The sequence below is a fragment of the Canis lupus genome, chromosome 21, assembly GCF_003254725.2.
Source record: "Canis lupus dingo isolate Sandy chromosome 21, ASM325472v2, whole genome shotgun sequence".
NCBI classification, from domain to species: Eukaryota; Metazoa; Chordata; class Mammalia; order Carnivora; family Canidae; genus Canis; species Canis lupus.
Window position 1 is genome coordinate 3,036,662 of NC_064263.1, and position 72,089 is coordinate 3,108,750.

General features: G+C 34.8%; 1 pseudogene; it reads left to right on the forward strand.

Annotated features, from left to right (window-relative positions):
* The first annotated feature begins 12,565 nt into the window (after positions 1–12,565).
* On the forward strand, positions 12,566–52,062 carry LOC112643197 (protein Jade-1-like; annotated as a pseudogene).
* The last annotated feature ends 20,027 nt before the right edge of the window (positions 52,063–72,089 follow it).

Consider the following 72,089-nt stretch of genomic DNA (forward strand, 5'->3'; position numbering starts at 1 on the left):
AAAACAGAGATACTTGAACTCTAAGTAAAATACAGCAATTTTAAGTAATGCAGTAACTTCCTTCAATGACAGCCCATCGCACTGAAACATGCACAGTACAAAATCTAAAGTAGGCTATCAGAATGTCTCCCTCTCCTTAGAAACATGTTGTCTCCTCCTAAATTCCTTTGTCAGTGGCATAGTCCCTGAAATATGGGACTTGAAGGGGGTACTGACCTTGTGTGCTTGCTTCTTTGTAAATCTTGGCACTAAAAGAAAATGCTAGAATGCCTATCCCCTATAATTCACACTGCAAAGGATTGTCTGTGCCTACAGGTGCCTGTGAGTTTTCAGCCTGCTTCAGATAGTGCATTTTCAAAGGCCAGCTGCCTTCTACCAAGTCTTTGATTAATGCTTTAAAGGAAGGCTCTCAGAAACAGCCTGAGAGTACTTTGTGGAAATCTCTGTTAGTTACCAGTCAAAATAAGCACTCTGATTTCTGATTTTTAAGCTGCTAGTTTTCAGAAAACAACTAGTTATTAACCAGTCAAAACATTTGTTAGAAAAAGAGCATAACAAAATAAAATGTACTTAGATACCTTCAAAAATTGTGATATAAAAATTGTGGTATATAAATTTTTGGAATATACATTTTCAACTCACGAACAAGTTTTGAGCTCATATATGACACTGTGCAGTGGGCAAAAAATGTCTCAGTCCTTGAAAGTTTAGTCTCTAGGAAAGGAAAGTATACATTATTGATGAGTATTTATGCTTTATAATATCAAGGTTTGCCTGTATTGACTTTTCCCGCATATTTAAAAGGCTTCTGTCCAGATAACTCCAAGGAATGAATTCAAGTGAATAATACAGTTCTACCCTCTGCCCTAATTACACACATGGACACATATGCACACACACACACACACACACACACACACATATATATGTATACAGTGGGTCTTTTCAGTAGGTGATTATTCAGAAAAATAGAAGCAGAAAAAAGGGAAATAGATCTTTAAAATCTAATTTTAAAAACTGAGGCTTAATATTTTTTTAATTGAGCATATAATTCTATTTATTACCATCAAATGTTAGCCTCAATATCTGATAAACCAATAGAAGAAAGGAATGATTCAGTTCCTCCAAAGTTAACTTGCACAAAGTGATTCACAATTCTTAGGGAGAAAGGATATTAACACTAAGAGAAATATAGCAACTATACATTAAGTTCACAATTAAAGGGACAAAATGTTTATTTGAAGAGAGAAATGGTAAAGACGGGCTGAGTTAATCCTGTTCTTAAATTGTTTTTTCCCAGCAGACTTTTAATATGAGGTGGATTTTTGTTTTGTTTTGTTTTGTTTTATCACGAAGCACTGGAGATAGAAAAGTATCTACTCTAGGTAATCATGTTGTAAGTTCTTATTTGTCTTCATGTGACAAATTGAACAGGATTAGTGGAAGTGAAACAGCCATCATTCCTTTTATGTACTGCACACAATTTGGCTCAATTTTACTGTGTCCCTATAAGAAAAATTCCATTTCTGAAATAACTGAAAAGATTAATCCATTTAGAAATAATGAGTAGGAGGTTAGTGATTTTTCCAATCACACTTAAAATCCTGGTTAAACCAGTTTAAAATCTGGATCTAAAGGGAAAAGCACAAAAGTCAGTTCACATTTTAAAGAAAGATCTGTTAGCCTATCCCCATGGTTCATCTATCACCTAAGTACAGACATCTCCCTTGATATTTCTTGATTAACTCTCTCTCTTTCTTTCTCTCTATATATCTATATCTATATCTATATCTATCTATATCTATATAACTATATATAAACCATACATATATATGGTTTATATATAGTTATATAGTATATATGTATATATACATATACTTACATGTATATAGTTATATATACTTATATATATAGTTATATATGTATATATATAACTTTGCTCTTACAGAATATATCTTATCTGATATTTATCTGGTGTCTTCTTCAATATTATGTTAAACTGTCAGCTTTGAGCTATTTGATTCTTCTGACTGGTTTCTATCTATCTTTTTGCACATTGCATAGTACCACATATCATATCATATTGACAAGCATGCCACTTGACTTAGAAAATGCTAACTATCATTTCTGTTTGTAGACTAAAATGTTTCAGAGCCAAGGTTACACTGATGAAAAACAAAAGCATATACCAAAATATAATTGTATTTTATTCTGAAAGAGGACTTCACATTTATTAAAGAGAGAAATTAAATTTAACATAGAGAATCATGGATAGTCTCAAGGCAACTCATGAAATCCTCTGAAATAATATAGTATCCTAAAGCCCTTGCCAAAACTCATCATTTTGACAATAAGGAGTTATATTTAGCTTTCTCTTTTGAAATATACTTAAACTCTCTTCTCCTACTGCTCAGGAAGTAAGAAGTCTCTCTTTTTTCTCCCTCCACCTCCTATGGCCTATAGAAGGAGATTCTGAGATACCGGGCTGCAAAGTAAGAGAAGATTAATGCATGAGAATCATTGGGAAAGAAGGCAGGGCATTCTTTTCATACAAATCTCCTACCATTTCTTTCCTCTGTAACAGTCTTTTAATAATTAATTAATTCGGTGTGAGAAAAACTTGTTTAATAGATATTAATTCCTAATCCATTGGACCTCATGGCAGGCTAGATTCTAGAATACAGTCAATCATAAATTACTTTCCAGGGAAATAGAGGTTTTGCCTATTGTAAAAATAATAAAACATCACAAGTGTTATGCCAAGTAAGTAGACACAAAATAGGGCATTGAGGCAAATTGCCTAGATAGTTGAGATTTCCTCCTAGGAGCTGAGTTAGATTATGAAGTGTATGTCATTTAAATATAAGTGAGAGGTAAGACATTTCATACTCATTAGAAATGAAATACAACAATTTTTGTTTATCTTCCTTACTCCACTGTAATCTAAAAGAAAAATTTTATCCTGTCCTACCCCAGTTTTTTTCTTAAGTATATAATCCTTTTCATGTGTAACATGGTGAATCATTTGAGGAAAAGTATCCTGTCACAAAAACTGGAGTCAGCATTACTTTTCACAAAAGTTATATAAAGGAATTGCTTTGAATTTTCAAATTGAGTGTGTAAGATGTGGAAAAAAATGGAAATACCTTTAGTAAGTAAATTAAAAATGACTGGACCTCAGGATGAGTTTGCCTTTCCTTGACAGTGGAGAAAACACTAATCAAGAGATGGTAGACAGGAGTGTTTGGTGATGAAATCCTTAGATAGGGATCCCTGGGTGGCGCAGCGGTTTAGCGCCTGCCTTTGGCCCAGGGCGCGATCCTGGAGACCTGGGATCGAATCCCACATCAGGCTCCTGTGCATGGAGCCTGTTTCTCCCTCTGCTTGTGTCTCTGCCTCTCTCGCTCTCTCTGTGTGACTATCATAAATAAATAAAAATTAAAAAAAAAAATCCCTAGATAGTGTAAGTTTTGTGGGGTGCTAAATCAGCACCAGACGACTAGAGATGTGGGAGTGCATCTTTGTCCATGCCCACGGAACAGAAGATGGTCACCTATAGATGACAAACTTTGAAGGTATGGACTAATGTCTTCTTTCTCCTCTAGATTTTTGGAATGCAAAAATTGAGATACTTTGATGAAATTGTGGAGTTATATTAATAATTAAAAGAATGTGACATATATCATAAACTTAAATTATACATGTAATAATTTTCTAAAATATTGACTATTTCCAAGAGTGAAAAAGTAAAATGTGTCCCAGACCTCATAATGTCATCTTACAAATTTATAAAAGTGTGTATTTTCAAGGTATAGACAAAGTCTAAGCCTTAAATATCTGGTAAATGACCTCATAGAACTGAAGAATGTTACGTGTTCCATGTAAGGAAACATCAGATTCAGTTTAATCTGCAAATTATTTGAATTGGTCATGAGTGCTGAGTGAAACACTGATTATATATTCTTGATAAGAAGTTAAAATGGACTGGAAATCAAATCCAACTTTCTCTCTCTAAAACAAAATAAATTAGACATAAAGGTTATATATTAGTAAGGAGATAACATAGGACTTCTACTCTGTGTCCTCTGATCTCTATCTAGTATTTAGTTCTTGATCCAAGTTGAGTTTAGAATACCAGCCTTCATGGGAACTTTACTCTCACCAGTCTTGATGCTACAGGTTTCTGAATGGGATAAAAAGTGTGCTTAAGAATTAAGAAAATGTGGAATATTGTTTTCAATACCCAAAGAGTCTCTAGCAAAAACAAGAGAAAAATAAGAGTCATTTCTATGACTACCTGCTATTCTTTGCTGATTTTGACATGGCAGATAAGTAAGTCAGGACTATTATCATAATAACATATGCAAACTTGAGAGTTTCTGGGAAGGTATAGAAGTTTGTAGGAATTTTAAATAAAAAACAAACACAGCTTATATTAATCATAGGATATCACCAGAGGAGGTCACCATAATTTATTCAGAAATTACTCATAAAGTGGCATTACTTTGGAAAATTCATTAACGTCTAAATAATAGTAATCTACTTGGCAGACTTCAGTTGGTGTCTCACAGTTTTTCTGACTAGAAATTGCTGAACCATGCTAAAACAAATTTTCAAAGATTGTCTATAAAATTACAGTGCCACATATTAATTTTCATGATAGATAAATGTATCAGACTGATGATAGATATATTTAAGCCTAATTAGCACAACTTTTCCCTTTGTTATCTAAGTAGGCTGAGTCCTAACATTCTCATTGTGGCTTGATAAGCATGGAATCAGTTCAATGGGTAAACGTTAACTGATCCTAAAGCTCATCTGAGTGTTTTTTAAATATATATATATTATATATTAATATACATATAATATATATAAATGGAAATAATAGTCCTGTCAAAAATAACTATAAACCCTAGACAAAAACAAAAGAAAACAAAAAAAGAAAGGAAATGTAAATGATTAAGGAAACTAGAAGATATTTATCTTGAAAGAAGGGAACAATGGCTGAGATCCACATTACAAAACACTCTTTAGAATACTATTTAGTTCTTGTGGTGGTAATTCAGATAGAGCTCAAAGAGAAAGCTTTATCTTCTTTGAAGCTGGGTTTTACCATCAACTAAAAATAAAAAGGAAAATCTCAGAGGAGTGATTAAAAAATAAAGCTTTAAAATCCTGTATGATAATTAATCACACAAAGAATGCAGTGTGAACAGTGATATATTGGAGCAGATTATTTTGCAATTATTTTTATTGAAATTAAGTTGTAGAATGCTTTGTGTTAAACTGTTAATGGTAATCCCCCAAGCAAGCAGTGACAAAATAATATAAAAATGCAGTAAAAGAAAAACAAAAAATAAAATAAAATGGTATAATAGAGAATATTGAAAGCAAGAGGAAATGATAATGGAGGAAAAAGGAACCAAAAGAAATAAAATGTATAGAAGACAAGTAAAAAATGGCAGAATAAACCATACTTATTTGATAATCATATCAACACACATTTATTAAACACTCCAATCAAAAGACAGAATTGTCAGAATTTAAAAAGAAAATGATCCAGCTATAAAAGATACATATTTTACATTCATAGACTCAAATAAGAAGGAAGTAAAGGATGAAAAAGATTCATACCAGTCCTTTACAAATCAGGTGAGAGTACTTCCCAAGATATGCCATGAGGATTCCATTACTCTGATTCCATAATCAAATTAAAAACAAATAATAAGTACACTAAAGACCAGTATTCATTTTTAATATAGATGCAAAGTTCAGAAACATGAAAATGGATTGTGCATCAAGATCAAGTGGGATTTATACCAAGAATGCAAGTGTGTTTATTATATGAAAATCAAAGTGATACATGAAGGATACAAAACATGATCATCTCAATAGAGGAAAATGGAACAAAACAAAAAAAGACATTTAATAAAATTCAATACCCATCCATGACAAAACTTTCAATATGTCAGATATAAAAGAAATGTACCTCAATATAACAAAGATCATATATGGCAAGACCAAAGCTTTTCCTTTATGATCAGAAACGAAACAAGAATACCTACTCTTGCCACTTTTTTTTTTTTTTTTTTTTTTTTTTTTTTTTTTTTTTTGCCACTTCTTTTTAACACAGTACTGGAAATCCTAGTCAGAGCAATTAAGCAAGACTATATCTCACTCTTAAAAAAAAAATCCCCTTGCAAAAATAAGTTGTGTTTCTAAACACATGAATCATCTGAAAAAGAAATTAATAAAACAATCTCATTGGCAATGTCATAAAAAAGAATAACACTTATTAATCAAGGTATAAATTTAACCAAGAAATTATATACTGAAAATGACAAAACATCCATGAAAGATATCGTGTTCATGGATTAGAAGAATTAATATTGTTAAAGTGTCTATACAATTCAGAATGACCTTTGAATTCAGTGCAATCCCTATAAAAATTCCAATGGTGTGGTGCAACTGGGTGGCTCATAGGTTGAGTACCTGCCATCAACTCAGATGGTGATCCTGGTGCTCTGGTATAGAGTCCCCATTAGGTTCCCCACAGGAAGCCTGTTTCTCCCTCTGCCTATGTCTGCCTCTCTCCCTGTTTCTCATGAGTAAATAAATAAAATCTTTAAAAAAATTCCAATAATGCTTTTCATAGAAACAGAAAAAGCACTCCTAAAATTTGTATGAAACTAAAAGATCCCAACTAGCTAAAGCAATCTTGACAAAGAACAACAAAGCTAGAGAACTAACACTTCCCGATTTCAAATTATATTACTAAATCTTATAAAGAACTCTTATAACTCAATAATAAAACAATACTTTATCAAAAAATGGCAAGGAACCTCAATAGACATTTTCTAAAGAGGACCTTCAAAGGGCCAGAAGGTATATATATGAAAAGGTTCTCAACATTACTAATCATCAGCTAAGTACAAACTAATACCACAATGAGAAATCACCTCAAACCTTTAGGTGACTATTATCAAAATTAAAAGATAACAAGTATTGGCAAAGAGAAAAGAGTACACTTTGGGATGTATAACGAAAATATGGAATATATATATATACAATGGAGTATTATGTATTCTAAAAATAGAAGGCAATTCAGCTATTTGCAAAAATCTGAATGGACCTTGAGGATATATTATGCTAAGTGAGATAAACCAAACACAAAAAGAAATACTGCATGATTTCACTTACATGTGGAATCTAAGAAAGTTGAACTTAGAGAAACAGAGGGCTGAGAGGTAAGGGGAGTGGGGAAATGATAGTCAAAGGGCACAAACTTTCTGTTATAAGATGAATAAATTCTGAATATCTACTGTACAACATGGTAACTCTAATTAATAACATTGTATTGTATTGTATACACGAAATTTGCTGAAAGTAGATCTTAAGTGTTCTTTCCATATACGCATATGCAAAAAGGTAATTATGTGAGGTGATGGATATGTTAGTTAGCTTACTTGTAATAATTTCACAATGTATATGCATATCAAATCACATTTTATACCTTAAATATATATAATTTTTATTTGTCAATTATACTTATTAAAAACTGGGAAAAAGAAAAAGGACAAAACCACTGATCATCTCAATTGGCACAGAAAGAGCATGTGACAAAATTCAATATACTTTCAAGATTTAAAAAAGGACAACTAAAGAAACTAGGAATAGAAATGAACTTCATCAAGCTGATAAATAGCATCTACAAAATTTTACAACTAGAATCCTATGTAAGAGTAAAAGACTACAAGCTTTTCACTTAAGATCAGAAACAAAACTAGGACACTTATTCTCACCACTTGTATTCAACATTGTATTGCAAGATATACACGGGGTAATTGAGGAAGAAAAAATTAGTAAAAGTATACAGAATTATCATTCTGGATCAAGAATAGCTATCTCTAGATGGCATAACCTTATGCATAGAAAATTCTAAGAAATATATATATATAAAAAAGAAAACCATATCTGGGGGCATCACAATGCCAGATTTCAGGTTGTACTACAAAGCTGTGGTCATCAAGACAGTGTGGTACTGGCACAAAAACAGACACATAGATCAATGGAACAGAATAGAGAACCCAGAAGTGGACCCTGAACTTTATGGTCAACTAATATTCGATAAAGGAGGAAAGACTATCCACTGGAAGAAAGACAGTCTCTTCAATAAATGGTGCTGGGAAAATTGGACATCCACATGCAGAAGAATGAAACTAAACCACTCTCTTTCACCATACACAAAGATAAACTCAAAATGGATGAAAGATCTAAATGTGAGACAAGATTCCATCAAAATCCTAGAGAAGAACACAGGCAACACCCTTTTTGAACTCGGCCACAGTAACTTCTTGCAAGATACATCCACGAAGGCAAAAGAAACAAAAGCAAAAATGAACTATTGGGACTTCATCAAGATAAGAAGCTTTTGCACAGCAAAGGATACAGTCAACAAAACTCAAAGACAACCTACAGAATGGGAGAAGATATTTGCAAATGACATATCAGATAAAGGGCTAGTTTCCCAGATCTATAAAGAACTTATTAAACTCAACACCAAAGAAACAAACAATCCAATCATGAAATGGGCAAAAGACATGAACAGAAATCTCACAGAGGAAGACATAGACATGGCCAACATGCATATGAGAAAATGCTCTGCATCACTTGCCATCAGGGAAATACAAATCAAAACCACAATGAGATACCACCTCACACCGGTGAGAATGGGGCAAATTAACAAGGCAGGAAACAACAAATGTTGGAGGGGATGCGGAGAAAAGGGAACCCTCTTACACTGTTGGTGGGAATGTGAACTGGTGCAGCCACTCTGGAAAACTGTGTGGAGGTTCCTCAAAGAGTTAAAAATAGACCTGCCCTACGACCCAGCAATTGCACTATTGGGGATTTACCCCAAAGATACAGATGCAGTGAAACGCCGGGACACCTGCACCCCGATGTTTATAGCAGCAATGGCCACCATAGCCAAACTGTGGAAGGAGCCTCGGTGTCCAACGAAAGATGAATGGATAAAGAAGATGTGGTTTATGTATACAATGGAATATTACTCAGCTATTAGAATGACAAATACCCACCATTTGCTTCAACGTGGATGGAACTGGAGGGTATTATGCTGAGTGAAGTAAGTCAATTGGAGAAGGACAAACATTATATGTTCTCATTCATTTGGGGAATATAAATAATAGTGAAAGGGAATATAAGGGAAGGGGGAAGAAATGTGTGGGAAATATCAGAAAGGGAGACAGAACGTAGAGACTGCTAACTCTGGGAAACGAACTAGGGGTGGTAGAAGGGGAGGAGGGCGGGGGGTGGGAGTGAATGGGTGACGGGCACTGGGGGTTATTCTGTATGTTAGTAAATTGAACACCAATAAAAAATTAAAAAAAAAGAAATATATATATGTACACACCCATATTATTAAAACTAATAAATTACAAATTATGTAGTTAATATGGAAATACTTGCCCAGTTTGTCTACAATTTATTTTTTATTTTTTTTGTCTACAATTTAAATGTAATACTTATAAAATATTTTTTTTCTGCAGAAATTATAAGCTATTATTTAAATAAATATGAAAATGCAGAATAGCCAAAGCAATCTTGAAAAAGAACAAAGGTGGAGGACTTAGATATATATTTAAATTTTGAAACCTACTGCAAGGCTACAGTAATCATGATATTATGGTACTGGAAATAAGATGGACAAATCAATGGGATAGAATTGAGAGTTCAGAAATAAATCCTATATGGTCATTTAAATCATTTATGGTCAAATTATTTAAGGTCGATTGAATTTTAGCTAGGATGCCAAGGCAATTCAATTGCAAGGAATGATAGTCTTTTCCACTAAGGGTTCTGTGTAAAATGGATATCCACATGGAAAAGAGTGGATTAAGACCCCTGCTTCCCATCATAAACAAAAATGAACTCACAGTGATTCATAAAACTAAGCACAAGAGCTAAACCTATTAAAATCTTAGAAGAAAACACAAATAAATCTTCTGACCTGAATCAATGCAATGGCCTTAGATATGATAACAAAAAAACACACATAAAATAACAAATCATAACAAAAAAGCTAGATAAATTGGATTTCCTTAAAATTAAAATGTTTTTGAAAATTAAAAACAATGGAAGGAAGAAGATATCAAATGTCATGTTATGCATGGTGAAGAAAAATTGTCTACAACTCTTTGCAAATAGACCAAAAAATAACATGAAAGAGTAATTTCTGGTCATTTTACTAATTTTCTTTCTTTACATACACTCTTAATTTATGCTAACTCACCATTTCCCCCACTCTTCCACTGAAGTTTCCTTTTCTATCTACATCATCTACAATCTTTATTGTTAAACTCAACATTCCTTTTTACTTCTTATCTTGCTTGACTTCATAGCAACATTTGACAACTTTGATGCTCCCTAATTATTAAAACATTTTTACTCTGGAGTTCCATAATACCACACTTCTTAGTTCCTGTTTTTACTTCTCAGTAGATTTTATAGATTTACCTCCATACATACCTTTCTAAACATTTAAGGGGCAAGGCTTAGTCCTAGATTCTCACTTCACAACTGGAGGGCACATTGCTTTCCCTTTTTTCAAAATCTTCAGGGCACATCTATGGCCAGTTTTTTACACTAAAACATTAAACCTTGACTTGTCCTGGGGAAAACTGTCAGGACCCATCTCCAGCAAGAAAATCCTTAAATGTTCATAATCTGGAGATAAACCTGGTAAGGAAAATCTGCTGAGGTCTTTGATCCTCAGATTAACAAAGTCATTCAAATCTTGACAGTATGTCAGATCACATACACTGAGAAAGGATATTACAAATAAAACAAGAAGAATCAAAGAAAGTGGCAGAGTAGGAGGACCCTAGGCCCCTCTTGCCCCACAAACACAACTAGATAACCATCAGATCATCCTAAATACCCCCTAAATTGACCTGAAGTCTGGGAGAATAGACTCTATAACTGAAGGGAGAAAAGAGCTCACAGTGAAGAATTAGAAAGTGTGGAGACATAGTTTAAGGGAGAAACACATCATGGGTGCCATGGAGGGGAGGGAGCCATGGTCACAGAGAAGGAACAAGAAAGAAGGAAGCACACAGGGGAACCCACAAAGAGAACATTTCCCTAAAGTCATTGGCTTGGGAAATGAAAGGGGCAGAGTTTCATCAGTTGTAAAGGTCAGTGGGCTTGTCTGGGATAGAGCCCTGAGGGTGCTGACTTGCTTCTTGATGGAGCACAGACAAACAACCCACACTGTGTCTGGAGAAAAGTGAAATGTCCGAGGCACTCAGGGGAGGTTATTGGCTTGTCTTGGAGACCTTCCCTGGGGGGGCAACATTCACAGAGATGAATCTTCAGGAACTGAGGAATGAACCAAAGCCATTTCCCTCCCTTACCCTCATCATAAACACAGAGGCACCTGTGGGAGTCAGTTCAACCCCCACACTGGCTTATACCAAGACCCACACCTCTGTTCTGGCAGGACTGCTTTTCTTGGTCAAGCTTGCCTCAGTTCCAGAGTGGTAGGCCCTTTCCCCAGAAGACCAGTGTGGGCCCCTCCCCACAGCATGTCCCTCAAGCCTAGGATTTTAAAAGTCAGAAGGCTTGGCTGGGATTGATCCAGGAGGGCTCCTGGAGAGAAGGCAGACAAACAACCCAGGGACATACAATATGGAGACAGTGATCTGAAAAACACCTGGGGCACACAGTGGAGAGATTATTCCCTATTCTAGGAGAACTTTCTTAAGAGGCAGCATTCAGGGAAACACCTCTCTGTGAATAAAGAAGCTGGTTGGTGCCATTTCCCTTGTCTGCACCTCCACATAAACAGAATCACCTGAGGGGAGCAGCTCAGCCCTGATACTGGCTGCCTAACCCATTTATTCTAAGCCCCATCCCCATGGTCTGAATGGACTTCCATTCTCTGTCAAGTTTGTTTTAGCTCTAGTAGGGCAAGCCCCTTCCCCCAGAAGACTGGCTGGCACAAACCCCTGCCCACGCCATGTCTCCTAACCCAGAGTTCTGCAGGGCCTCAGTTCTGGTGGAATTGGTGCTAGAGCATATCTAGTTAAAACTCATCACATTCAGGCCAGGGACCAAACACGGACCACAGCATGCAGGGAGAGCCTCTGTAAACAATTGGCCTGAAGGAAGAACACCCAAAACACAACAGCAGAGTGCTTGCAGCACACACTGGAGACACCCCTAAAACACCAGACCCTGTGTACTACATGAACTCTTCTTCATAAGGCCTTTACTTTCAGAAGAGGAAGACATAAATGGCTTTTCTAACACAAAGAAGAAGGCAGAGACTCAGACAAAATGCCAAGATGGTAGAAATTATCTCAAATGAAAGAATAAGGGAAGGCCATGGCCGGAGATCTAAGTGAAACATATGTAAGTAACATGCCTGATGGAGAATTTAAAGTAGAAATCATAAGGATACTCACTGAGCTTGAGAAAAGAATAGAAGACATCAGAGACCTTTACCACAGGGATAAAAGAGTTTAAAAAGAATCAATCAGAGATGAAGAATGCAATAAAGGAGATTGGAAACAGACTTGATGCAATGAAGAGAGGACTGGAAGAAGCAGAAGTAAGAATTAGTGACATAGAAGACCAAATAACAATAAATAAATAAATAAACTGAACAAAAAAAGAGAAAGAATTATAGAACGTGAGAATTGATTTAAGGAACTCAATGACTTCATCATATGTAATAACATTTTTATTATAGGAGTGCCAGAGGAAGAAGAGAGAGAAAGGGGAGTAGAAAATTTATATCAAGAAATAATAACAGAAAGCTTCCCTAATCTGAAGAAGGAAATAGACATCCAGATCAAGAAGACATAGAGAACTCACATCAAAATCAACAAAAGCATGGCAACACCAACACATATTGTAATTAAATTTGCAAAGTATAGTGATAAAGGAAAAACTTAAAAGCAGCAAGACAAAAGAACTCTTTAACTTAAAAGAGAAAATCTATAATGTTAGTTGGAGATTCCTCAACAGAAATTTGGGAAGCCAGAAGGGAGTAGCATGATATATTCAAAGTGCTGAAGGGAAAAAAAATATGCAGCCAAGTATATTCTATCTAGAAAAGAACAGAAGGAGAGGTAAAGAGTTTCCCAGAACCAAAAGCTAAAGGAGTTCATGACCACTAAATCAGCCCTGCAAGAATATATATACATCATATATAAATATGTACATAAATATATATATTTAAAGATTTTACTTATTTATTCATCAGACACACACACACACACACACACAGAGGCAGAGACACAGGCAGAGGAAGAAACAGTCTCCTCACAGGGAGCCTGATGTGGGACTCGATCCCAGGACTCCAGGATCATGCCCTGGGCCAAAGGCAGAGGCTCAACCACTGAGCCACCCAGGCGTCCCCCCTGCAAGACATTAAAGGGGCCTCTTTGAATGCAAAAGAGATAAAGACAAGAAAGGATCAGAGAATACCTCCAGAAACAATGACAAAACAAGTAATAAAATGACAATAAATACATACCTCTCAATAATTACTTTGAATATAAGTGGAATAAATGCTCTAATCAAAAGATACAGGATATCAGAATAAACACACAACCAAAAAAACAATGGAAGACCTGTCTGTATGCTGCCTACAAGAGAGACATTTTAGACCTAAAGACACATGTGGATTGAAAGGGGTAGAGAAACTTTTATCACACAAATGTTTGTCAAAAGAAAGTTGCAATACGTATATCATAAAAACTAGACATTATTATTTTCTTTTTGTTCTTGTTTTTATCCTGCTTTGGTATCAGGTTAATACTGGCCTTTTGGAATGATTTTAAATTTATTTTTTATCCATTATTTGTAAGACTTTGATTAAGATTGTCATTTATTTATTTATTTATTTATTTATTTTTATTTATTTATTTATTTATTTATTTATTTATTTATTTTAAGTTTGTTAGAATTCCCCAATGAAACCATGTGCTCTTGGGCTTTTCTGTGTTGGGAGATTTTTGATTCCTAATTCAAATTTCTTTTTTCTTTTTTTTACATTTTTTAAATTTAAAATAAATTTGTCAACATATAGTATCACCCAGTGTTCATCCCACCAGGTGCCCTCCTCACTGCCCATCACCCAGTTACCCCAACCTCCACCCACCTCCCCTTCAACAACCCTTTGTTTGTTTCCCAGAGTTAGGAGTCTCTCATGGTTTGTCCCCCTGTCTAATTTTTCCCACTCATTTTCCCTCCTTTCCCCTATAAACCCATTTACTATTTCTTATATTCCCCGTATGAGTGAGACCATCTGATGATTGTCCTTCTGATTGGCTTACTTCACTCAGCATAATCCTTCCAATACCATCCACCTCAAAGCAAATGTTTGCTATCCATTCTTTCTGATAGCTGAGTAATATTCCTTTGTATATATAGACCACATCATCTTTATCCATTCATCTGTCAATGGAAACCGAGGCTCCTCCCACAGTTTGGCTATTGTGGACATTGCTGCTGTGAACATTGAGGGGCAAGTGTCCCGGCGTTTCACTCCATCTGTATCTTTGGGGTAAGTACCAAATAGTGCAATTGCTGGGTCCTAGCGTAGCTCTATTTTTAACTTTTTGAGGAGCCTCCACACAGTTTTCCAGAGTGGCTGCACCAGTTCATATTCCCACCAACAGTGCAAGAGGGTTCCCCTTTTTCCACATCCTCTCCCACATTTGTTGTTTCCTGCCTTGTTAATTTCCCCCATTCTCACTGGTGTGAGGTGGGATCTCATTGTGGTTTTGACTTGAATTTCCCTGATGGCAAGTGATGCCGAGCATTTTCTCATGTGCTTGTTGGCCAGGTGTATGTCTTCTTTGGAGAAATTTTTGTTCATGTCACCTGCCCATTTCATGATTGGATTGTTTGTTTCTTGGGTGTTGAGTTTGATAAGTTCTTACAGATCTCGGATACTAGCCCTTTATATGATATGTCATTTGCAAATATCTTCTCCCATTCTGTAGGTTGTCTTTCAGTTTTGTTGCCTGCTTCCTGTGCTGCGCAGAAGCTTTTTATCCTGATTAAGCCCAATAGTTCATTTTTGCTTTTGTTTCCCTTGCCTTCATAGATGTATCTTGCAAGAAGTTATTATGGCCAAGCTCAAAAATGGTGTTGCCTGTGTTCTCCTCTAGGATTTTGATGGATTCTTGTCTCACATTTAGATCTTTCATCCATTTTGAGTTTGTCTTGGTGTATGATGTAAAAGAATGGTCTAGTTTCATTCTTCTGCATGTGACTGTCCAATTTTCCCAGCACCATTTCCTGAAGAGACTGTCCTTTTTCAGTGGATAGTCCTTCCTGCTTTGTCAAATATTAGTTGACCATAGAGTTGAGGACCCATTTCTGGGTTCTTTATTTTGTTCCGTTGATCTATGTGTCTGTTTTTGTGCAGGTATCACACTGTCTTGATGATCACAGCTTTGTAGTACAACTTGAAATCTGGCATTGTGATGCCCCCCAAATTGATTTTCTTTTTCAATATTCCCATGGCTATTAGAGTTATTTTCTGATTCCATATGAATCTTAAGATATTTGTTCCAACTCTGTGAAGAAAATCCATGGTATGTTGATAAGGATTGCAGTAAATGTGTACAATGCCCAGGGTAGCATAGACTTTTTCACAATAATTATTCTTCCAATCCATGAGCATGGAATGTTTTTCCATCAGTTTGTGTCTTCTTCAATTTCTTTCAGTAGTGTTCTGTAGCTTTTAGGGTATAGATCCTCTACATCTTTGGTTAGGTTTATTCTTAAGTATCTTATGTTTTGGGTCCAATTGTAAATGGGATTGGCTCCTTAATTTCTCTTTCTTCAGTCTCACTGTTAGTGTATAGAAATGCCACTGATTTCTGGAAGTTGATTTTGTATCCTGCCACATGGCTGAATTGCTGTATGAGTTCTATCAATCTTGGGGTGGAGTCTTTTCGGTTTCTATGTACAGTATTATGTCATCTGTAAAGAGGGAGAGTTTGACTTCTTCTTTGCCCATTTGAATGCCTTTTATTTCTTTTTGTTGTCTGATTGCTGAGGCTAGGACTTCCAGTACTATGTTGAATAGCAGTGGTGAGAGTGGACATCCCTGTCTTGTTCCTGATCTTAGGGGAAAGGCTCCCAGTGTTTTCCCATTGAGAATGATATTTGCTGTGGGCTTTTCATAGATGGCTTTTAAGATTCTGAGGAATGTCCCCTCTATCCCTACACTCTGAAGAGTTTAAATCAGGAATGGTTACTGTATTTTGTCAAATGCTTTCTCTGCATCTATTGAGAGGATCCTATGGTTCTTGTTTTTTTCTTTTGTTGATGTGATGAATCACACTGATTGTTTTCTGAGTCTTGAACCAACCTTGTATCCCGGGGATAAATCCCACTTGGTCATGGTGAATAATCCTCTTAATGTATTGTTGGATCCTATTGCCTAGTATCTTGGTGAGAATTTTTGCATCCGTGTTCATGAAGGATATTGGTCTATAATTCTTTTTCTTTTGAGACATATCTTGGTCTGCTGTTTGATTTCTTATTTAGCTCATTTCTTGTGAGGTAGTGTTTTGTTTAATATTTATGTATTAGATTTCCCTGCTATGTTTCATTGTCATTCTTTAGTTTTGTACCATTGTGTTTGGAAAATATACTTATCATAATTTCAGTCTTCTTACATTTGTAATATTTGTTATGCTTCATTATGTGATTTAACCAGGGAATTCTGTATGTACTTAAAGAAAATGTGTATTCTGTTTTTCTTAATGTTTTATTTATATCTTTTAGAACCATATATTCTGAAGCATGCTTCAAATAAAACATGTTCTTTTTTAAAAAAAATATTTTATTTATTTATTCATGAGAGACAGAAAGAGAGAGATGCAGAGATACAGGCAGAGGGAGAAGCAGGCTCCATGCTGGGAGCCGGATGTGGAACTTGATCTCAGAAATCTAGGATCACACCCTAAGCCAAAGGAAGATGCTCAACCGCTGAGCCTCCCAGGCTTCCCTAAAGCATGTTCTTGTTGAAAATAATAATAATAATGTTAAATGAGGGTACTTGTTTTAAACAAAGCATAAATGAAGTTATTGGTGGAGGGTGGGTGAAATAGGTGAACGGGATTAAGAGCATGCTTATCATGATGAACACTAAAAATGGATTATAGAACTGTTAAATCACTATATTGTACACCTGAAACTAGTATAACACTTTATGTTAACTATACTGGAATTAAAATTAAAAACAGTAAAAATAAACATAAATAAAAACAAAATACCTTTACCTATATTTAGGGTTAAAAATAAACTGTCTTTAGTATATTTTACCATACACACATATTATGGTTACTATCTATTAGTAGCAAATTGCATCAATTATATCTGTTTTTATAACTGATAACATGTGTGTTGAGTATGTAGAGATATGGTAAAATATATGCTGACTTGTATTTTTGTGTCCAAAGCAGTTTTTTCTAAGTTATTGATGTTCTGAGAGCCTCAATAAAGATTAAAACAAAATAAAACAATATGAATAAATGGTCTCTTGTATTCTCAGAATATGTAGAAACAAAATAGTTATTACTTTCATGTTTTCATTTAATGTTATACAATACTGCCATTGTTTAAATCAACATAGCAAATGGATATTCTGGATGTCTATTGCTGCCAAGTCTTCTCATGTTGAAATTTTTATATGCATTAATTGGATTCCTCATTCAACTCAGAAATTATATGTAAATTCAGAAAATGTTTGTTACCAATAAGCACAATAGGTTATTAAATTGATTATTTTGAATGGCCAATAGTCTTAATTAAAGCCGATTGCTCATTTTCACCCAAATGGTTATGTTTTGTTGTTATACATGAAGAGATTTTTGTATAGGTTTTTATTTATTTTATGAAGCTTGGCAAACAAAATAACTCTGTTTTTGGAAATTAATATTCAACATATAACATGTTCAATATACTTAATAAATAATATCACAAAATATGCCTGGATTTATTTGAAATATCTATTTATGTGAGGATAAATAAGTTTTATAAATCCTACAGAATCTTAAAAAGAGTAAATACAAAGTAACATTATTTCCTAATGTAGAAACAATCATGGAATAAAATATAACATTATGTTCTATATTGTAAAATTTTCTTTAAAACTCTATTCACTTAATAGCATACTCAATTTTATGATAATGTTTGTGTCTTGTGGATAAAATTAATCTGCATGGCTGCTTAGTTTTATTCAAAATAATAACAACAACTCAAATCCAGTATATTTGATTAGCACTGCATTCGATTAAATGAGTTTGAATTTAAAATTAATGTTCTCAAGATTTCATTGGCTAATATTTACTACAATATGGTTCTGATATTTATAGCTATCCAATAAATTGTGTAAGTAAGTATATATTTGTATTTGTCCAACATTTAAATTGTCTAATACTGTAAGGATCCAGGAGAAGTTATATAACTTGCTCAGCTTATAAAGTTGGTTATTATCTGAAATGTGATAAGAATCCAAGATCTTTGGAAGCCTTGGTGGCTCAGCAGTTTAGCATCTGCCTTTGGCTCAGGTCATGATCCCAGGGTTCTGGGATCAAGTCCCACATTAGGCTTCCCGCAGAAAGCCTCCTTCTCCCTCTGCCTATGTCTCTGCCTCTCTTTCTGTGTCTCTCATAAATAAATAAAAATAAAATCTTAAAAAAAAGAATCCAAGATCTTTGCCATCTTTTAAGTTATCCTTCAGTTATGCTATCTTTCTATGTGTTTGTTTTGCAATTAATGTTAGATTGAAAGTGTTCTCCAAAAAAGTCTGCATATTGCACTCCAACAAAAGTATTATTTAATTACTTTACTAGTCTTACCATGGTGCATCTTTTGGCTTTATGGATAATCAAATCAAGTCTGAGAAGGTCTGTAGTACAGATAGAAAATTTATTCATTCATGAAGTACACGTAGCATTTAACTATGTTAGATGTATTTTATCAAATATAAGGTAGTGCATTTTGAGTAATATACATTCATTATGCCATTTAATCCATTGTAAATATTATAATCCATTTCATGTGTAGCTCTCTCCCATGACATTACCACTAGAGTATTACCAGTTTAGAAAAAAAAAAAAATCCTTCTGCCACCAGAGTTTTGATTTCTAATTTGAAGTTTGTCTTAGGAAGTCTCCTTAAACAATCTCTTCTTAAACATTTTATCTATCTATCATCTATCTATCTATCTATCTATCTATCTATCTATCATCATCTATCTATCTATTATCTATCTATCTATCTATCATCTATCTATCATCTATTTATTTATTTATAAGATTGTTTTTATTTATTCATGAGTTTTATTCACAACTAGAAGCAAGCTCCTTGCAGGGATCCTGATGCTGGACTGGATCCCAGGACCCTGGGACCATGGCCTGAGCCAAAGACAGACACTCAAACCACCAAGCCCCCTTTCTTAAACATTTTAAACAATTTTAATACTGTAACAAATAGCACATCTATTATTCTATAAATTAACTACTTAAAAGTTCAAAGATTTTAATACAAAACTAAGGTAAGTGGTCTCAAGCTGGATTTGTTTAACAAATGAAGAAGTTGAAAAACAGAACTGATTAATCTTGAAGACAATGGGAAACTCCCATAGAGACCAAACTCCACACTCTCACCATAGTGACCTACAAGGCCTCTCTGAGAGGTTGCTGCTCCTTTTTCCATCCTCACTTTGTACTACATTTCAAAATGCTTTTTCCTTCAGCTTCAGCCACAAAGTCCAATTTTAGCTCCTGAGAAGTGTTAAATTTGTCCTGTAGTAGAAAATTTCATTTTCTTTTATCTTTTCCTTTCCTTTCTGCTTATCTTTGAGTGTGAGCTTAAATGTCACTTCCACTGAAAGTCTCTAATCTAAATGAATCCTTCTTGTTATATTTCATGTCACCACACACATCTCTTTTATTAGAGAAATCTGTGTGCATATATAATTTATTTATTCATATAATTGCTTTTTAATGTTTGTTTAACCCATAGATTACAAGTACTGTGATGGCAGGAAATTTACCACTCATGAAGCTTTTACATGTGGTAGCATGTATCTACTTTTTAGTATTCTAGGACATAACTATGGCTACAACGAATAGTGGAATCCACTGCTTAATTCTGTTATTTCTCTTGCTAACATTTAAAATTTTTTCAGTGCTTAGATTTCAGTTCACCTGTTTAGTAAAACTATGTTATATCTTATCTCTGAACATATGCCACAAATCATATCAAATTGTGTACTCTGAAATAACACATTTCACACAGTTTAACTACTTAATAACTAGGTAATTCTCATTTGTATCTCATATCCTATACTTAAAGTAATTATATGTTGTATTTCTAGTGGAAAGTAACGTTTGAATACTTGATGTATAGACACTTCATATTATAGTAACATACCTCCTTTTGTTTTCTACATTTGTCATGAAAAGTTTCAGTTTATTTCACTGATCCTTTTGTATCTATATGCAGTTGAGGAGGTAATAAATCCAGGTATGACAGATGCCCAGAAATAAGTTAACATGAAATAATCAACTGGAAATTTTAAGTTCACATTATCTTTTAAAAAATGAATATTTGGTACTATATGAAAATGTTAGAAATAACAAGCACAATTTTTCACTTTTATTTAATCTAAGTTCATTATTAAAAATAGCTAACTGGAGGGATGCCTGGGTGACTCAGTGGTGGAGCATCTGCCTTTGGCTTTGGTTGTGATCCTGGGGTCCTGGATCGAGTCCTGCATCAGGATCCCCACAAGGAGCCTGCTTATTTCCCCTGCCCATATCTCTACCTCTCTCTTTATGTATCTCATGAATAAATAAATAAATAAAATATTTTAAAAAATAAAAATAGCTAATTGTATTGCATGACAATGAGAAAAAGTGAATTGTTTAGAGACTAAAATATTCTCAAAATGTAATTTTTATATCTTTTTATTAAATGAGATGAAACTTCCAGATTTCACTCCTTTAATGTATGTTATTCAGAAAATTAGAACAGCCCTTTAACTTGGTCTTTCATTCTCCAGCTCCTGTTCCTATATATAACTTTAATTAGTTAAACTGTATTTAACTTTACTAGTTTTTAAAAGCATAAAAAAAGTCATATGCCTTCATCAGAAAGCAGTCTCTATTGAAGATGAGGGAATGTAATTAGTAATCAGAATTTACTACTTCTTAAAAAAAAAGGCTGCTTTTAGTTTCATAAAGTTTGTAAAGTGTTTAGTAAAGACATTGTCAATCATGTATAGATGCTCCTTTAAAAAATATATTTTAGCATTCCCAAGGTGTATATTATGGTGCACAACATGAAGAAAAGGATTCAATGTCAATGTTACAATCCACTAAAAACTATGGAGTACTTTTTGAACTTATGTGAGAGATTTGTCAAGAAAAATCTGTCCAGAGGAAAAGAATAGGGGCAAGAGACCAGGAGAAAACTATCAAAAGAAAAATGTTTATCAGTTTAAAAGAGAAAAGAAGAAGTTATAATAAAAAAAGAGATGAAATCCTCTTTTTGCCATGGTAGCCTCTTTCATTTCAATAATTTCTTTCTTCCCAGGTATTTTTATTTGATTATAAAAGCCGTGGTGTTAGACCTTTTCTTTCTCATGAGACATGGAGTAATAATATAGGTCTTGTTGATTTAAGACTGTCACAATATATCCCCCTTGGGAGAAGATACTATTTTCAACTCATAAAGCTAGCAGAATGTGAAATCACTTCTGATTACTGTTCTATTTCATCCTAGTTCAATTAGTATAGAATATTGTATTTGTGAATTGCCTGTCATCCAAGCCTTCCCCTAGTGCTTATAATGGCAAATGAACTGTATGCTAAGCATTTTCTATAATGTACATATAAAACTATTATGTGATGTGCAACAACTATGTTGGTGTATTAAGAAGAAATAAGTGATCTGTATTCATTAATTTTACAATCACAGTTTCATTTTTGTTGTGCTGTCAGTTCATCCCCTGCAAATAAAATTTAAGTAAGAACACAGGTAATTTTCATTGGCAATTCAGGTGGGATTCTCAACATTAGATAAAATCATTAGGCTTAAAGTACAAAATGAGATTTAAACTATCCATTTTTAGATTAGTTTTGCTGTACAGAGAATTGATTAATGAAAGAAAGGAAAATAATTAGAGAATCTGTTCTTGCAACTAATTTTTGAATGGGCTTTAAAATTTCTAATAATTTCTATTTTGGTGATTGCTGACAGAAAGTCAAGTTATACTAATTTCTTATTTCTACTAGCAGCATGGCATGTGAAGCATCAGGATTATCTTTATTAAAAATAATCATTTTGTTCTCCAGAGATTACAATGTTGAAAATTCATGGTTGATTAGTACTGAAATTAGTACTTGAAATTTATGGTTCATGGTTAATTAGTACTGGAAACTAACACCGATACTGTGTTAGTTAGTTCATGGTTAATTAATACTGGAGAGTGACACAGGATTACTGCACTGTAGCAATTAAAATATCCCATGTATTCTTTTCTGTCATAAACAACATGTGTCATTTTAATGTATGCATTTAGCAATGCACAATAGAAACATACTATTGGGATGAAGACAAAAATTATTTGAATGTCTCCAATATTTTACTAGTTATACAATATTTGGCCTAAAGAGAAAATAATTTATATAGATTCTCCAGACTTTGTAGATACTTGTTGAATTATTTTCACATTTTGAATAAATGCAATTGCATATGGTTTTTTTTTTCCTTTTTTCCTTCCTCTCTTCCTCCTTTCCTTCTATAGCCAGGCAAGAGATTAAAAAAGAGATAGGTAACAACTAGGTATAAAAATATATGTGTGATTAATACTGAAGAAATATTTTGCACTATACATAATCAAAATATATCTAGCTGAACTACTGAAGTTAAAGAAGACTTAATGCTAAGCTAGAAAATAAATTGTATCCTGGAAAGAAAGGAAACTTCTTTCATTCACAGCATAGATCACTGTCAGTATGCTAAAAAAAGTTATTTTTACTGTATCATTTCATGAAGGAAATCTAATTGCAAGGAATGAATAAACCCTCGTCTCCTTAAAGTTTTGTTTTTATTTCTTTGACTTCAAATTTATCTTCTCTCCTGGAGGGTTTTGAAAATAAGTATCCTCCCCCTTTTTTTAATCCTTAGACAAATTTCTCTCAGTTTTCAGGAAAACAGAGATTGAAATGTGAGCTTAGCTTTGTTGTTCTGCTGTTCTGATCCAACAACATCTCAGGATCTTAGGTTGTAAGATTGTAATATTGGAATATATCACCTTTTTTCAAATGCAGGATAAGAGTCAATTATCAATAAGAAAAGATGTAAACTAAAGAGAATCTTTCATTTTTAATTCAAACTTTTAGTTTATTAATATTCCATATTTATTTTCTTTACCTATAAAATGGAGATAATAGTATCTAGTCCTGTCTTCTTCTTTTAGGTTTCAGGAAATTGCTTAGTGGCTAATGGGGAATGTAATTAGAATTTATAAGTAGTTGATTAATTAATGACCTTAGCTTTATTTTGTTTGTTTGTTTGGGGGAGGTGGTGCATATCATAAGCTAACTGTAATATTCAACAATATTAGAAGTTGAAGATAAACTTGTAGAATAAAACAAGAATCTAAGATAATACATTTTCCAACATGACAGCAATTCTTGTTTTGCTCATAACATTTACAGAGTTTTTTCATATTTATCAACTAAACATGCATTCTATACTCATTCAGGACTACCCAATTATGTGACAAGCAAAGTGCTAAATAAAGAAAAATATTACTTGTTATCAGCCCCAGAAACATAGGAGAGAGAGACAGAAATACAAATCAATGACTATGAACAGTATGATAATTGCTTGATAGAAATCTTTGAAGAATGCTAAGAAAAACATTAAGAAAGAGAAATGAAACTGCACTGATCTCCTAAGTTTACAAGAAATGGTTAAACTTGGCCTGAGTTATAGACCAAAGAGAATGATGAGGTAAATCCACAATGCTCACACCTCCAGAATTCACAGGTATTGTGTTGAGTCCAGGAGACCAAAGTGACACTGGAGAAAGATTTAACTAGAAGCAGGAACAGGAGCTGGAGAATGAAAGACCAAGTGTGCTTCCTGGTCAGGAGGCGACTATTACAGTGTAATTTAATACGTTTTTTATGGATGCGGTTATGGGAGCAGAAGGCAAATAAATCATCAATGCTCCTCACAAGGAGAAGAAATAAACAAATTGTGAAGCATCCATACAAAAGCCATTACTTAAAAATCCATAAAAATAAATTCCTTAAATAATTTGGCTTTTACTTTAAAAATTTTGGCTTTTGTTATACATGGAAAAAAATCACATCTTTTTAGCAGTGTTGCACAAGTTCTCTGCTCCATATTTACTGTCTTTCCTAAGCATACTTGTTATTTTATGGTCCACTTTTTTCCTCATTATTCTTATGGTTACTGTAATTTAAAATTGGCGCTACATCTCTTATCTACTATTTCTATGGAAATACATTGAATCATAAATCCCAATGATTAGTATTTTATCCCAAAAATGTTACTCATTAGTAGTTTAAAGTGAGGGAATTAAATTATTAAATTTAACATAAATGTTCAAGACTTGTGGTATTGGGTATATTGTTTACAAAATAAGGTGTATAAAGGCTTGCTGTAAACTTGGTACAAGTACGGCCTTTCATGCTATCTAATGAAATATCTTCTGTTTCCATATTTAGCCTATGACAAAACTCTGCTTTCATTATGGAATGGAGAATCTGGAAACAAAATAGATTCATGAGAATTTCGTTTAAGACTTTTAACTGGAACCTCTTTATGAGTGGCTCAAGGAAGACTTTTGTTTTTGATAAGATCAAGAAGCAGAGATGGCTGCAAAACATATGAGGTATTTAAAGCTAAAATGAAGTGAATAACTGAACATTAGCTACTGAGATTAACATGGATTCTTCTTTAGGCTGTTAGACAAAAAGATAATCTCCATTCAGAAACCATTTAGGTGGATCAGGCCCAAAATGGGTTTTGAACCATAAATAATCCAAATTGATTTAACTGCACAGAGAAATAATCAACTGTTTACTTTGACTTTATTTTTACATGGCTTTATAATACCTTTCATTTCTTTCATACTGAAGCGGTAACAGTGGTGACCATATGTCTAAGACAATTTATTCTAAAATCAACATGAGACAGATGAGGTTTTCATCTTCAACATAGACACACTGAGGTGAAGCAAGGGGAAATTTTAATCAGAATTTACTGTTCTGATTATCTGAGATTAGGATGCATCAGTGATGGAAGCTTTGTAATTAAGTTGCTGCTTTTTCTTCAACTGACTCTGATTTTCAAGTCAACTAATATACATGTCAATGACATTAAACAGAGAACCTAGGTTCAAATAATTTTCAGTAAATGGGAATTGTTCTTACCATAATCATAATTAGTGTCTTGGGCCCTAAAACAACAAATTATTTCTTCATTGATTTTGGCTTCTCTAACCTCTCATTGATTCTTACCATTATTTTCATTTTTCTAGGATACAGAATCAGTCGTTTAAGGAAACTATATAGTTTAGGAAGGTTTTATTGTGGTTGTTGTTTTACCTATTTTTGTTGTTGATATTTTTAATAGTGACATGATCTAATATACCCATCCAGTAACCTAATATTACTTTTTTATCATTTTTATTATTTATCTGCCTATGCTACTAGAAAATGTTCAAATAAATAATTTTCATAAAACAATTATAGAACATTAGACAAAAACTCTGCAAAGTTGCATATTAACATATTTGTCTATTTTTTCACTAATTTGTTTCAGTAACTACTTTTCAATAGTAAGAGAATATTTTTCTTAAAGATTTTATTTACTTGACAACTAGGCTGAGTGGCAGGCAGAGGGAGAGTGAGAACCAGGCTCCCCCCTGAGCATGGAGCCCAACCAATGGCAGGAAGGGCAATAGTAAAAGAATATTAAATAATATCACTAATAGACATTTGCTTCTATAATAATTCTTGAACATTACTCCAATGTTCTTGTTCTCCTTTGTATGACTGACACAAAATGAATCTGTTTTTTCCTGAAGTTTAAAGTCTTGCTAATCTACTTTTTCTGTGACATTCCAATAGCACATGGCCTGTTTATTAAAGGAGTAAAATAGTTGATAGTAGAAATAGAAATCATTTTACTTCCATGAATCTATGCAGATAGGAATGAAATGGAATGAAGAATAATTATTCTTATAATTTGTTAAATATAAAATAATGGTATAATTTATTTAGGCCTTATATATCTGTCCATTCATTGTACACATAGCTATGAGTCTAAGTTCAACTTTCAACTCCTCCAAGTTATAAAAAATAATAAAACAGTGGAAAATACAAGGGTAAGTAAAGACCTTCAAAGTCTCAGATATTTGAGGATGAGGGAGATGTGAACATTATTTCCTTGGTGTTCCTTAACAATTTTGATACAGATGTTTATAGTTAAAAGCTGAGAAATAGGTTAAGCTTCATATTAAAAAAAATTGAGTACTGGCATCTTGTTGAATTCACCAAAAATATAACTCATCATTAGAATGTGGGACTTGTTAAAAATGTAAGTGCTAGGAATCTAGCAGCAAATTCAGATTCATTACCTATCTCACATAGCTGAGGAATTTGTATTTGATCTGGTACCACACTTGATTTTGAGGTACATGTTAGAAAAACACTAGCCTAGGGATTTTTTTGAATTTATCACATTCAGTAATTGAACTTTTACACTGCCCAAAGAAAAAAGAGGAGACTTACTCTTATGAAACAGATTTACAACAGACAAGCTGATAAAATATGACTGTGACTTAATAACAATAAACAACTTCTAAACAGCCTAGATAGAGTGTGCTGTCTTTATGGGATCTTGTGTGTGTGTGTGCCACTGTCCTTTTGAAAATATTTTTTGTGATAGGTTAACTAATGATATTTAATTATTGAATTTTATTTTTTACATATATCTGATATTTAAAGTTTCTTAACTTGATTCTTTTCTTCCTCATCAACCTCTGGAGGAACTTATTCACTGCCTATATTTTTACTAAACTCTATGTATTCTTTTACTTATGTACCCATTCATTCATTCAACAAAAGCAAACTATCATTTATGTGTAATACACTGCCATTTGCTATGAAACTACAATGATTATTAAATTTACAGTACTTTTGAGCATTTAACATTTAATCTAGGAAAAACTCAAATAACATAATAGACAAGGATTCAGTGTAATAATTCAAATATGGATCAAGTGCAAAGTAGGTTAATTTAGACCCATTTGCTAGAGATTTTGAAAGTCAGAGAGATCTAGCTACTGTTTATGTTCATGTAAATGGCAGAGCATAGAATCTAACCCACAACTATCTCAATATTGATTCTGCCATCATGTCACCATAAACGAGATTGCAGGACAAAGTATTCAAGGAAAAGAATGAGCAGCAGCATCATTATTTTATGTTTCGTATATTAAACTGTGTTTATTATTACTAGACCTTTACTATATGGCAGATTACATATATGTATGTGTATATGCGTATGTGTCTCTGTGTGTATAGGTAAGCAATAAAGCAAAATCACACACACACACACACACACACACACACACACACACACACAAAACAACAACACAAATACCCAATGAATTAAACTGGAAATTTAGAATGTGGAAAAATTATAGCCCTAAAATTTCTCATTTGCCCTGACTTAGTCTCATACCTCTGACTCCTATCGTTGAAGTGACAACCTTATGAAATGTTATTTTATAGTTTTCTTGTTTTTATTATCAATTTTACCATATATGCATGTATCCATTTATCCCTTTTATGTTTCTGATATTCATTTTTTATTAAGCATTATCTTTGCCAGACATAGCTAGGTTGATGCACATAGCTATAATTCAGATTGTAGCATAATATCCATTGTATGAATGTACTATATTTTACATATCCAGTATATTGAGATGATCACTTTTGTTACATTGGGATTTTTTTCTATTACCTAAATCCCTCTATTAACATCCTATCTCATGTACACATGCACTAAACTTTCTTTTCTAGAAAGTTTCTCTCTTAAATTCAGTTGCCAAGTATTAATATTTTCAACTTAACCAGATAAAATTAGCTATTTAAAGTTGTAGCAACATACTTTCTTATAAGTAAATTACATATGTTCAATTATGTTTTATTGTAATTTCTCCTTAGCATCTCCATTTTATTCTAGCAAGGCTGAGGTTTTCTCATACATTTGCTGGCATTTTCTATTTTTATTCTGTTATGCCATGAAATATTTTATCCATTTTACTATTGAGTTGCTATTTTCTTATTAATTGTAATGTTTTAAAATATATTTTGGGTATTAATAGCTTGTCACTTATATTAGTGTCAAGCTTCCAGTTTGTGCTTTCTACTCTTCCTTTCTTTATGGTAGCCTCTGAGGAACAATCACTATACATTTTGATGTTGTTAATCTCCATGTAATTATTTATTTCTTTTTAATATTTTCCACTCTTTAGAGTTTAAGAACTACTTTACACAAAGTTAATAAAGATATTTTCCTATACTATAATTTAAAAACTTTTGGTTATTTGTCTTTCACATGTAAATCCTTATTCATCCTGTAATCAATCTTTTGTGTTAAGCAAGGGTGGATGGATGGATGGATGGATTGATTGATTGAAAGGATTTCATTCTTATTCTTTCATTTGTTGAAAAGTCCATCATCTCCCCACTAGTCTCCAGAACCAACTCTGATGTGGCTCAAGTTTTCATGTATGAGTGGGTTTATCAGCTCTGTCCTTATAAGTTTCATTGGATGATTTATAGATTCCACAGTGTTTCTTTTGATGTAATTGATACGTTAGGATAATTTTTCACACACATTCTATTTCTCCAAGGATCTCTCAGATATTCTTTACTCTTGGATGCATTTCACATTACTATTCAAAATACACACAAGACCCAAGTGAGAAGTTTTAGTGAATTGGGAAAGACTGACATCTTCATAGTCTTGAATGTTCATAAAACAGTATTTTTCACCAATTTTAAGAATTTTATTGTAGTCTTGTAGCAAATAGGAAACAATAGATTTGATTGTGTCTGATTTCCAAGCCTGGGTTATAAAAGGCATTGCATACTCTGCCTTGGTTTCTGAATTCCTTACTGTTGGAGTAGCCAGCTGCCATCTATGTGCTATCAAGCAGCACAGTGGAGGGGCCCACTGGATAGGAACAAATATGCCAACAATCTGAATAAAACATCTTGGAAACAAATCCTTCCTAAGATATAGCCCCCCAAGCATCGAACTGCAACCTCATGAGAGAACTTGAGTTAGAGATGCCCAAATGAACCACCCTAAAATTCCTGACACAGAACATTATAAAAAACAACAAATCTTTCCTGTACTTTAGCTTGCTAAAGTTTGCAATGATGAGTTAGGTAACAACAAATAAGTAATAGTAATAATATAAAATAATATAGTATTATAATTGATACAGTTATAATTATTATGTTATATGGTCAGTTACTCTTGAGGATTAATCCACGTGTTTACCATTCCATGCAACTCTTTGTCTTACTTCTCAAAATTTCCTTTTGGTAAAGATTTTTTTACTTTTCTGCTTATTGAAGTATATGCTTCAGAAGTGACATAAATGAATTTCTGCATTTTAAGTTTGTTCTGCTCTAGGGTGTCTAAAATAGTATTATTTCCCCTTATATTTGAAAGTAAGTTTATGGGATTACCATTTTAATTTACCAGTGAATTTCTACCTACATTTTGGAGGCACTATCAATATGTCTAATTTACATTGTTATAGATATTTGTTTTGTTTTCTTTTCTCAGAACCTGGAAAAAGAATGAATTCCAGCTTCCAACTAATGTGCAATTCAACATCTTTAAAATAAACATTTATAATTTTTCACCTAACCATTCAGAGTCACATTTGACACAACATATGTTTTTTTTTTTACTTTCTGCTAGCTTGTGATTTATTATTATTTATTATTTATTATTTTTATGAATTTGGTTGTTTGCTTGTTTGTTTCTTTCTTGTGTGAGTGAGTATATCTGATCTTCAAACACCTCCTTAGTCTAAGGTCAGATGTTTTGCCTTATGCAGACTCAAGCTTTACTTAGTAAGCCTTACGTTCCAGAGATCATTAAAACAAGCATTAGGCTCTTGGTCAAGTATGAATAACTCTGCTGCCTGCTGACTTCTTAGTCTTAGGCTCCTATAAATCTTCTGGCTTTAGAAGAGATAAGTTCTTGTCAGCTCACCCATTTATTTATTTATTTATTTATTTATTTATTTATTTATTTAGGAGTTTAATTTGCCAACATATAGCATAACACCCAGTGCTCATCCCATCAAGTACCCCCCTCAGTGCCTGTCACCCAGTCACCACCACCACACGCCCACCTCCCTTTCTACCACCCCTTGTTCGTTTCCCAGGGTTAGGAGTCTCTCATGTTCTGTCTCCCTTTATGATATTTCCCACACATTTTTTCTCCTTTCCCCTTTATTCCCTTTCACTATTTTTTATATTACCCAAATGAATGAGACCCTAGAATGTACGTCTCCGATTGACTTATTTCACTCAGCATAATACCCGCCAGTTCCATCCACGTAGATGCAAATGGTACATCGCTTCTAATGGCTGAGTAATATTCCATTGTATACGTAAATCACATCTTCTTTATCCATTCATCTTTCGATGGACACCGAGGCTCTTTCCACAGTTTGGCCATGGTGGACATTGCTGCTAGAAACACTGGGATGCAGGTGTCCTGGGGTTTCACTGCATCTGTATCTTTGGGGTAAATCCCCAGCAGTACAATTGCTGGGTCATAGGGCAGGTCTAGTTTTAACTCTTTGAGGAACCTCCACACAGTTTTCCAGAGAGGCTGTACCAGTTCACATTCCCACCAACAGTGTAGGAGGGTTCCCCTTTTCCACATCCTCTCCAACATTTGTGTTTTCCTGCCTTGTTAATTTTCCCCATTCTCACTGATGTGAGGTGGTATCTCATTGTGGTTTTGATTTGTATTTCCCTGATGGCCAGTGATGCGGAGCATTTTCTCATGTGCATGTTGGCCATGTCTATGTCTTCCTCTGTGAGATTTCTCTTCATTTCTTTTGCCCATTTCAGGACTGGATTGTTTGTTTCTTTGCTGTTGAGTTCAATAAGTTCTTTGTAGATCTTGGATACTAGCCCTTTATCTGATACGTCATTTGCAAATATCTTCTCCCATTCTGTAGGTTGTCTTTGAGTTTTGTTGACTGTATCCTTTGCTGTGCAAAAGCTTATTATCTTGATGAGGTCCCAATAGTTCATTTTTGCTTTTGTTTCTCTTGCTTTCATGGATGGATCTTGCAAGAAGTTACTGTGGCCAAGTTCAAAAAGGTGTTGCCTGTGTTCTCCTCTAGGATTTTGATGGACTCTTGTCTCACATTTAGATCTTTCATCCATTTTGAGTTTATATTTGTGTCTGGTGCAAGAGAGTGGTCTAGTTTCATTCTTCTGCCTGTGGATGTCCAATTTTCCCAGCACCATTTATTGAAGAGACTGTCTTTCTTCCAGTGGATAGTCTTTCCTGCGTTGTCGAATATTAGTTGACCATAAAGTTGAGGGTCCACTTCTGGATTCTCTATTCTGTTCCATTGATCTATGTGTCTGTTTTTGTGCCAGTACCACACTGTCTTGATGACCACAGCTTTGTAGTACGACCTGAAATCTGGCATTGTGATGCCCCCAGCTGTGGTTTTCTTTTTTAATATTCCCTTGGCTATTCGGGATCCTTTCTTAAGATAATTTGTTCCAACTTTCTGAAGAAAGTCCATCGTATTTTGATAGGGATTGCATTAAATGTGTAAATTCCCCTATGTAGCATTGGCATTTTCACAGTATTAATTCTTCCAATCCGTGAGCATGGAATATTTTTCCATGTGTCTTCCTCAATTTCTTTCAGAAGTGTTCTATAGTTTTTAGGGTACAGATCCTTTACCTCTTTGGTTAGGTTTATTCCTAGGGATCTTATGCTTTTGAGTGCAATTGTAGGTGGGATTGACTCCTTAATTTCTCTTTCTTCAGTGTCATTGTTAGTGTCTAGAAATGCCACTGGTTTCTGGGCATTGATTGTTTATCCTGCCAGGCTACCAAATTGCTGTATGAGTTCTAGCAATCTTTCACCCACACATTTAAAGGAATTGTTACAGTATGTGTTCTGACATTTTTATGTATTTTGTACAGGTACATTTTAGGATATCTGATTTGCAATATTGTCATAAAAGAGGCTCTTGGCATTGAAAATGTTAAGCTGATGTTTTCTAAAACTCCCTTTTGTAACTTTGTAGGAAATGATGTGGAAAAACAAACAACCAACAAAAATTAATTCAGAGATTTTAAAAGGAAAAAAAATCTAAAGATAATGAAAGCAAAGATTTAGATATGATACATAATGGCACTGATGAATGTCCAATAGGAATAGAGTGAATCCAGAATAGTTTTTAAAGAGTTTACAATGAAGATCAGAAAGGAGAAAAAGAAGAGAGCGTGAATAAAATAATAGGAATAAGTTTGAAGTTGTAAAAGTTTGTGTTAGATGTCTTCTATCTTCTCCATAAATTTTGTGAGGAGGGAATCTGTGGAGATTTTAAGTAGTGGAGCTGAGGGACTCCTGGGTGGCTCAGCGGTTGAGCACCTGTCTTTTACCCAGGGCGTGATCCTGGAAAACCCGGGATCGAGTCCCACATCAGGCTCCCTGCGTGGAGCCTGCTTCTCCCTCTGACTATGTCTTTGCCTCTCTCTGTGTGTCTCACAGAATAAATAAATAAAGTCTTAAAAAAAAAAGTAGTGGAGTTGAGGATATATGAATGCTTTGTCTCAGTTTTCTAATGACTCTTTTAGGGAACTAAAGACTCATTTAAAAGCCAAGGTGCTTCCTTCCCAAGGCCTACTCGAAGTTGCGTAAAATTAATTTGAGGTTGATCCTTTTAGGTCATTTTTGCATTTTTTTCTTCCTATGTATAATTCAGTAGCCATTGTGAAAGTGTAAAAACCAGGGAATCATGATAACAAGTAAGGTGTTATTTTTATATCTAGTAATTGTCAAGGTAAGTGTATCAAAGATAAAAGTAAAAGAAAAAAAATCATATATTGAATGAACTATACAAGCTAAATTTAAGAACCATTTATGCATGATTGAAGAGTCTTGTGTCCAACTGCATAGCTAGTATAAGTGAACAATATAAAGGTCAAAATAACAAGTTTGAGGAATATAGTTTTTAACATAGTTTATTATAGTATATTAATATCTTATCATGTTACTTTTAAAATTAAAGGTATTGGGCACCTGGGTGGCTCAGACAGTTAGTTAAGCATCTGCCTTGTGCTCAGGTCATGATCCCACGGTCTGGATTGGAGCCCCATGTTGGGAGACTTGACAGGAAGACTGCTTCTCCCCCTCCCTCTGCCTGCCACTTCTGTTTGTGCTCTCTCTCTAATAAATAAATAAATAAAATCTTAAAAAATAAAAATAAATAATGGTATTGAAAACTCTTGTAAAAAATGTAAATTGATTTGTGTACTAAAATAAGATAAAGCTTTAAGAGTCTTTATTTTTCAGGTTAGTTATCATGATTTAAAGTAAAAAAAAGTGACAAACAATCCAGAGAAAGAGAAGTCTTTAATATGGCAGAAGTTCCCTTTTCTCCTGTTACTGGTATGGTAATACTAGATAGAAAACAATGTTTTCCAATAAGCAGAATTACCTGAAGACATATTTTTCATTATAATTATGGATGGCCTGGTCACAAGAAGCTTAGAGCCATATTCATACAAAAAAGTAGTAAACATTTCTTCATGCTGTCCAATGTTGAATCTAATTTATTTATGAGTTGTGGGAAATATTTATTTTTTCATATTGTATTTTACATTATTTCCAATTCATCTTTGAAATTTTAGGAATAATAAAAAAAAATAAAATAACATCAAATTCTTCTCCCCACACCGAATGGGAGTTTCTGGTGGAACTAAAAATTTTTTTGATAAAGCAGAAGCTTTAGGATTCTGTCAGGATAAGGTTTCAATATGACCTCAAGTGAAGAGTTCTTGCCTAAGGAAACTGAAGATAAAGTGATCAAGGTGTTGACTAAATGAAAAGCTGTGCAGAAATTTGATGACTAAATGTCAAGTAATTAGGTATATAAAAAAACTCCTGAAATACCAGAGTTACGAGTTTAGATAAGTATGTGGAGACAGGACCCCTGGGCACCTCATGGGTTGAGTGTCTGCCTTCAGCTCAGGTCATGATCCCGGGGTCCTGGGATCGAGTCCCACATCGGGCTCCCTGCAGGGAACCTGCTTCTCCCTCTGCTTGTGTCTCTGCCTCTCTCTCTGTGACACTCATGAATAATAGATAAAATCTTAAAACTTAAAAAAAATTGTGGAGCCAAGGCCCAAAAATTTGCAAAAATAAGTAGATATTAAAAGCAAGTGAAGAAATAGGTTGAATCTTTAGTGAGATTAGCTTGAATCTATGACTTCATTTTGTCATCTCAGAAGGCCATATTATAAGGGAGTTGATATTCAAATAATCTGATCCAAGGTTAGACAGAGTAACATTGAGTGTAGCTTTGCTCAAGGGTTTGGTAGACCCCCAGTTCTTTTTATTTTCATTTTATTTTTTAAATGCTTTGCCAGTGATAAATCCCTGATTCAATAGAATTTCTTTTCTTCCTTGAAATTATGTTTAAGCAAGGAGTTGAACCCCAGCCTAAATATTTTGATCAGCAAATGAATAATAGAAACTACTGCAAGAGGAGAACAATCACTAAATAAATTCTTCTACTGTAGTCCAGGTCTTATTTTGGTTTTCATTATTTCTTTTTCTCTGTCAGAATGTCCTAAAAATCTTCCTATGGCTGCAGGTGCTGATTCATCTAAGGTAATGCAAAGAATATGAAGCATAGATTGTAAAACTTACTAGCATTTTCTCATTAAAGCTTTTGAAATTAATGGCAAAGCCTTGATTTGGAATCTGTGTTTGATCAAGAAATGTAAAGATGAAGGTAATTAGACTCACAAATCTTTCTCTTACCTATTGGCAAAAAAAGGGGTTTTTCAACTAGACTAGACTTTTCTGTGATCTTCTGGATGAATACCAGGAATACTTACTCATGCAGTTGCAGAGTTTAAATCAGTCATGCAACGTTGATTGGAAATGCAAAAATTCATTACTATTTATTGTTATTGTTGGCATAAGTGGTGGTGCCTGATTGCAAAATATTTGAAAAAGAAGATAGGATTTGGTTCTGTTGGTATTAATTTTCTAAAGATTTAAATATTATTGTGACTGTTATTTCTTTATTTCTTTATAAGAAGAAAATAAAGATAGGTAAAAAATTATAGTATACTTCCAAGAAAACTCCCAGTATATTTTTACCACATTTAGTTAACCTCAAGGAGCACCAGGTGTTACGTATGTATATACTTACATACACTCTATGTAAATCGTAATGATCCCTGACAATTAAATTGAACATGGCCTAAAGGGCTTTAATAAGTAGCTTCCCTCTTTCATACCCTTCCATACAAGTATAAGGTACAGACAGATGTCATAGGATTAAGTACAAAATTATCCATATGGTTAACATAATTTTTATAACCCACAATTTTCAATTTATATAAACAGAATAACATTAAGCTCAAATTAAAGCAGCAAACAATTTAATTGACTGATGGGCCCATACAACATATGTTCCACTTTTTACCCTATTTTTTAAAAGACATCTGAAGAACCAGAAATGCTAAACAAAACATCAATATCCTTAATGCTCTCATGTTTCAGATCTTAAATGTTCTTATTTTCTTCAAATATGTTTTGCTATGGAAAGATGTCATGCATATCCTTTAGTGGAACCACTCATGCTGCAACATAGGTCCCTTAAAAATAGTTGCCACCAATCTGGTTCACTGGAACTCAGGAGTAATTCCACAATGTTACACAATTTAAGTTAGAGAAAATATTCATGTGGAAAAGATAGTACTACAATTAATAGATCAACAAGATAAGAGACTCAATAAGATATGAAGAGATATAAATAAGTCCCTCATTTTCATGTTATTCTATGGGCATATCAGGGCCTGGGGTATTTGCTGGATAAATTGAGTTGAGTGGATTTGTGTTCAAGTGGAAGACTCTTTTCTCATTCTCCCAACTGATCTTCTGTGTTATAAGGTAAGCATAGAACCAAAGTGTCCGTAGGAGCAAATTCATACTCTGGTACGAAGAACTCTGAATATAGACGGCAGCTACTGACAGGAGTTATCTCAAAATGTCAACTTCAAATACTTAGATACGTTGATACCAAGGGTGAGATTTATTCTCCTCTACTAGCATGATGGAAGCCATAACTTCACTGCAAATTTGAACTTTTTACAATCCCTTTGAGCAGAGGATATCTAAGGTTTCTTTTCAAACAATTTTACTCATAATTTTATAATGATTTTCATAGGAGACATTTTCCCCTTTTCCCTTTATAAAGAGTTCTAACCAAAGACAAAGAAATTGGTTCACTTAAAGATAAGTGGAAAATTTTACTAATCACATTTTATATAAGATAGAGAAAATGTACTGGAATACAAATCCTAAAATATGTATGAAAATGACCATGCATTTCAATAATTTGTTGTTGACCTTTAAGTGTATATGCTACATGGATTTGGCTGAATCACCAGCAAAAAAATAAAAGCCTCAAGTGTCAAGGAAGAGTCCTAATGTAAGGCAGAAAAAAATTGTTTGAAAACTTATTGCTCTGTTTGAACTAAAAGAACCAAGAAAAATATTTTAACATCTTCCTACCTCTCTTTATCCCTTATAGTAATTACGGCAACAAACTCAACAGCTCAAATCTCCATGCTCATTCCAGTCTGCTCTGTTGAAAGTTTCCAGTATATATCAACTTTTAAACATATGAATCTCAGTTGGAGAATAAACTCTCAATCTGATTAAAGCGTGCTCACAGCTCTTGTTTGGCTAGAATTCTATTTACCTCTGGCTGATATCACATCCTGTCATTCCAGGAGCTCCCATTAATACTGAATTAAAGCATTTACTTGTAATTTTGTGTGAGGTCCTTCTATGAATGCAGTTGTGTTTCACGCAGTTAACTTACCAATTGCTTTAATGTGTTAATAAAAGATCCTTATAGTGAAAAGTACAGTTAACAGTACTTTTAGGTTGGAAAAATAAGACCCAGGAGATAAAGACGACTGGTGATAATGTGGTGATTAAGAGGAGACAGTTATATTACCATTATCTCTTTTGAGCAAACTGGCATTTCCTCAAATTTTATCCTCCTGTTTAGCCTATATCAAAAATAAAATAAAATAAAATAATTATATATATTTTTTCTTTCTCTCTCTTTCTCTTACCCATGCATGTGTGAATGCACACATGTGCCACACACATTTATGCATGTGAGAATACTACATATGCATACATTTCACATATTGAGAGAAAAGAAAGAAAAGACATTAAAATCCAATCTCTGTCTTCCATTTCTTTGGGAATTAACTACAGTATCTTATAAATTTAAGCAGCAGAATTGTTTACATATTAAATCTCTGAGTAAAGGACATCTGAAAATAGCTGTTATCTTGATGGCTGTTGTATAATAATTTTATATCTCATGGTATGCCCAGGCAATTGCATTCCTCAAGGATTCAGTCACTGAAGCATTTAAGAACAATTTATTGTAAAAGATATTATTTATTTATTGAGAGACACAGAAAGAGAGAGAGAGAGGCAGAGACACAGGCAGAGGGAGAAGCAGGCTCCATGCAGGGAGCCTGACGCGGGACTCGATCCTGGGTCCCCAGGATCACACCTTGGTGGCGGGGGGGGGGGGAGGGGGGGGGGAGGGGGGGGGCGGCACGGTGAAGGCGGCACTAAACCGCTTTAGGGCCGACGGCGGCACTAAACCATTGAGCAACTCGGGCTGCCTGAAGAACATTTTTAGCAATAAACAGAAGTTCCTGCTTGTTTCTGAAAAAAACAAAATGAACAAACAAACAAAAAACAACAACAAAAATCTCCACTGGATACTTTGGGGGAAGATAAACCCCTTAAAATTTGCAGAATTTGAATGAGAGACTTGAAGGAATGTCCTTTAGACTTATGTGGTAAGAGAGTGTAACCATCATCAGCATGTGGATAATGAACATTTTAAATGAAATGCAGTTGGTATAAATGATGATATGATGTAAGTGTAAAATATTCACCAAATTTCAAAAATGTGTCTGTAAAAATATAAAATGTAGCATTAATAATGTCTATATTTATTACATAATGGAGTGAAAAATTTATATACACTGAATTAAAATATACCATTAAATTAATCTGTTTTACATTTCAAAATTACATAAATGGTTCATACTATATTCTTATTGCACAGTGTTGCTTGAAAACATATAAGACATTTTTTGAAACAATGCTATTTCTAAAGCATTTTAATGTACTGAAAGATGATATTGTATAGAAAACATAAGTATTGATGACCCTGAGTCAAAAATAATTGTGAAGATTTGGAATCTGATTGCAAAATGTTTTTGGAATTATGCTTACCTAAGGAGTTGGGTGAATATAGTCCATAATTCAAGTTGCCACTTGTTTTTGAAAATAAAATTTTAGTAGAATGCAGTATGTCTATTGGTTTGCGTTATGTCCCTGATTGTCTTTTGCTATAATGGCAGCTTTGAGCAGTTGTACCCAAAGCCGATGGCAAAGTCTAAAGTGTTTGTTATCTGTCTCCTTACAGAAAATGTTGCTGGCCCCTCCTTTAAACAATTTATTTTGTTTATATTTTCTTTTTGTTATGTTTGCACAGAAATGATAAAATCCTTGTATAAAAATGTAAATACAGGGATCCCTGGGTGGCGCAGCTGTTTGGCGCCTGCCTTTGGCCCAGGGCGCGATCCTATGACCCGGGATCGAGTCCCACGTCGGGCTCCCGGTGCATGGAGCCTGCTTCTCCCTCTGTCTATGTCTCTGCCTCTCTCTCTCTCTCTCTCTCTCTCACTGTGTGCCTATCATGAATAAATTTAAAAAAAATGTAAATACATAATGAAGTTCAAGTAGTAAACTCTCATTGGATATTTATTAACTAACATTTTCTTTTCTGAGAGTTTATAATTTTTATTTTATTTTATTTATTTATTCAGAGAGACACACGGAGAGAGGGGTAGAGACACAGGCCAAGGGAGAAGCAGACTCCATGCAGGGAGCCTGATGTGGGACTGGATCCTGGAACTCTGGGGTCACTCCTGAGCCAAAGGCAGACGCTCAACCACCGAGCCCCCCGGGCATCCTGAGAGTTTATAATTCTATGTTACTGTCATGTTGTAGAATTAATGAACGATACTTAGATTGATAATAGATTACTTTCTTGCGTATATAAATAAATACGAAAGCTTTTATTTTTTGGTGAGTAATTATTGAGAGATTTCTATTTACTACATATTATTTAGGATAAATATATAGAGTGTATTATATAGAATAAATTACTATTTATTAGGAACTTACAATCTAGAATGAGAAAGCCAGAGCACAGAACTGCAGGTGTTAAGTAGAATTAAAAAGAGGTTTCTCGGGATCCCTGGGTGGCGCAGCGGTTTGGCGCCTGCCTTTGGCCCAGGGCGCGATCCTGGAGATCCGGGATCGAGTCCCACGTCGGGCTCCCGGTGCATGGAGCCTGCTTCTCCCTCTGCCTGTGTCTCTGCCTCTCTCTCTTTCTCTCTGTGTGACTATCATAAATAAATAAAAAAAAAAAATTAAAAAAAAAAAAAAAAAAAGAGGTTTCTCGACAGGTGACCTGGCGGCCGAGGGCGGCGGGGGAAGGGGCGGCACGCGGGCAGCTGGGGGCCCCGGCGTTGGAGCAGGGGCGGCTCCGGTGGGGAAGGGGCGGCGGCGGCCGAGGCGTCACCTCCCCCTCCCCGTGGGGCCGGCGTGGGGAGCTCCGGGGCCGTCCCGGGGCGGTTCTGGGGGGCGTCCGCAGGCGTTTGTTTGAGGGTCGGCGCCGCCTTCCCCGCGGGACGGCTCCTGTGACAGACGCTGCCGCTGGGCCGTTTCCCAGGGCGATCACGGAACCAGGCGGCCTTCCCAGCGGCACTGAGGATTCTGACCACGTGGCGGCCTCTCCACTACTTGGTCACAGAATTCCCGATCCCAGCACGGGAGAGGGTCGTGCTCCGGACATGAAGATCGAAAACCTACAGAGGCGCTCAGGACGGACCTGATCACCGCAGTGAGGCTGCATGACTCCTGTCAGCTGAACCCAGAGGAGTACTCTGTGCGGGCAGGTCCCTGGAGACAGGAGTGGGAAAAAGGGGTTCAGGGGCCAGCGAGCCCTGGGACCATCCCTCAGCCGGTGACCAGGCTCGTGTTCATCAGGCCCAAGAAATACATTGTGTCGCCGGGCTCCGAGCCTCCAGAGTTGGGCTCTGTCGATATCCGGACCCTGAGCGACAGTGTGTGTCATTACGACCTCAACGACATGGATGCTCGGTGGCTGGAGCTGACGAATGAGGAATTTAAGGAGATGGGAATGCCTGAATGAGATGAATACACCATGGAAAGGGTCCTAGAGGAATTTGGGCAGCGGAGCTATGACAATATGAATCAAGCTATAGAGACCGAGGAAGGCCTGGGATCAAATACGATGAACATGTTGTCTGTGATGTGTACTAGTCACCTGACGGTGAGGACGGCAATGAGATGGTGTTCGTGACAAACGCAACACCTGTGCACAGCAGGCCTGTTACGGAATCCTCAAGGTGCCGGACGGCAGTTCCCTCTGCCGAACATGTGCCCTGGGGGTTCAGCCAAAGTGTTTGCTGTGTCCCAAGAGAGGTGGAGCGATGAAGAATACCCACAGTGGCACCAAGTAGGTCCATGTCAGCTGTGTTCTGTGGATCCCTGAGGTGAGCATTGGCAGCCCCGAGAAGATGGAACCCCTCAAGAAGGTGTCTCACATCCCCAACGGTGAGTGGGCGCTGATGTGTAGCCTCTACAACGAGAAGATTGGGGCCTCCATACAGTGCTCTGTGAACTTCTGCACCGCCTTCCACGTGACACTTACACTTGGTGACTTCAATGTAGCACTTTCTACACTGGATAGGTCTTCTAAGCACAACATCTCCAAAGAAACAAGAGCTTTAAATGATACACTGGAGCAGATGGATTTCAAAGATATTTACAGAACTTTACATCCAAACTCAACTGGATACACATTCTTCTCAACTGCACATGGAATTTTCTCCAGAATAGATCAATACTGGGCCACAAATGAGGCCTTAACTGATACCAAAAGATTGGGATCATCCCCTGCATATTCTCAAACCATAATGCCTTGAAATTAGAACTGAATCACAAGAAGAGATTTGGAAGGATTTCAAACACATGGAGGTTAAGGACCATCCTGCTAAAAGATGAAAGGGTCAACCAGTAAATTAAGGAAGAATTAAAAAGATTCACGGAAACTAATGAGACTGAAGATACAACCATTCAAAATCCTTGGGATACAGCAAAAGCAGTCCTGGGAGGGAAATACATCGCAATACAAGCATCCCTCAAAAATTGGAAAGAACTCAAATACAAAAGTTAACCCTACACCTAAAGAAGCTAGAGAAAAAACAGCAAATAGATCCTACACCCAGCAGAAGAATAGAGTTAATAAAGATTCTGCAGAAGTCAACAAAATCAAGACCAGAAGAACGGTGGAACAGATCAACAAAACCAGGAATTGGTTCTTTGAAAGAATTAATAAGATAGATAAACCATTAGCCAGCTTTATTAAAAAGAAGAGAGAGAAGACGCAAATTAATAAAATCATGAATGAGAAAGGAGAGATCACTACCAACACCAAGGAAATACAAACGATTTTAAAAACATATTATGAGCAGCTATATACCAATAAATTAGGCAATCTAGAAGAAATGGACGTATTTCTGGAAAGCCACAAACTACCAAAACTGGAACTGGAAGAAATAGAAAACCTTAACAGGCCAATAACCAGGGAGGAAATTGAAGCAGTCATCAAAAACCTCCCAAGACACAAAAGTCCAGGGCCAGATGGCTTCCCTGGGGAATTCTATCAAACGTTTAAAGAAGAAACCATACCTATTCTACTAAAGCTGTTTGGAAAGATAGAAAGAGATGGAGTACTTCCAAATTCGTTCTATGAGGCCAGGATCACCTTAATTCCAAAACCATACAAAGACCTCACCAAAAAGAATTATAGACCAATATCCCTGATGAACATGGATGCAAAAATTCTCAACAAGATACTAGCCAATAGGATGCAACAGTACATTAAGAACATTATTCACCACGACCAAGAAGGATTTATCCCCGGGATGCAAGGCTGGTTCAATACTCATAAAGCAATCAATGTGATTTATCATATCAGCAAGAGAAAAAAAACAAGAACCATAGGATCCTCTCAATAGATGCAGAGAAAGCATTTGACAAAATACAGCATCCATTCTGGATCAAAACTCTTCAGAGTGTAGGGATAGACGGAATATGCCTCAACATCTTAAAAACCATCTATGAGAAGCCCACAGCAAATATCATTCTCACTGGGGAAGCACTGGGAGCCTTTCCCCTAAGATCAGGAACAAGACAGGGATGTCCACTCTCACCACTGCTATTCAACATAGTACTGGAAGTCCTAGCCTCAGCAATCAGGCAACGAAAAGAAATAAAAGGCATTCAAGTGGGCAAAGAAGAAGTCAAACTCTCCCTCTTCGCTGATGAGATGATACTCTATATAGAAAACCCAAAAGCCTCCACCCCAAGATTGCTAGTACTCATACAGCAATTAGGCAGTGTGGCAGGATACAAAATCAATGCCCAGAAGTCAGCGGCATTTTTATACACTAACAAGGAGACTAAAGAAAGAGAAATTAAAGAGTCAATCCCATTTACAATTGCACCCAAAAGCATAAGATCCCTAGGAATAAACCTAACCAAAGAGGTGAAGGATCTAAACCCTAAAAACTATAGAATACTTCTGAAAGAAATTGAGGAAGACACAAAGAGATGGAAAACTATTCCATGCTCATTGATTGGAAGAATTAATATTGTGAAAATGTCAATGCTACATAGGGGAATTTATACATCTAATGCAATCCCTATCAAAATACGGTGGATTTCTTCAGAGAGTTGGAACAAATTATCTTAAGATTTGTGTGGAATCGGAAAAGACTCCCAATATCCAGGGGAATATTAAAAAAGAAAACCACAGCTGGGGGCCTCACAATACCAGATTTCAGGTTGTACTACAAAGCTGTGGTCATCAAGACAGTGTGGTACTGGCACAAAAACAGACACATAGATCAATGCAACGGAATAGAGAACCCAGAAGTGGACCCTCAACTTTATGGTCAACTAATATTCGATAAAGGAGGAAAGACTATACACTGGAAAAAAGACAGCCTCTTCAATTAATGGTGCTGGGAAAATTGGACATCCACATGCAGAAGAATGAAACTAGACAATTCCCTAGCACCAGACACAAAGATAAACTCAAAATGGATGAAAGATCTAAATGTGAGACAAGAGTCCATCAAAATCCTAGAGGAGAACACAGGCAACACCTTTTTTAACTCGGCCACAGCAACTTCTTGCAAGATACATCCATGAAGGCAAGAGAAACAAAAGCATAAATGAACTATTGGGACTTCATCAAGAAAGAAGCTTTTGCACAGCAAAGTATACAGTCAACAAAACTCAAAGACAACCTACAGAATGGGAGAAGATATTTGCAAATGACGTATCAGATAAAGGGCTAGTTTCCCAGATCTACAAAGAACTTATTAAACTCAACACCAAAGAAACAAACAATCCAATCATGAAATGGGCAAAAGACATGAACAGAAATCTCACAGAGGAAGACATAGACATGGCCAACATGCACATGAGAAAATGCTCTGCATATCTGGCCATCAGGGAAATACAGATCAAAACCACAATGAGATCCCACCTCACACCCGTGAGAATGGGAAAAATTAACAAGGCAGGAAACCACAAATGTTGGAGAGGATGTGGAAAAGGGGAACCCTCTTACACTGTTGGTGGGAACGTGAACTGGTGCAGCCACTCTGGAAAACTGTGTGGAGGTTCCTCAAAGAGTTAAAAATAGACCTGCCCTACGACCCAGCAATTGCACTGTTGGGGATTTGCCTCAAAGATACAGATGCAATGAAACGCTGTGATACCTGCACCCCGATGTTTCTAGCAGCAATGTCCACAATAGCCAAACTGTGGAAGGAGCCTCGGTGTCCATCGAAAGATGAATGGATAAAGAAGATGTGGTTTATGTATACAATGGAATATTCCTCAGCCATTAGAAATGACAAATACCCGCCATTTGCTTCTACGTGGATGGAACTGGAGGGTATTATGCTGAGTGAAATAAGTCAATTAGGAAGGACAAACATTATATGGTCTCATTCATTTGGGGAATGTAAAAAATAATGACAGGCAATAATGGGGAAAGGAGAAAAAATGACTGGGAAATATCAGAAAGGGAGACAGAACATGAGAGACTCCTAACTCTGGGAAACAAACTAGGGGTAGGAGGAAGGGTGGTTGGAGGGGGGCAGGGGTGACTGGGTGATGGGCACTGAGGGGGGCACTTGATGGGATGAGCACTGGTTGCTATTCTATATGTTGGCAAATTGAACACTAATAAAAAATAAATTTACAAAAAAAAAGTGTTTCTCATACTTAGGGATGGATAACAAAGTGTTTAATAAATGGTGTTGAAAAAAAAATAAATGGTGTTGAAGAAGGCAATTAGTAATCTTGGGAAAATAAATTGGGTTCATGTCTCACAAAGAATATCAGGAAAAGTTTTAAATCAAATACATAAATATAAAAAAGGAAGTAAAATATATTAAAACAAATTGACAATTTTAGTTATTTTAGAAAGGAGATTTTGTAAAATTCAAAATCTAAGGGTCATAAAAAGGTAAATAAATTCAATAAAAATTTAACATAAAGGCATCTTTATGGGGGAAAATATTATACAATCTTAGAAGGCAAATACCATAAGTTGGAAAAATAATTACAGATTTTATTATAGAAAACAGGCAATAGGGATGCCTGGGTGGATCAGCAGTTGAGCATCTGCTTTGGCTCAGGGTGTGATCCTGAGATCTGGGATCAAGTCCCACATCGGGCTCCCTGTGGGGATCCTGCTTCTCCCTCTGCCTGTGTCTCTGCCTCTTGCTGTGTGTCTCTCATGAATAAATAAATAAATATTATAAAAAAGAAAACAGTCAATATAGGAGAGAGAGGTTGGTCATTGTGGGGAAGGAATAGGTAGTCCACTGAATTTGTGATATGCAGTAATTTAGTGGAGAGAATAACATAGACACAGCATAGAAGAAATTGGCACACATTTTCTCTTGATTCTTTCATTGAGTGAAAACCAGTGTCTGTAAATTGTGAAATTCAGCAAGGCTTGGCAAAGAACAACATCAATAATTATCAGAACACAGTCAAGGTCAGGAGATGTTCAACTTCTAGCCCATGAAATTGGAGAACCCACCATGAATACTTGAGACATTCAGTGGATAGCCAGAGATCTTAGTAGTTTGCACCTTCTACAGTAATGTTTATTTCATAACTGAGCCAATAGAGTGACCAAGCTGACCCTCATAATTTTAAATGCCCCCTAACAAAGTTAGTACTCTTAAGAGAAGATAATATTATTCAGATGCTCTACAACATAATGTTAATGTGAATAAAACAATTAAACTAGAAGACAAAGAATTTCAAATAGTTCTAACAAATATGCTCAAAGATTTAAAGAAAATTACTAATATCAGAGTGAGACAATTGATATGTTTAGTTGAAGAAACAAATGGAACTTCCAAATGACAAATAAATATATGCAATGAAAATTTCACTTGATTGATTTATAGCAGATTATGTACTGCAGAAGAGAAAAACAATTGACTCAGAAACACAGGTATAGAACCCATCCAAAACAAGACAGAAAGAAAAGAAGAAAGAAAGAAAGAAAGAAAGAAAGAAAGAAAGAAAGAAAAGAAAGAAAGAAAGAAAGAAAAGAAAGAAAGATCAAAACATTACTATCCTAGTAGAACCATATGTATAATAGGACTAGAAGAAAGGGAGAAATGGGACAAAGCCTCAAAATTATCAGGGAGTATTATTTCCAACATAAAAGCATACAATCAATTAACTAAACATTTAATCAAGCCTAAGGGTGGAAAGAAGACAATTTTAGACATTCATTTATATCATCCAGAGTTAAGTTTCACAGAAGAGAATCTATTCTGTCTAGTTTATGCATAAAAAGATTAATGATAGGGACACCTGGGTGGCTCAGTGGTTGAGCATCTGCCTTTATTTATTTATTTATTTATTTATTTATTTATTTATTTATTTATTTATTTATTTTGAGCGTCTGCCTTTAGATCAGGGTGTGATACTGGGGTCCTGGGACTGAGTCCAGCATCAGGCTCCTTGCATGAAGCCTGCTTCTCCTTCTGTCTGTGTCTCTGCCTCTCTCTCTCTCTCTCTCTGTCTGTCATAAATAAATAAATAAAATCTTTTAAAAAAAGATTAACAATAGATTACTAAACTGCCTAAAAAGTATTGGAAGTGCTGATAAAAATTAAATTTGCCTTTAATAATTTCTATTATTATTATTATTATTATTATTTTACTTAAACTCAAGTTAGTTAATATATAGTGTAGTATTGGCTTCCAGGGTAGAATTTGGTGATTCATCACTTAAATATAACAGCCAGTGCTCATCCCAACACTGCCCTTCTTAGTGCCCATTACTCATTTAATGCATCCCCCCATCTTCCTCTCCTATAGCAACCCTCAGTTTGTTCTTTATAGTTCAGAATCTCTTATGTTTTGCCTCCCTCTCTGCTTTTAGTTTATTTTAGTTTTCCTTCCCATCCCCTATGTTCATCTATTTTGTTTCTTAAATTCCACATATGAGTGAAATCATATGGTATTCGTCTTCTCTAACTGATTTATTTCACTTAGTATAATACACTCTAGCTCCATCTACATTTTTTTTCGGTTGTTATTTTTTTTATAATAAATTTATTTTTTATTGGTATTCAGTTTGCCAGCATACAGAATAACACCCAGTGCTCATCCGGTCAAGTGTCCCCCTCAGTGCCCGTCACCCAGTCACCCCCACCCCCCGCCCTCCTCCCCTTCCACCACCCCTAGTTCGTTTCCCAGAGTTAGGAGTCTTTATGTTCTAGCTCCATCTACATTTATGAAAATGGCAAGATCTCATTCTTTTTGATGGCTGAAATATTCAATTATATATATATCACACCTTCTTCATTCATTAATTGGTCGATGGACATGTAGGCTCTTTCCATAACTTGGCTATTGTTGACAGTGTTGCTATAAACACTGGGGTGCATGTGCCCCTTCAAATCAGCATTTTTGTGTCCTTTGGATAAACACTTGGTAGTGCAATTGTTGGGTCAGTGGGTAATTTGGTTTCTAACTTTTTGAGAAACTTCCATACTGTTTTCTAGAGTGTCTGTACCAGTTTGCATTCCCACCAACAGTGCAAAAGAGTTTCCCTTTCTCCACATCCTTGCTAGCACAAATTCTTTCTTAGTTGTTAATTTTAGCCATCCTGCAGAGTTTTAGGTGACATCTCATTGTGGCATTGATTTATATTTCCCTGATGATGAGTGATGTTGAACATTTTTTTATGTGTCTCTTAGTCTTTGGAGAAATGTCTATTCATATTTTCTGCCCATTTCTTACCTGGATCATTTATTTTGGGGTGTTGATTTTGATGTGTTCTTTATAGATTCTGAATCCAAGTGTATTAGCCAATGTTCTCCAGAAAAACAGAATCGATAAGCAATTAGGATGTATATATAGGTGTGTGTGTGTGTGTGTGTGCACGCTTGCGCGTGTGGAGAGTGAGAGAGATTTATAACAGAATTAGCTCACACAATTAGGAAGGTTGACAAGTCCCAAGATCTTTAGGGTGAGCCAGCAACCTGACCTAGGAAAGCCAATGGCACAGTTTTAGTTTGCAAGCTGGCAGGTTCAAGACCCAGGAAGAGCCAATGTTTTCATGGTTCAAGTTTGAAATCAGGAAAAAGCCACGATCACAGCTTAGGCAGGAGGAACTCTCTCTCCTTCAGGAATGATTGACTTTTGTACTTTTAAGATCTTCAACTGATTGGATGAGGCCCACTGACATTAGAAAGGGCAATTTGCTTTACCCAGTCTATCAATTCAAATACTAATCTCATCCGCAAGTATCCTCACAGATACATCCAGAATGCTGTTTAACAAAATGTCTGGGTATTCCATGACCCAAACAGGTTGACATATAAAATTAACTATTACACCAAGTCAAAAAAAACAAAACAGGTAAAAATAGCTCAAGGGAGCTATTTTTGCAATCTGAGAACACTGCCTTCTCATTTGGAAAGCTATCAGTAACAACCAAAACAGCCAAAGTGTATCCCCTGCCTTACTTCTCAACTCCAAATTTTATGTTTGTCAATTCATCATATTCACCATGGTCCACTTCTATGATATTTCTTATGCATATACATGGATATAGCTTCCCATGCATAACCTTCTGGAACTACCAACATCTACAAGCTCTTATATTACATGATGCAAACATCTCCCTGATGCAAACATAAATATGTTCATTGTCACTCCAAAAGGAGATACTAAAATCTTTAGACATGGAATCTGTTTATTACGTGCATTCTTCTCTGTTCAGTCAAAATCCCAACTGGATAACCTGTACCCTATGGAATAAGCTATAGAAATAACCACAGTCATTGCATAACACAGTATAAAATAGAGAAAATGAAATGAGGAAAGAGGAAAATGTAGAAAATAAAAGCTTTTACTATACCCTTTGTTTTTGTAACTGGCCATAAAACTGCAGTTTTTGTTTGTAACTTTCTCATTTCATTATCTATTTCATATTACCTTTGCTCTCAACCATGATTTTTTAAAATATTTTATTTATTTATTCATGAGAAACAAAAGGGGAGAGAGAGACAGAGACAGAGACTGAGAGAGAGAGATAGGGAGGGAGGGAGAGAGAGAGAGGAGTCAGAGACACAGGCAGAGGGAGAAACCGCCTCCATGCAGGGAGCCTGCATCGCTCCCTGGGTCTCCAGGATCACGCCCTGGGCTGAAGGTGTTGCTAAACTACTGAGCTGCCCTTTCAACCATAATTTTATCTTGCCAAGGTTCTTTTTTTTTTTTTTTTTTTTTGCCAAGGTTCTTTATAAGCCTGAGTAACCAAAACTTTATTCTTGAAAAGGTCTGAGCCCTTGAGAGTCATTTCTGTATTTAATTGCTGTAAACTTCAAATACTTTTAAGAGTTGATCTCACAGTGCTGGACAATATCCTTTAGATACAATATATTCCTCATTGTGTAGAATCAAATCCAATTTCTTGTTGATCATCTGGATAAATATCCCAAGTACGTATCCTTTTTTCTTCTATTTCAGAGGCATGAAGGATGCATTTTGAAAAGGTGGCAGTGTGAACATTCAATTCAAAGCAGCAATTGTTTTATTGTATGGTGGAAGAATTTCTTTGGAGATGTTAGGTCCTCTGAAACTGGAAGAAAAGTTTTGTCAGGGTATAATAGAGAAGTGCTCCAGTCGTATTTTTAGATAACCTCTTACCTACCCAGTATTTTCATAAAGATCTTTTAAAAAATAATGACTGTTCTATCATAAAAGCCTATGAATATTAATGACTCTTTTAAGTACTTTGTGGAGCACCTGGTGGCTCAGTAGGTTGAGCATCTGCCTTGAGCTCAGGTCATGATCCTGGAGCCCTGGGTTGGAGCCCCACATTGGACTCCTGCTCCTTTGCCACTTCCCCTGCTTGTGCCCTCACTCTGTGTCAAAGAAATAAATAAAATATTTTAAAAGAATAACGTACACTGAGGTCTCTTAGGGACATACATAATAAAATGAAATTTAAAATTATTTATTTGATAATACAATTTGTTTAAATTGAGGTAAATTCATGAAAAAATCTATAAAGATCTTAAGGGTCGAATTCTATATATTATCTTTTATACTTTCTTTTTCTTAAATACAGAAATTTAAATTTTATATGGTAGTAATTATTTATATACTAGTAATTTTTTAAAAATATTTATTTATTTATTTATTCATGACAGACACAGAAAGAGAGAGACAGACCGACAGACAGAGACAGAGACACAGGCAGAGGGAGAAGCAGGCTTCATGCATGGAACCTGATGCACTCGATCCTGGGTCTCCAGGATCACACCCCCCCCGCCGAAGGCGGTGCTAAACCACTGAGCCACCAGGGCTGCCCTATACTAGTAATTTTTAAAGTCATCTTTAATTGTGTTTCACATTATATCCTACTTTAAAATAAATTCTGTTTTATACTTTAATTTTCTGTGCAAGTGCAAGGTCTAGAAAAAAGAACATTTCTGAAGTAGAATTTCACTGGTGCAATTGATGCTATTTCCTTTTATCATCCTAGATTGGGATGTTTAACTTGGCACTATTGGCATTTAAGACCTTTTAATTTTTTTTTGTTTGGGATGCATTGTAGAATGTTTAACAACAGTCCTGATCTCTACCCATTTGATGCCAGTAACCATCTCCCTTCATCCCCCTCACATTTGCAAGTTGTGACAATTTAAACTATCTCCAGATATCTGTCCCATGGAGGGGCAGAGTTATCCCTGGCTGAGAACCATTGCCCTACATTTAAGAAGAATTTTAGGTCACTCTGAATTGAAATTTAACTATTAGAATAAAAATCACTATAACATGATGTAGAACACATTTTGTATTTTTAATTATGTTACTTCTTATTGCTAGTCTGTGGATTATTGTATTAGGATGTCTTTTCTATGAGGGAGTATTGTTCTATATTAGAAATAATTTTATTAATAGTTCTTCTTGGGTTTCAAGAAGACCCCAAATGAGTAAAAGAAATTAAATAGTGGCATGGCACAAAAGGTACGGTTTACAGCAAGTTTTTCACAAAAATTTGCTGGTGAAACATTAACTTGACTTGATTCGCTCTCCTGCAGGCTTTTGTGAATTTTGAAATGAGTTAAGTGATTTAGGGTTGCAAAGAGAAGACAGAGATGAAAGAAAAAATAAATCCTTGGAATTTTGAAAATCAGAATCCTAGTATTAATTACCCAGACTGAGATATTCAGGAAGCTATTTAGTGAGTGTTGCCTCAGTTATTATTTCAACTTACGTGTTTGTTTTTCTACTTACCCAAGTTATGGGACTTTATTTAGTCAATTGGTCATCAAAAAATAAGAGGTGTCCAGAACACCTGTGTGGCTTAATTGGTTAAGCACCAGATTCTTGGTTTCAGTTAGGGGCAATATCTCCTAGTTCCCAGGATTGAGCTCTGTGCTCAACAGGGAGTCTGCTTGAAGATTTTCTCTCTCTGCTCCTCCCCCATATTCAGTGGACTCTCTCTCTCTTCTGCTAAATAAATAAATCTTAAAAAAAAATAAGAAGTGTCCTTTTGGGAAATGTTTTAGGACAAAATGTTTTCTTGTGAAAAAAAAAATGTTTTCTTTTGTATGTAAAAATCAGGTTTTTCTACTTAACTTCAGGTAATTTCAATGTAATAAAAATCAACATGGCAAGAACAAAGGAAAATTTCAAGTCTGTTTACTTCTCATATTTTAATTTTCAATCCCCCAAATTCTCTTTAGAATCCAAAGTAAAGAGGAAAAACCTAAAAGGCAAAGTGATGCAACTAGCACGAGAGAGGCTGCCATATATGCCCTTTTGGTACGCTGTAGTTTTTCATCCGACTTAGACCAGTCACTTCTGTAAAGAAGCAAGGAAAAAAAAAAAGAATCTAGGCAGTAGGCAGGGATGGGATAAGCAGATTTATACCCAAATCTGGATTATATGTGTATGGTGTGTGTGTGTGTGTGTGTGTGTGTGTGTGTGTATGTTTTGGTGGTGATGTCCTGAAATGTTTGTTATAAACTTAAAATCACCACCACTACCTATTAATGTCTCTTCTGCAACATAGAGAAACTGTATTTTCCAGAATCTCTTTTCTAGTAAAGTTCTAGACCAGATTTAACCAAGTAGAAGCACTGAATGACAATTTGGAAAGCTAAAGCAGAGGAGAAGCTAATATTCTCTGGATTAAGTTCTGACCAAACACATGAGTGGTTGTGATATTTACAGAAGTTCCAGGGTAGCTCCTGAGAACAATTCACCTTGGAACTCTAGCCTAAAATAGATCCCCTGATCCCTTCCTCTACCTTTGCTGCCTCATTGTTTTCAACAGATCAAAATCTTAATGCTTGAAATATATAGAGTACCTTCTATTTTCCTGATATAAGATGTGTCTAAATAGTTTTAGAAATTATGACAAAAGGGTAACTAAAACCATAAAGTATTATCCTTGCCTTATTTTTTTTATAATTTAAAACATCAGCAAACTTTTCTTTAAAGATGTTTTTATAGCATGTTTAGGTTTACAACAAAACTGAGGGAAAAGTACAGAGATTTCTCATATATTCCCACATACATAATCTTTGCCATTATTGACATCACTCACCAGAATGGTACACTTCTCTTTTTTTTAAAAGATTTCCTTTATTTATATTAGAGAAAGAGAGAGAGACAGCAGGGGAGAGGGACAGAGGGAGACAGAAAAGGGGAGATGCAGACTCCCCACTGATCACTGGGTGTAGAGTCCCACATAGGGCTTGATCTCATAACCCTGAGATCACAACCCAAACCAAAATCAAGAGTGGGATGTTCAATCTACTGAGCCACCCAGGTGCTCAGTATTGCCTCTCATATTAGGTGTTCTTACTACAAAACAGCAGCAACAACAATAAAGGGACATAGGGGACTTTTGGAGGTCATGGTATATCTATTATTTCCTGTTAATGGTTTCATGGTTATATGCGAATGTCCATACTCAACAAATTGTACACATGAAATATGTTCAATTTTGTGTATGTCAATATGATTCAATAAAACGTTAAGAAAAAGAAAAGAAAAATTAATAGAAAGAGACCCAGAAACACACATATATTGGAACTAGAAATCAATTGCTTTAAAATCATATAAAGGAGTATATTTGAAACCCAAGGAATTCTCTGAAGCTTGTCTTAATGCTTATGTATTTGAAGGTAAATTAATAGGAATTTCATATCTTTCCAATACAGGCAAGACCACTAAGACTCAGATATTTTTAGTATGAAATTTTGATGCAACCTACCAGGCAAAGAAACCTAACCAAATTGGGCACCGGCTGAGGCATAGGGAACATGTAATGATTGATGGAAGAAGGAAGTTAAATATATAGTACATACATGTTTTCCCTCCCATTCACTAATCCATTTTTGAATTGAGTATTAACCAGTTTTCCACTCTTTTACACTTGACTTTTTAAAAAATGTAATATTAATTTTGGTTAATGCAAACAGGTGAAATTTGAACTAAACAAGAAAATTAATTTATTAACAAGAAATAAATATAGGACTGAACTATGTTTCTCCTTTGGGGGAAAATGCTGAGAACCCTTTCATTTTTTTAAATTGGCTGTAGTGAAGTACAACTTATAAATTATAAAATTTATCAAGTTTATAAGTAAAGTTTGATAAGTTTTTACAAATACAATGTATAACCACCAACAAAATACATGGAATCTTTTTGTCACTGGAGAAGTTCCTTTTTGGTAATATTTTTCAAAAGTCACACAAAAATAGAAGGATGTTAAAATCCCATAGGCAGGATAAAAAATGAATGAGAATATGTTGTGTTGTTTTGTTTTGCTGCCAGAAATCATGATCTTTTCCTATATACAAAGCAGACTTTTAATTCTGAAGTTCTAATGATGGCTAAAATGTCTTTCCACTCCTTTGCTTAACTGTAAATTTTACTGTTTCATAAAAATTTGATATCATTTAAATATTTTTCATTTTCAAGATATATGATGGCAAAAGACAGTCTATTTAGCAACCTCCTTGCAAGTTGAGTGTATACACTAAGTAGTATTAAATGACAAAACATTTTCCTAATAAAAAAGCTTACTTGCTTATCACATTGACTAACAATGCAGATAAAGCATTTTTGGTTATTTTTTAAATTCGAACTAAAATCACTTTGGTTGATAATCATATTGATATTTAAGATTAGTTTAAGTTATTTCCATTAATCATATTACTTTGCTTTTATGTACTCTTTTACTGTTATTCACCTCATCTTTAAAATAACCTAGTAAAACTAATATTTTGTCTGTATTTCTTTGAATTTATTTTCTTTTTCTTTTTCTTTTTGTTAAATAGATTCCATGCCCAGTGTGGAGCCAGCCCAATGTGGGACTCATAACTTATAACTCTAAGATCAACACTTGAGCTGAAATCAAGTGTTGGATGCTTAAGTGACTGAGACTTTTAGGTACACCCCTGTGTGTATATTTCTATACATTAGTTAAACTAAGGCCCAGAGATATTATTTAACTTGAACCACTTTTATGAAATGGCAGAGATATCTCTCAACATCTGGTCTTTTTACTCTAAATATCATTCTAGTCTACTAGGATGCCACATTTTAAATAAGTAATTAGTTATTGATTATCATATTAACCAAAAAAATAAAATGCAATGACTTTGTGGATTGATTGCAATAAACCCTAAGATATCTTTGATATAAAATTAGCATCTCCAATGATTTGGCTTGCAAAATATTTCAAATCATATCTAGTATATCATTATTTTTGAAGATTTTTGGAGTGAGAGAAAATGCCTATCATTTCATTTAAAATCTATCATATTTTTTTTCCCAAAGTCCTCTACTTCATGACTCTGGATTTTTCTTTTTCTTCTTTCAGTCTTTGGCCCTACCTCTTCTGATTTCTTTATTACCCCACACCCTAGTTTTTATCTAACCTACTAAATCAGCCCTGAAGACTCACAACTTACTGGGGCTTAAAACATATCTGAAGAAAACTATATACTGAGCAAGTATATCATTCATACCAGCTGCTAAAAATGTAAAAAATACCCCACATGTAACTATATCTGAGGGACACCTGAGTGGCTTAGTCAGTTAAGTGTCTGCCTTCGGGTCAGATCATGATCACAGTGTCCTGGGACTGAGTCCCACATTGGGCTCCCTGCCCAGAGAGAAATCTGTTTCTTCTTCTCACTGTCCTTCTGTGACCTCCTTCTCTCTCTCTTAAATTAAACAAATAAAATCTTTAAAAAAAATAATTATAACTGGAAAAATAATTATCACTTCTATTATTTTGGAAATTCATGATGGAAGTATTTATTTGCTTAATAAGTATTTTTATTGGTCCTCATCTTTTCATTTCTTTAGAGTAGGAGCAGCAGGCATCATTTAACATTACTACCAATCTAAATAAGAATATTGTATTTATCTTTGTTGTGTAACAATATTGCCACAAACTTAGCAGCACATGTTTATTATCTCACAGTTCCTTTTGGTCAGGACTTTGAGGACATCTTAGTTATGTACTTTGCTTAGATTTTGTGAAACTATAATGTAGGTATTAGCTGAAAATATGATCTCATTAAGGTCTGACTGGGGAATGGCCTGCTTTTAAGCTCATGATTGCTAGAAGTATTTAGTATTTTGTGAGTTCTTGGCTGAAGGCTGCAGTAAATTCCTAATTGACAGGTCTGAGTGCTTTCTTAAAGTTAGCAAAAGAAAGTCTCACCTAGCAAGGTAGACATTACTATATATGTAATGTAATTACATACATCCCATTGTCTTTATCCTATTCTATTTGTCCTAAGTAAGTCATAATTCCCACTGCCTAGAAGATGTGAACACTAGGAGATTCAGATGATGAAAGTTATAGAGTTTGTCTGCCACAGTTGGGCTCCATATTCTAGTATTATAGCTGAATGCTCCTAAGAAACATATGTATTACAATAGAAGTTTGTCCTATGGCTTTGATCCATGCTATTTCTTAAAGTTAGCTGTCCCCAAATATTTTAAATATAATAAATAAATAAATAAATAAATAAATAAATAAATAAAATAAATGTGACATTTTTTTTTTTAATTTAGAAAACAAATTTAAGCAGGAGTATCAGAAAGTAAATTTCAAAAGGAGAGTTATAAGGTGGAAATGAAAGTCACTATTTTCCTACCCAAATCTAACTGGCTTCATAAATAACAACAGCATGGATACAGAAAAATATATTTTTTCAGAAAAATATATTAAATGAGTGTATTAATCTTTTGTTATCACCATACACATTACCACAAGTTCAGCAGTTCAAAACAAAATTCCTTAATTATCTTCAATGTGTGGGAGCTCTGGGCACAACAGTACTCAACTGGTTCTCTGTTCCAGGTTTCACAAGGTGGAAACCAAGATGTCAGGAGGACGGTGCTTCATTTGGAGGCTTGGAGGAAAAAACCTTCTTTCAAGCTCATGCAGGTGGTTGCTCTAATTCAAGTTCTCATGGTTTTAAGACTGAGGTTTCCATTTCTTGGCTATTGGTTCAAGGCAATTCTCACTTTCTAGATGCCATCCATATCCCTGGCTCCTGTCTACCTTCATCCATCTCCAAACCCAGAAATAACCAATAATGGGTCAAGTCTTTCATATTCTGCAACTCTATCTCATTTCTCCATCTGTCTCCTTACCCCTCTGCTTTGAGTCAGATAAAGCTCTGGGATTTTAAGAGCTCATGTTATTAGATTGGCTCCACCAAGATAATCTCACTATTTTAAGTAAAACCATAATTAAATCAGCAACATTTCTTCCCCAGGCTAATGTATTCAAAGATTGTAGAGATTAGGGCATAACCATCTTTTCTGGATGTGTTTTTTTTTTTTTTAAATCAAAATAAACAATAAAATGACAGTAAGTAATGATGGGATGTATTTTGTTACAAGAATTAAAAAAAAAGTTTAATATTTTACTGTCTCAAGGGACAATATAACCTGATAATCTAAATAAATGGCAGAGATTTAAAAGCTTTTAAGAGTTTTTGTAATTTCAGTTTTATCCAAGAAAGTACAACTTCTCCAGAAGTCTATTTCATTGTAATTAATCTCAGCGACAGTATTATTTTTAGGGCAGTGAAATATAAGCTGATTATAAAGCATTTTGGCATCTCTTATACAATTTCTGAGCAGTCCTTAGGTCTAGGAGAAAAATGTTGAGGAGGCCAAAATCCTTTCATCCAAAATTATATTTTGGCTTAGACACACAGCAATTGTCAACATTTCATAAAAGAAATGCCAAAATCTTCGCTTACAAAAATTGAGAGGTGTTTATTTTTGTTGGTTTTGTTTTATCTGTGTTCTTAAAAATATCAAATGATCCTGAAAGTTGATGTATTTTGTGTGTTTGTATTTGGTGAATTCTAAATAAATCAGCAATAGTATGTCACTTCATGATGTGCTTCACAGAACAAATTTATGTACTTACTGACCCTGAGAAGAATGTCAACAAACACAGCAATAATAATGGCTTGTCTTACTCAAATGCTTCATTTATAAAACACTATGCTAAGCACTTTCATGAACTACCCCCACTTAATTCTAACTGAATAGTAGGCATATTATTCCAAGAACAAAGATGGAAAACAACCCAACTAGTTAAAATTCATACTATTGGTACCTAATAGATCTGGGTGTAAAACCGTGAATATCTATTTTTGGCAGCTACAACCTTAATTTTTATTTTCTACCTCCTACACAAACATAAAGACTCACAATCATGCATGTACAAAAGGTATACATCTAATATCAAAAAGTACACACAATCAGTACACATGAAGACTTAAAGACCTCAGTGTTTGTCCCTAGATCAGGCCTAGGTGCAATAATGCTAGAGATCAGCAAAGATGATAGAAACATTAATTATGTTTGTTTTAAAATTCTAAAACTTTATTTTCTTTTATAAAAATTCACATTCATGCTTTTCTTTCTATTAGGTTCATTTTGAAGCTAAGCTTATGTTACTACTTTTGACAGGACCTCTGAATATACCACGTTAGCTTAAAGTGAGACCATGATTAAGATATGGTGATAAGGCAAAATGCAGTACACTACAAATTAAGTTATATCACCAGTTCTATAGATTCTGGGCACCATAAGGGGCATTTTGTTAAAAGAGATGCTAAATGAGTTTCTGAAGGTTTGAAATATTTGGGACAAAACACACTGGCGGAACTCCAAGATATCAGATAATTGGACTTAGCTCCTTTACTGGGAGTAATTAGGCCTAATTTGCATAGATAAGGTCATTTGAACAACTTTCTGGTGGAAAATAAAGTTAATTGAGATTAATGACTCTTAAACACATTGCTCCTCTACTTAGCATATCAAGACAATATTTCCTGGAGAACAGAAAATGCTTCAGGAATTCTATTGGGAAAGTAGGGGTAAAAGGCCTTTTATTCTTTCACTCATTTTGTCACCAAACATTCTTATAAGTTCCTGTAGTACATGTCAAATTATTTTACAAAATAATTTTTAAAAAATCCTTATCAATATAGCAATTTTTTTATTTCCAGCAATTTCTGTGCTTAACATTTTCTACACTCATTCATTTTTCAGTATAGTCACAACTTTTATTCATTTATAACTCCTAGAAGTTTGACATGATTTTCTCCTCTTTTAAAGATGAACACACTGATGCTTGAAGAAATGAAGTTCCTTACTAAAAACTATAGAGCTAGTAAACAGTCAAGCCAAGATCTGAAATCGAGTCTCTTCAACTTCTCAAACCATTTCAAAGCCTAAATCAAAATAAACAGAATGAAACACATACAATTTACCAAAAGTAAAGCAATATAATTTTTCTTTTGGTTTATATTCTTATTATACTTCATACCAAATAAAAACAGGAAATAAATGCACGTATTTGTTTTGAGCAGCTGTGTGGTATATATAGACATATGAAAACATTAAAATACTTTTTAAAAACTGTATCAGGGTCTTGATTTTATCAAACATTCCAGTAGAGATTGTATAGGAAGAGAGAGCAATATATTTGTACTACCTACAATGTTTGAGTATGTACTTTGAACAAACTTGGTTCTCTGACAATGTATTGATAAATTGATCTTTCACTAAATCATCACACTGTAAAGATAATTGACAAGTAAAACAAATTAAATCTGTAAGTCTAAAGTAGTATACAAATCCTTCCCCCTTCACAGAAACATAGTCAACATATGAACTGGATGACTAGGTGTGACCTAATAATTAAAAAAAAAGAGAAGACAAAGAAAGAGAGAGAGAGAGAGAGGGAGAGAGAGAGAAGACTACTACTCTGCTATAGGCTGAACTGTGCCCTGTGCCCCATCCCATTCCTATTTTTAAGCCCTAAGCCTTGGTATCTCAGATTACAACTGTATTTGGAGAGAGGACATTTAAAGAGACTAAGTAAGTATAACAAGGTAATTGTGTTGGGCCCTAAACCAATATGGCTGGTGTATTTGCAAGAGAAGATTGGGACTCATAGAGAAGAAGACATCAGATAGGTGCATTCAGAGTTGAGGGACAGACATGTAAGGACACAATGAGAAGGCAGCCATCCACAGGATAAGGGAGATAGGCCTCAGAAGAAATCACACCTGCTAACACCTTGATTTTGGATTCTGGCTTCCTAAACTAGGCAAAGTAAATTTATGTTGTATTTTATTATGGTAGCCCTAGTAAGCTAACACACAGCCCCTTCCATTAAAGCACCTAAACTCCTTTTCCACTGAAACTGATAATTGTACACATTAACTTCTACAGAGATCTATAAGAAAAAGTCAAATTATAGAATCTGTAGGGACCACATTATAAGATTCTTAGTAGAAAAAAAAATTCAACTTTTAAAATGACAGAATTTTTAGCTCTTTGTTTCTTTCTCTATGGCTTTCTGAGGTTGGTTTTCCAAAATCATTACTTGTCATTACTTTCATTACTTGTTTCTTGTGATGCTCTTATTGTAAATTTGATACTTGATCTGGTTGGTGTAGACCATTCCTAGTCTTATGTCAGAATCAAATGAGTAAACCATAAGATTGTACCTAAGGGGAAAAAAAATAGAGCAATTAAAGCCACTTTGGTATCTCAAAATAAGGGTATACTATAAACTCAAAATGGATGAAAGATCTAAATGTGAGACAAGATTCCATCAAAATCCTAGAGGAGAACACAGGCAACACCCTTTTTGAACTCGGCCACAGTAACTTCTTGCAGGATACATCCACAAAGGCAAAAGAAACAAAAGCAAAAATGAACTATTGGGACTTCATCAAGATAAGAAGCTTTTGCACAGCAACGGATACAGTCAACAAATCTAAAAGACAACCTACAGAATGGGAGAAGATATTTGCAAATGACGTATCAGATAAAGGGCTAGTTTCCAAGATCTATAAAGAACTTATTAAACTCAACACCAAAGAAACAAACAATCCAATCATGAAATGGGCAAAAGACATGAAGAGAAATCTCACAGAGGAAGACATAGACATGGCCAACACGCACATGAGAAAATGCTCCGCATCACTTGTCATCAGGGAAATACAAATCAAAACCACAATGAGAGACCACCTCACACCAGTGAGAATGGGGAAAATTCACAAGGCAGGAGATCACAAATGTTGGAGAGGATGCGGAGAAAAGGGAACCCTCTTACACTGTTGGTGGGAACGTGAACTGGTGCAGCCACTATGGAAAACTGTGTGGAGGTTCCTCAAATAGTTAAAAATAGACCGGCCCTATGACCCAGCAACTGCACAGCTGGGGATTTACCCCAAAGATACAGATGCAATGAATGCCGGGACACCTGCACCCTGATGTTTATAGCAGCAATGGCCACGATAGCCAAACTGTGGAAGGAACCTCGGTGTCCATCGAAAGATCAATGGATAAAGAAGATGTGGTTTATGTATACAATGGAATATTCCTCGGCCATTAGAAATGACAAATACCCACCATTTGCTTCAACGTGGATGGAACTGGAGGGTATTATGCTGAGTGAAGTAAGTCAATTGGAGAAGGACAAACATTATATGTTCTCATTCATTTGGGGAATATAGATAATAGTGAAAGGGAATAGAAGGGAAGGGAGAAGAAATGTGTGTGAAATATCAGAAAGGGAGACAGAACATAAAGACTCCTGACTCTGGGAAACGAACTAGGGGTGGTGGAAGGGGAGGAGGGCGGGGGGTGGGGGTGAATGGGTGACGGGCACTGAGAGGGGCACTTGACGGGATGAGCTCTGGGTGTTATTCTGTATGTTGGCAAATTGAACACCAATAAAAAATAAATTTATTATAAAAAAGGGTATTCTAATTACCAATTGCTACATAATACATTTCCATAAAATTTAGTGGCTTGAACTAATAAACATTTATTACTTCATAGGTTCTGTGGAGCAGGAATTCAGGTGCTGCTTCTAGGTTCATCTTGCTCAGGGACTCTGACAAAGACGTCATGTAAGTACTGCCCAGCACTGCAGTCACAACTCAACTGAGGGAAGACTTATGTTCACCCTTGAAGCATGTTAATAGGAATCAAGTCCCTGTTGGCTATCAGTAGAAGAGATTAGTCCTTGCCATACGAATGTCTATATAAGGCTACTGAAAACATGACAATTAGATTCTAATCAAGACATGACTGCAGTGCTGAGCAGTACTTACATATCGTACTTTATATCAAACATACTATATTATAGACTTCAAAGTTGCTAAGAGACAAGATCTTAATTGTTCTCAACACAAAGAAGAAATTATCATGTGAGTGAATAGAGATATTAGCTAACTCTATGGTGGTAATTATGTTGAAATATATACCTGTGCCAAATCAACACATTGTATACATTATATATATAGTGCATATTATATATAATGGTATATATTATGCCATTATACCATGTGATATATTATATATGCATATGGTGTGTGTATATATATAATATATATATTATATATATATATATGGTTATATATATATATATGGTTACCTGTCAATTACATAAAATTATTGGTGACCAAATGGCAGAAAAAGACCTAAAACATGTTATTGAAATAGAATAGAGTGGTTACTAATGCATGAGTAAGACCAAAGAGTGGGAAAACCATTGGTATCATAAATAATTGACCTTAGAAGTAAGACGAACAGGGTCAGAGAAGACAGGTTTGAGTAGTGTTGGGAAGGAAGACCTTCCTCTGATCTACAAGGTCCTTCCAGTTAGAATCAAATTGACAGATTAACAGGAGAAAATCGAATTTAATAGAGGAATCCACACAGACATGAAATTCCAAAGACAATGAGGTAACGTGAAGCTTGTATGATCTAAGGAGAGTGGTAGGGTCTGAGGAAACAAAGGGATGTAGATACATTATCTACTCCGAATATTTGATATATCTTCAATATACAGTTATCTCTATTTGAAATATGCTTTCTTTTCTTAAGGAATTAATGAATTGGTTAATTAACTAATTGTAATCCACTTCTTTTTTTGCCATAAATGTTTCAGTGATTCATTGGGCTATTTGCAAACAACTCTGCATTAAGCTCTCTCAAGCATTTCTTTTCCTTTCACAACTTAATGAACTATCCTCTGGAGTACACTGTGTGACATATTTGGTTTAAAAAGGGGCAGGTAAGAAGAGAGAAAGGAACTAAAAAAAATTCATTTTGAAAACCTGGCAGTTACAGTCTGGGCTTCTGAGACTTTAATTAAAATAATAAAATTTTATTGATCCCATGATTACTTTATATACCTTGTTGTTTTGTATTTTTAATTATAACAATTGAAAGCTGTCTGCAGTGTTTTGTTCCTCAGACTAAGTAGTATGGAAACAATATTCAGAGGATATGTGGATTATCATCTTTTACTTAAGAATTGGGATTCCAGTTTTCTTTCCTTATGCATCTTGTATTCACAGGTGTGGTTTAGCAATTATCTTCTGTCCCCTACAACATGCAAAGATAACTGCAAACCTCACATGTTAAGCTAATTAAAACATACTCCTTTTTTAGTTTTCTCAATGTCAAACTGCTATCCAATAAGTGATAACAATATGGATAAACAAGGCCAATTTGACCAATAAGTCAGTTAAATAAGTGAATGTTTTTAAGTGTTTTTGCATATTATTTTGCATATTGTAGACAAATCTTTTAAATAATCAAGTTCATTTTCTCTGAACTTTGTAGTTAGAAATATTATACATTTTGTTCCAAACTTAAAAAAAAATAGGGTGCCTGGGTAGTTCAGTGGTTGAGCATTTGCGTTTGGCTCAGGTGGTGATCCCAAGGTCCTGGGATTGAGTCCCACATCATGCTCCCTGCAGGGAACCTGCTTCTCCTTCTCCCTATGTCTGTGCCTCTCTCTGTCTCTCATGAATAAATAAATAAAATATTTTTAAAAAGTAAAAATAAAATTAAATAAGTAATATTATTTTATTTCTGAGCTTTGTAAAGCTGTTTAATTAAAGAACGACCATTTTAACTGATGTGGAGTGATATCTCATTGTAGTCTTGACTTGCATTTCCCTGATGATGAGTGATGTTGAACACTTTTTCCTGTGCCTCTCGGTCATCTGTGTCTTTTTGGAAGAATTGTCTCTACAGGACCCTGCCCATTTTAATTGAATGTTTGGGTTTTTACTGCTGAGTTATGTAAATTCTTCATACATTTTTGGATATTAATCTCTTATCAGGTATATCAATTATAAATACCTCTCTGATTCACTAGTTTGCCTTTTGTCGATTATTTCTTTTGCTGAGCAAAATATTTTATTTTAGTGTCGATAATCACCTCACACCAGTTAGAATAGCTAATATCAAAAAGACAAGACTAGAGGAACCTGGGTGGCTCAGTCAGTTAAGCGTCTGCCTTCCACTCAGGTCATGATCCTGGAGTTCCAGGAGGGAGCTGTAGATTGGGGTCCCTGCCCAGCTGGCAGTCTACCTCTCCCTTTGCCCCTCACTCCTCTCATGCTCTCTCTCTCCCTCTCTCTCTCAAATAAATAAATAAACACAACCTTAAAAAAAAAAAGACAAACATTGGTAAGGATGTGGAGTAAAGAGAACCTTTGTGCACTGTTGGAAGGAATATAAATCAGTGCCACCACTGTGGAAATGTACAGAGGTTTCTCAAAAAATTAAAAATAGAAATACAACATAATTCAGTAATAATAATAATAATAAAATGTATGATACATAATTCAGTAATTCCACTGCTGGGTATTCACTCAGAGAAAATTAAAACACTAATTTGAAAAAATACATGCACCCCTATGTTTATTGCAGCATTATTTATAATAGCCAAGATATGGAAGCAAACTAAGCAAGTGTCCATGGATAGATGAATGGATAAAAAAGATTTTGTATTTATAAACAATGAGATATTACTCAGCCATAACTCAGATCTTGCAGCACCTGAGTGGCTCAGCAGTTGAGCATCTGTGTTTAGCTCAGGTGGTGATCCTGGGGTCCTGGGATCGAGTTCCACATGAGGTTCCCTGTAGGGAGCCTGCTTCTCCCTCTGCCTACATGCTTTTCTGCCTCTGTGTGTCTCTCATGAATAAATAAATAAAATCTTTAAAAAATGAAAATAAGAATAAACTAATTATTCTAGGTTGGGGAATACAACAACTAGACCTACACCAAATCAGATGAATATATCTGTAGAAATACACAACTATACTGACCACAGATTTCTTGTTTCAAGTTTAAAATCACAGATTTCAACTGAGCTCTCTGAACTGAAAATACTATGTTGCTCCAATAGGTTAACTTTCTCATTCTGGTAAAAGAGTATCCTTTTAACATCCCCCCATTATCTTGCTTTCAGTCAATGAATTTGTATATATATACATATATATATATATATACATATGACCTAATTATTCATAAAAATACCTTCATTTGGTTGTTCATTATCCCTATTTATTTAGCTTTTTCTTTTTTTCCCTTCTTCTGCCTAAGTCCAAACTTTTAGTTATTATACATATTACATGTGTCTTGTCACTCAAAAATCTCACTCTTGATTTATCTTCTTTCTTTTTGCAACATTGTTTATATCCTGTATTACACGTGTTACGTTTAGCATAAACAAAATCGTTCTTAATTTTATTAAATCTTGTAAAATACTCCCTTGGCCATTTACTTTAGATACCTCTAACAATTGATCAATTATCTGTTTCCATTTTTCAGACAATCTCCACAAAAGTTGTTTGTGTTTACTGTTTCTAATTCTTCATGACCCATTCTGTTTTCTCTTATCAGATTTTCATTCCCTTGTGACATCTTTCTATTTAAGTCCATGAATGACTACTACGTTGACTGTAAAGCACCGTTCTTAACAAGTTCACGAATGGTTTGGCTTATTTTCAAGTTTATCAAATACTTTTCAATCATTTATATGCATTAATCCTGCTTGGATTCTCAGCAGCTTTGACAAAATCATTATTTCTACCTTATTGAAGCACTTTAATGTGTTGGCTAAATGACCTCATTAAACTCACAGAACCTTAGTTTCTCGTACATAAATGAGGACAATTATCTTGCAGGATTGTTATATGATTCAGTGAGGTAATATATATAGGACATCTACCAGTGGCTGGTTTTTGGGAAGGACTCAATCGAGAGAAGCAAATGTAATAATAATTAATTTTGTAAGCATTCTAATCTTGTCTCTAGGTCTCATCTATGCTTTATGAGATGCAAGTTAGCAGGAAGCATTCCTATTTTTTATACTCATTAAGCCCATGTCTGAACACAAACATAGAAAACTTTTGGAACATGGCAGTAACTATTTATTAAAAATTATTTAATTCAATTGTTTAGTCAATTTTTAATTTTAAAAAAAATTTTTAAAGATTTTATTTATCATGAGAGACATAGAGAAGAGGCAGAGACACAGGCAGAGAGAGAAGCAGGCTTCCTGTGGGGATCCCAATGCAGTACTCATCCGTGGACTCCGAAATCATGTCCTGAGCCAAAGGCTCCCTGAGTCATTCTTTTTTTAATTATTAAATTGGTTGTTTAAGTAGACATGCACTTTCCTTAAGAGTGGGAATACAAAATCCATAGATATCAAGTTTAGTATGTTCCTTTTTGACATCCTCCAGCAAAATTGCTCAATATACACCCAAATGTGCATTTATAATGGTTTACATCACCAATACATAGCACCAATTCTAATCTCTATGTGTCAGAGTTATGGATACTTGAAGTCTTCTGTGAACTTTAATTTCAGCTTTTGTTATTTCTCATTAAAGGTAGACTACTTCAACTCAATCCATTACAAAAAATTATGCCTTTAATTCCTCCATTCCTTTCAGTCAATTGAGGTGATGTTCACATAAGTACAGAACTAGAAATTAATTTTATTGTAGCAAAGTCATTGTATGATAATTTCTTATGAGGCTATAACTTTAAAAAAAAAGAATAGTAGAAAGCAAATTTATTACTTTAAAATCCAACATAAGTATTATGGCTAAATATGAAAAACCCACACCCAACATCATCCTTAATGGGGAAAAAAATGAGAGCTTTTCTTATAAGGTCGGGAACAAAACAAGGATGTCCACTCTCACCACATTTATTCAACGTATTACTGAAAGTCTGAAAGTCCTAGTCACAGCAATCAGAGAACAAAAAAGAAATAAAAGACATCCAAATTGGTAAAGAACAAGTAAAAATTTGACTGTTATGACATGCTACTGTATATAGAAAACCCTTAAAGACTCCACCAAAAAATGCTAGAATTGACAAGTGATTTCAGTAAAGGATACCAAATTGACATACAGGAATCTGTTGCATTTCTATTCAATAATAATAAATAGACAAAAGATAAGAAAACAATCCAATTTATAATTGCACCCAAAATAATAAGACAACAAGGAATAAACCTAACCAAAGAGATGAAAGACTTGTACTCTGAAAACTATAAAATGCTATTGAAAGAAATTGAAGATGACACAAAGAAATGCAAAGACATTCCACGCATATGGATTAGAAGATCAAATATTGTTAAAATGTCTATAATATCTAAAGCAAACTACAGATTTAATGCAATCCCTATCAAAATACCAACACATTTTTCACAAAATGAGAACAAACAATCCTGAAATTTGTATAGAACCACAAAAGACCTGGAGTGGCCTAAGCAATCTTGAACAAGAAAAGCAAAGTTGGAGGCATCACAATTCTAGACTTCAAGTTATTTCACAAAGCTTTAGTAATGAAAATAGTACAGTCCTAGCACAAAAGTAGATGCATAGACCAACAGAACAGAACAGAAACCAAGAAATAAACCCACAATTATATGGTCAGTTAATCTTTGACAAAGCCGGAAAGGATATCCAATGGGAGAAAAAGAAAAAGAAGATGTGGTTTATGTATACAATGGAATATTACTCAGCCATTAGAAACGACAAATACCCTCCATTTGCTCCAACATGGATGGAACTGGAGGGTGTTATGCTGAGTGAAATAAGTCAATCGGAGAAGGACAAACATTATATGTTCTCATTCATTTGGGGAATATAAATAATAGTGAAAGGGAATATAAGGGAAGGGAGAAGAAATGTGTGGGAAATATCAAAAAGGGGACAGAACATAAAGACTCCTGACTCTGGGAAACGAACTAGGGGTGGTGGAAGGGGAGGAGGGCAGGGGGTGGGGGTGAATGGGTGATGGGCACTGAGGGGGGCACTTGACGGGATGAGCACTGGGTGTTATTCTGTATGTTGGTAAATTGAACACCAATAAAAAATAAATTTATTATAAAAAAAAGAAACAGTCTCTTCAACAAATGGTGTTGAGAAAACTGGACAGCAACATGCAAAAGATTGAAACAAAAATAAATTCAAAATGGATTAAATACCTAAATGTGAGATCTGAAACCATAAAAATCTTAGAACACAGGCAGTAACTTCTTTGACATCAGCTGTAGCAACTTCTTTGTAGATCTGTCACCGGAGGCAAGGGAAAATGAAAGAAAAATAAACTATTCGGACTACATCAAAATACAAAGCTTCTTCACAATGAAGGAAATGACCAACAAAACTAAAAGGCAACCTGTAGAATGGGGGAAGATATTTTCAAATGGCATATCCAAAATATATAAAGAATTTATACAATTCATCATCCCCAAACCCCAAATGATCCAATTTAAAAACGAGCAGAAGATGTAAACAGACATTTCTCTAAAGAAGACATACAGTAGCCAACAGAAAAGATGTTCAACATCATTCATCAGGGAAATGCAAATCAAAACCACAATGAGATATCACCTCACATCTGGCATAATGGCTAAAATCAACAACAGAAGAAACAGCAGGTGTTGATAAGGATGGAGAGAAAGGAAACCTCATGCACTATTTGTGGGAATACAAACGGGAACAGCCACTGTGAAACAGTATAGAGGTTCCTCAAATGTTAAAAAAGAACTACTTTATGATGTAGCAATCACACTACTGGGTATTTACCCAAAGAGTACAAGAACAGTAATTCAAAGGGATACATGCACACCTATATTTATCTCGGTATTATTTACAATATCCAAGATGTGGAAGCAGACGAAGTGTCCATCACTTGATGAATGGATAAACACAATGCAGTATTATTCAGCCATAAAAAATGAAATCTTACCATTTGTAACAATATGGATGAAACCAGAATATAATGCTTAGTGAAATAAGTCAGACAAAAATAATACCATAGAATGCCCTCATGTATGAAACTTAAGAAACAAACAAGTAAAGGGGAAAATAAGAGAGAGGGAGGGAGAGAGAGAGAGAGAGAGAGAGAGAGAGAGAGAGATTAAGAAACATACTTTTAATTATAGAGAACAAACTAATGGTTACCAAAGGAGAGGTGGTTGGGGAAGATGAGTAAAATAGGTGATGATACTTGCCTTGATGAATACACGGTGATATATGGAAGTGTTGAATTATTATATTGTAGACGTAAAACTAATATAACACTGATATTAACTACCTGGAGTTAAAATAAAAACTTGAGAGAAAACGAAAGAAAAAAGGAAGGAAGGAAGGAAGAAGGAAGAAAGAAGGGAAGGAAAGAGAGAAGGAAGGAAAAGATGGAAATTCAAATACTCAATTTTAAAACAGGTAGTGCCAAATGACCATTTCCTTCTGAGTCTCACTGAAAATTCTTCCTCAAACTCTCTCATTCCTCTGTCCACCAATTCTAAAATATTATATCATAGACTATAACCAGCCCATAGTAAGCTCTTACAATGAAAGCCTAACTTTAATGTAGACCTTAAGAAAACGCAATTTTTTTTTTTTCTTTTTCCTCTGAGAGCCACCAGAATTCTGCTAAGGCAATAATAGTCTTATCCATGGTAAGCAATAAAGTCAACTTTATCAAAAGGTTGTTTGGTATTCTTTTTCAGGAAACACCACTCAATATTTTTATATTTATTTTTTGATAATTTATAAATCATTTATCATAAATGTTCAGTTATATCTATATATTCTGATATATATATACATTTATAATTAGCATAATCTATTTTTATCACCTTATGTGTTTATCTTTGGTCCTTCTTTGTTCACCTCTGTATCAACAGTACCTAGAACAATGCCAGGCTTATAAAAGGTACTCAACAAATATCATTGAAAATGCGAGTGACTCTTCTTTTTATTTTTGTTTATTTTGCAATAATTTGTTTTCATAAAATTCCTAGAATCTCATACATCTCATGTGCATCCATATAGAGATATATAAGCCGTATTTATGTGGAAATCCTAATAATTCATCACAGTGAATTCATAACATGTTTTATTAAGGTAATTTACATAGCTTTAAATAATTTATCTGAAACGTCTCTCTTAGACTTAAAATTTCTGCTTAAAACCACCTTCCAGTTTTACCTCTTTTTAGGGCACAAAGGAAGTTAACCTTCCTGCTTTTGTTATCTTTTTTCCTCATTTTTTATGAGTTTTCATATTAGGGATGACTGATTTATATCCTCCTTCAAATTCATGTCTTGTTGGAAACTGATTTATTCATATTAGAGAAGGAAACAAATGCATCGCCCCATACTTAGAGTGAAAAAAAGTTAATGAAGCTCTACAAGGGCATACCCTATCTCTGATGTCCTTGGAGCTCTACGTGGTTCTTTATACAAAAGTTAGCACCAACATGCATCAGGAGCATTTAATTAAAGAAACTCAACTGCACTGACTCCAACCAACTGGATTAATGATCAATAAAGAAGTAAAAATCTACCATTTATTTTTAGGGAGTGAAAATACTCTAGGATATTATAATAATATGTAATAGACATTTGTCTAAATTCATGCAATGTATGGCTCACTCATGATAGCGAAGTCATCTTTTTTTTTCTTCTAAAACATCTACAAATCTTCCTCTCTCAATTCAATAAATCCTGTGAGAACACACATTTTTATTTGCCTAAAAATCTGATTTCCCTTTTTATTTCTTAAAGAAACAATATATGTGTGTTATGAACATACATATGAACCCTAATGTAAACTATATACCTGGAATGATTATGTGTCAGTGTAGGTTTTCGTTGACAAAAAGTGTACCATTCTGGGATGCTAGGGTGGCTCAATTGGCTGGACATCAGACTCTTGGTTTCAGTTTGTGTCATGTTTCCCATGGTCCTGGGATTTAGCCCTGTGATGGCATTGATCTATTCTGGAGATTCTCTCCCTCTCCCTCTGCCCCTCCCCCATCTCTCTCTCTCTCTCCAAAATAATAAATAAATAAATCTTTAAAGAAAAAACTAACATAAGACATATCCTCTTAACAAGATTTTTAGTGCTTAATACAGCATTATTGTCTATAGCCACTATACTGTATGGCAGTTCTCTAACTAATTCAGCATGCATAACTGAATCTCTATTCCAATTCATCAACCCTCCATTGTCTCCTTTCCATGGCCTCTTTTTTCCCCCTCTACTGCTAATGTGTTAACTTTCTTCTTCTTCTTCTTCATATATCAAATAATAACTGATCTTCATATATCAAATAATAACTGATTATAAATAGGATATTATGGGAACACCTGGGTGGCTCAGTGGTTGAGCATCTGCCTTCAGGTCAGGGCGTGATCCTGGGGCCCTGGGATTGAGTCCCACATCAGGCTCCCTACAGGGAGCCTGCTTCTTCCTCTGTCTGTGTCTCTGCCTCTCTCTGTGTCTCTCATGGATAAATAAATAAATAAAATCTTAAATAAATAGTAAATAGGACCTTATGAATGGCCCGTTGTTCAAAATTTAATTAATGAATAAATAAATAAATAAAATCTTAAAAATAGTAAATAGGATAAATATGAATAAATAAATAAATTTGCAAATTTTAATGACAGAGTTCAGTAGTATTAACAGGTACAGTATGCCAGCAAGTTTTAAATATTTTCTATCTAGCCAATAAAAATAAAAATTGTTGACTCCTGAGTTAGACCAACAAAGAAAATATGATATATATTCCCTTAATGGGGCCAACCAGGTGATGTATCTCTTTTTAAGTATTTGGTGGGGCAATACCTACCAACTTATGTTTTTCACTCTTTTAGAGGCTATCCCAAATATCCCACATAGTAGGTTTTATATTCCACCAGTCTCATTAATTTAGTGTGGCTACAATTAAATGTAATGGACTAAACAATTCAATCAAGAGGCAGAGATTTTCAGACTGGGTAAAGAAATAAAACCCAACTGTATGTCGTGTACAGAGGACATATTTTAGATTAAAAGATATAAGTAGATTAATAGTAAGATGATAAAAACCTGGTATAAACTATTAATGTCATACAAAAGATAATTTAATATAAAAATTACTAAAGATAAAAGGATATTTATGAAGATAAAAGGGGAAATACAATAAAC